Consider the following 72089-nt stretch of genomic DNA (forward strand, 5'->3'; position numbering starts at 1 on the left):
CCCACCGGCAGTTGGAAGGAAAGGAACAGCCAGACCACGCATTGCTCCTGGAAGCAGCAGGAGGAACACTCCGGCCTGATGATGACGGATGGGATTTCGTCGAAACGTCGCCACAACTTTCTGAAGATGAAAGGAACGCGGGAAGAAACCCGAGACTCTAGATCTACACATACAGACACCCGCGAGAATCTACGAAAACATATATATATATATATATATATATATATATATATATATATATATATATATATATATATATATATATATATATATATATACAGTATGTATATATATATATATACAGTATGTATATATATATGTGTATATATATATATATATATATATATATATATATATATATATATACAGTATGTATATATATATGTGTATATATATATATATATATATATATATATATATATATATATATATATATATATATATATATATATATATATATATATATTGTTTTCTGAGGTTTTCGCGGTGCTCATCTCCGTTTCAAAGCCGAAGAGCCAGCGCTTGTCCGAGGACGTCTCCGTGGTCATGTGGCCGGCATGACTAGACACCAAAGGCGCACGGAACGCTGTTACCTTCCCACCGGAGTGGTCCCTATTTTTCTACTTGCATTTTTTTTACGTGCTTTCGAACTGCTAGGTTGGCAGAAGCTGGGACGAGTAACAGGCGCTCACTCTGTTACGCGGCACTCGGGATTTGACCCGCCAAACTGCCGACCTTCCGATCGACAAGCTCAGCGTCCTAACCCACTGAGCCACCGCGTCCCTATATATATATATATATATATATATATATATATATATATATATATATATATATATATATATACTCTTAATAATTTTATGTATCATTATGAATACAAAACAGCTGTTCCTGGAGTTCGAGAACTTCATACTGCTATACAGATATGCCCAGGATTCTCATTTTTATAATTATTAAAGATAGATAGATAGATAGATAGATAGATAGATAGATAGATAGATAGATAGATAGATAGATAGATATAGATATAGATATAGATATAGATATAGATATAGATATAGATATAGATATAGATATAGATATAGATAGATATAGATATAGATATAGATATAGATATAGATATAGATATAGATATAGATATAGATGTGTGTGTGTGTAAGTGTGTGTGTGTGTGTGTGTCCGTGTGTGTGTGTGTATAAATTTTAAAATGAGTATTTAGTACATTGTTCACTATCTGGAAAAAATTATCTCAAAATTTAATCAGTGGGGGGGTAGTCTTGTGCATACAATGTGTAAAAAGCTAAATATGAGTCAGATCTTTGTGAATAGAAGCTACAGTTAAATTCTGCCCCTTTCACTTTCTAGTGTGCCATTTTTCACTTTTGGTTTTAATTACATATGAATTACTACCAAATAAGGGATTTTGCTTGTTTATCTGCAATAACAGTGGTTCAAGAGTTGGCTAAAACTGAATGTAGTGGAGTCCAAAATTTTAAAAGCACAGGAAAAGCATAAAAAGCTTTAAAAGAACTGGAAAAATATCTACCCCAAGTTATTATTTACAAAAACATTCATTTCTTGCAGACATCAGATATGAAAATGAAACAGCCTCCCCCCCCTCAAAATCACCAATCAATTATTTCCTGTAAATCTATAATGAATTTATTCTTATGTTAGTTTTATGTAGCTTCACACAGTAAGTGAATGTTTAGTCTGCCTGGACATTGGACCCATCCTCACATGCGGTAACCACAGCATGAACTCCTCATTAATCATCCTCGTGACCTCTCATTTCCAGACCCTTATGGAGGCAGCTTAAATTTATCTTCACTTAGTCTGAACTTAAAGTGGTGTTTTCTCTTTTAGTTTAAGAGGGCTAGGCTCCTTAAGTAACATAGTTTTTTTATATAATATGAGAAATATAAAAACGTTGGAATGATTTATATGAGAGAAATGTTTTAGATACTCAAATGTAATGGATTTTGAGAAAATTTCAATTAATAAGAATGTTTTGAATAGTTCTAAAAGATAAGCTGTGGATCTATTAGACGGAATACTTAAAGATGAAATATTTGTTTGAATCTGGTTAAAAAGAATAGAAATTTTTTGGACATAAATGTATTTTAGCTTAAGAAGGACATGTTTTTAAAGTAGTATATTATTTCCTTCTTTTCTTCTCTTTTTTGTTTTTGTTTTAAGATATGAAAAATGTAAAATTGTTGGAATGGCTTGTATGAGGAAAAAGACTTAAATACTTAAGTAATTAACTCTGAGAAAATCTTAACAGGTAAAAATGTTTTCGAACATTGTGGGGAAAATAAATTTAAATAAGAACTTTAAAATCATGACAAGATGATTAAGATGATTAATTAGAAAAGTAGCTTCACATTGATGTGGTTGTTACTTGTAGAAATACAAGAAAAATGTTTATATTCAATTGTTATCTATTAAAATACTAAAAAATGTACTAATTTAAGGTTGATAAATGAGAATATTATTGGAAGAAGAGAAAATCAAGGAAAGCTACTATGTGGGTTACGGAATTATAGAAATTAATTGTTATTGTTTGTAAATTTAAACCCAGACAACATGCTTTTTAACAACTATTAAGGTGATTATGTTAAAAAAATAATAAAATATATTTTTTAAAAAATTAAGTGGGTGTTTTCCCTTTCCTCTAAACACAAACTGTGCTTTATAAATAATCTCACTGATTATGTGATCAAAATGGAGGTCAGGAGCTGAGTTCTGTTCAGTTTCATTGGGTTTATTTTATGCTCTTGTGGGTCTGCCCCCTTCAGTCTTGGGCAGTTTTTTCCAGGGTCCTTCACTGTTTTGGGCTGTGAGTGAATCTGGTTCTTTCAAATTAGGCTCTTAGCCTGCACCAACCTGGCATTCAATTGCTTTGGGCTGTTCTGTAAGATCAGAGACAACATAAGAAAAGAGCGATCATGCCCCTCTTTTTGTGCAATTCAGCCAGAGCCAGAGCGATGACTCTTTCCCCACCAAATGATACACTGGTTCCCTTTGACACACCTGTGCAGTACAGGTGTATAAAACTAGAGCGAGGTTTGACATTAAACATTAGCCATTAGTCAAAACTTATTTCATTATCAACTCCAGTCCTAGACTATTCTAAGGAGCAATTGGGGAATATTTTCCCCAATCCAGGGGAATCCACCAATTGCCTTCTTACCACATTAAAGCTGGAAGCAGAGCACGTAGTAACTTTTCTTACTGAGGTAAAGTAGAACTGAGCCACCCATTTCTGCTGCCTCAAGAAATGGAAGAAAACCAATGTATGTATCTGTGAAGAAGAACTCATAGTGGAAGTGGGAAAGCAGAAGTATTTCCCACATGTTCTCTATATATTCTCTAAATATTTATACTTTTATAAAAATCCATGTGGGAATAAGTTGTCCCTTAAAGTGGGTGTTGAATGTGGTGAAAGTCTTGGATTGTTTATCTTCTTTACATTTTCACAGGAAATATTATTTGTTAATCAAATGTAGAGATTGCCAATCTTAGAGAAATTGGGTCGGCATGGTGGCTCAATGGTTAAGGCACTGGGCTTGTCAGCTGGAAAGTCAACAGTCCAGGTTCAAGACCCGAGCATCATGCGACAGGGTGAGCCCCCATCCTCACTCTATCTCCTTCCAACCTAGCACTTTTAAAGTGTGCAAATGCGAGTAGAAACATAGGTACCACTTTGGTGGGAAGGTAACAGCGCTCCATGACATCATGCTGGCCATATGACTGCAGAAATGTCTTCGGACAGCACTGGCTCAAATGGCCTTGGAATGGAGATGAGCACTGTGCTCCTATAGTCAGCAAGGACTAGCAGAGTAAAATTTGCAGGGACTTCTTTACCTATTTTTTACCTTTTCACCAATAAGAGAAAATTTGCTAACTTTAAGAAAGGTTTTTTTCTCTTTTTTGCTGTTAATGTTTGTACAGTATTTACTATTTTATCCTTTGGTTGTGAGCCATCCAGAGTTTAGTTTCAAGATGGACAACCATGTTAATGTTTTAAATCAATAAACAAAATAAATAAAAATAACAATTACCCAGAGAACTAGTACATTCCCTTCACATTATATGTTCAGATGAAAGTTGCACAGCTACCTGTGCCCCAAAAGGTTCCCTTCCAACTCAATGGCATAAATATCCTGTTCGAATTAAACATAATACTTAAATAAAAATGGTAAAAAGGTGAAGTTTAAGGGAATTATGGTATAATTTCAGAAAGATAGAAACTGTTAATTCAGCACTTACTTTTCTTTCATACTTCATAAATGTATGTACAGGATGGGCTTGTGATATAAGTTTAACTTTATGCCATATTTGTTTCTAAATCCAGAGAGTGTCTTGCTTTTCCTTCTAGCATTCCACAGCAAAATTCTTTTCCTGTGAAATTTTTGGGAAAATGCTAGGGAAATGAATGAGCCACTCCAGAATGCTGGGGGTGTGGGGGTGGGGTTGTGGGAGGAGACTTTTCCATAGTGATGCTTAATGGTTTGAAGAGAGATGGGTTTCATTATCATGAGCCAGCAATGTACAACAGTAGCCAAAAAAGCCAATGCAGTCCTAGACTGCATTAACAGAGGAACAAAATCAAGATAATGTGAAGTGCTAGTGCCACTTTATAATGCCTTGGTAAGATCACACTTGGAATATTAAATCCAGTTTTGGTCACCATATTATAAAAAACTCTGGAAAGAGTGCAGAAAAGAGCAACAAAGTTGATTAGAGGTCTGGAGGCTAAACAGATGAAGAACAGTTGCAGAAATTAGGTTTGTCTAAAGGTAAAGGTAAAGGTTCCCCCGCACATGCGTGCTAGTTGTTTCCAACTCTAGTGCTCATCTCCATTTCAAAGCCGAAGAGCCAACACTTGTCTGAGGATGTCTCCGTGGTCATGTGGCCGGTATGACTAGATGCCAAAGGCACACAGAACACTGTTACCTTCCCACCGTAGTGGTCCCTATTTTTCTACTTGCATTTTTAACGTGCTTTCGAACTGCTAGGTTGGCAGAAGCTGGGACAAGTAACAGGCGCTCACTCTGTTACGCGGCATTCGGGATTTGACCTGCCAAACTGCTGACCATCCGATCGACAAGCTCAGCGTCCTAACCCACTGAGCCACCGCGTCCCTAGGTTTGTCTAGTCTAGTGAAAAGAAGGATTAGGAGTAACATGATAGCAGTGTTCCAATATTTGAGGGGCTGCCATAAAGAAGAAGGGTTAATTTTCCAAAGCACCAGACAGCAAGACAAGAAATAACGGATGGAAACTAATCAAGGGGAGAAGCAACCTAGAACTAAGGAGAAATTTCCTAACAGTGAGAACAATTAACTAGTGGAAAGACTTGCCTAAAGAAGATGTGGCTGCTCCAATACTGGAGGCTTTTAAGAAGAGACTGGACAGCCACTTGTCTGGAATAGTATAAGGTATCCTGCCCGAGCAGGGGGTTGGACTAGAAGACCTCTGAAGTAATTTCCAACTCTGTTATTTTGTTATTATTCTGTTATTATTACCCATAAAAGGCAAGGAAAATGGTGCCAAATGGACAGGATGGCATCACACATACAGACAGAGCTGGAGTTTTCTGGATTAGCAGATGAGTTGCTTTAAAGCTTTTTCTCAGTTTTCACCAAAATGAGACTGCCTCAAAAGGACATGAACCCACAACACTGAATTTTAGCAGTGTGGGTGTGGCTAAAATGGCAAAAAGAGTCCTGTGTGTGTGTGTGTGTGTGTGTGTGTGTGTGTGACATGTCAATTCCTGACTGTCTTTATCCTAAAGATAGTCTAGCCTTAGGGACAGCAGCAAAGACGTCCTTGAAAAGGTTATATATGACACCATGGATATAGAATAAAAAAAAAGAACTTTCTTGTGAATATTGTGACCTTTTTCATTTTACTTATTTGTTGCTTAATGAGAATGATTTTCAGGCAAGAAAGAAAAGGAGATTATTCAAGTTTGCCTAGGAGGCAGATATTAATTAAGCTTTCAGTAAACAGGATCATTAAATGTTAATAAGGAGCCTTGGTGGAGCAGTGGGCTAATGCCTCCTTAAGTAACACCAGCTGCCTGCAATTAGTGCAGGTTCGCATCCCACCAGGCTCAAGGTTGACTCAGCCTTCCATCCTTCCGAGGTAGGTAAAATGAGGACCCAGATTGTTGGGGGCAATTAAGCTGACTTTGTAATAATGCCGCTTGGGGTGTGTGTGAAAGCCCTAATAAGCAGGCATATACATAGAATGAAGGCTACTGCTAAGCTTGTAAGCCGCCCTGAGTCTTCGGAGAAGGGCGGGATATAAATGGAATTAAAATAAATAAATAAATAAATAAATAAATAAATAAATAAATAAATAAATAAATAAATAAATAAATAAATAAATAAATAAATAAATAAATATTTCACCTTTCCCCCTCTACCTGTCATATATAGCTCCAGCAAGAAACATGCAGATTTTGTACAATTTGAAGCCCTAATAAGAATCTACCAGTAATTGGACAGCAACCAATAAACTTCTTAATGCATTACAGGTAGTCCCCGACTTACAACAGTTCATTTAATGACCATTCAAAGTTGCAACGGCACTGGAAAAAGTGACTTATGACCATTTTTCACACTTATGACCATTGCAGCATCCCCATGGTCATGTGATCAAAATTTGGATGCTTGGGAACTGGTTCATATTTACGACGGTCACAGTGTCCCAGGCTCGTGTGATCAGCTTTTGTGACCTTCTGACAAGCAAAGTCAGTGGGGAAGCCAGATGCACTTAACAACAATGTTAATAACTTAACAGTTGTAATGATTTAACAACCATGGGAAGAAAGGTCATAAAATGGAGCAAAACATAACAAATGTTTCACATAGCAACATAAATTTTGGGCTCAGTTGTGGTCGTAAGTCAATGAACTGCTTGTATATGTTAGACTTATATCCTACTTTCTCTCTAGGAGCTCAACATAATGTACATAATATTCCCTGCTCCAATTTCCTTCAGCTATTTGTCCTGTGAAATAGAGAGGGATTGGCCCAAAGTCACCCACTGAGTTTCATGGCAAAGGATGGAAGTCTTCCTGTGCCAAGGCCAGCATTTGAATTGCTACATCATCCAGTGTACATTTCATTAATTATAATACTTCTGCACAGGTTGCAATCTCTTCCCACCACAATTTATCAAGACTCATGCAGTGAAGAGTTTGCAGGTAAAATTTCAAGGGGTCATTTTTTTAAAAAAAAATATATATGAGTAGCTACAAATCGTACTGTGATAATTTCCTGAAGACTGTCCTTTCTTGAATACCCTTTTCTGAGCTACTTTTTCTAAGCAACAAAGCAAAGCAGAGCATCTTTCTAAAATATTCCTCTTTGCTGGTAATAACAGATCATTTATGTTTTTGAAAGTAGTCAGGCTGATAGTCAGGAATAAAACGATGGTGACTAATAACTTCTGGAGTGAACTCGGCTGATTGTTACTGTGAAACTTGGAAATGAAAGCATGAACATTTCTCTAAACTCTGGGTGCAGTCATGGGATAAATCGTCTTGGTGAACCTTGTTTGATGTATCTGGGCTATGTTCCAATTTAGAAGCAAAAGCAAATGCCAAGGATTTTAAAAGGCCTGGGTTGCTGTCCTTAATTTTTTAACTTTTCAGAATCATTATCCATGGTTCACAAGTCAAATGGATGGCAAATGTTTGCTGAAATCCCATCAGCCCAGAATACAGCAAACATTTTTCACCTAGCAGAAACACGTTAGTAAGTAATTTTTGCTGACTGTTTATTTTGGTTCTTTTCCCCTGGGCTTAAGGGAGAGGAGTGATTTCCTTTAAAAAAAAAGTACTACACCCCAATCCACAGGCATGCCTAGTTTGTAGGGCTGTTGCCAGGAGGCATTGTAGTATTGCCAGTTGAATTCCAGCTCACCTTCTTAATACATTTCCTCTGGATTGAAAATGTCACCAGTGATGAGAAAAGTGTAGAGGGGAACTAGAAAATAGCAGGCCGTGTCATCTGGACCATTTGCGAAATTCCATCAAGTCGGAATACGTTTCAAATGACCTCCCACCTCATGGACCTGTGGCTTCAGTGCCTCAAACCTGGGGGGTTAATGAATATATGCCCCAGCCATGGCCTAGTAGCCCCTCCCTTCAGCCTTGGTGTTATGGTGGTGAGAATACAGGGGGAGATTATCTGCTGAGGGAGGTGGATATGTTGCCTAAACTCTGGGAGTCCTCTTCTTCTCCTTTCCGTCTCCCTGTCATCATGGGAAGAGAAAAGGAAGACAATCCTTTCTTCCAATCCCACTCCCCTCACACTTCTCTTGCCGTGAAAAAGGAGAGGAGGAAAGCACAAGTGCTGCCAGGTCTTTGATTCTCTCTGGATTCAGAGAATTAATAGCAGAAGGCCAGCAGTTCTTATGCTACCGGTAAATCTATCACTTCTCTCCAATCCAAGGCTCTCCATATGGATAGCCCCACCCCTCCTCGGCTTCATTGCTGAGTCAAAACAGGGATCCGTTTCTTTGAGCCACCATTCAGTTGGGCTGGCGTCAGTACTGGCTGCAGCACTTCACCGCTGCCCTACGTGAAACCTTACAAATCAGGGTTTAGCGGGAAGTTCTTTCTTTAAACTGAATGGTTTTCCTTTACAAGTTAGTCTCTTTTATTGCTTTTCTCCTCCATGCTGTTTAATGGGTTATTGTGTTTGAATTGCCCCATATTTAGTCTGTTTTTTGTACAGTGTGGGCTTACAATAATGCCTTCATTTGGCCCCAACCACATCTCTCAATTGCTCTCTTGCGCTGCTGCTGAGCACTGTAGGAAAAAGGAACGAAGTCAGACCTGCGTAAAGAATCTTATTCACCTTGCGGGAAGCCACCATTCTGTTTTTTAAAATACCAAAAACTGATCCAAAATTTTCAAGCGGACACAAGGGGAGAGCCTTGAAAGAAAATGTGATATTAAAAAGGTCAGAGCTGGGAAAAGTAATAAGAACCCAAGATCCCTCTTGTACCATTAGCACAGGCTAGGGTTTTGAATTACTCCTTACTGGCAATTATGTAATATTGCCTTACAGAACCCTGGTAAAATAACTTGCCACGTTTTTCCTATGAAAGCGGAGATATTTCCCTCAGTATTGCTTTATTTGTCTTAAGTTAGCACAAAATACAAATTCAGATGAAACTCAGAAAACAGCACAAGAAGTAACCTTGGTCAGTAGTCCTTACGTACGGAAATACACAAATAATTTTCCTAACCCTCAGCCCATTGATCTTACAGTTGGACATTTGTTGCTATGTACATATGGATCTTTTGAGGTGAAAATCAGAGAGTTAACTATGGCAATTTTACATAGCCTAGAGATGATACTGCCTTCCTATATTTAACCTCCTACTGTATGTTTTATCTCCTTTCCATTCATCTTTTATGGAATGGGTTCAGTCTGTTATGTAGATAAAGGTAAATGTGTCCCTATGGATTTTATTCTGCTAGACTTTAAGGGGCGGTGCTTATCTCTGTTTCAAGGCCACTGAGCAAGCACTGTCCAAAGACATTTTCGTGGTCATGTGGCCAGCATGATGTCACAGAGCGCTGTGACTTTTCCACAGAAGTGCTACCTATTTATCTACTTGCATTTGCATGCTTTCAAACTGCTAGGTTGGCAGAAGCTGGGGCAAGGATGGGAGCTCAACCCTTCATGTGGTGCTCGGTTCTTGAACCCAGGCTGCTGGCTTTTTTTCCTGTTATGTAGAAAGACTTATCAACCATTCAGGTTGATTGATCAGCTGGGCATAGATGCACCAATTAGGTAAAGGAAATGGGAAAGGGCAAGAAAAGAAAGTGGACAAGCATAGCCATTCTGTAATGCTCAATGCAGCCTGCAATTTAACATTATTACTCAATTCCTATGGTCCTCGTATACGAGATGCAATTCTTTTACACACAATAAAATTGGTTCCTACGAAGTTTATATAATTTAAGCAACACAAAAACCTATTCCTGAATCTAGTGTCTTTTGTCTGATTAATACTAAAGATGCAACAGTGACAGCAAAGAAGATGGGATTGTAAAAAAAGAGAAAAGGAAAGAGAGAGAATGAGAGCATGACTAGTTTTATTGGATAGATGAATGCAATCAAATAATGTCACAGAGGACTGGACTTTACATAATGAGAGACATAAACAATTTTTGCTGGAAAATTGCTGAAACTGTTGAAAAAAATATTGCCTGTTTTATGGGAGGCAAAGCATGCAGCTTATTAAGAAGTATGAATGCCCAACAAATACAGGTAGTCCTCAACTTAGAAGAGTTCATTTAGTGACCATTTGAAGTTACAATGGCACTGAAAAAAGTGACTTATGACCATTTTTCACAGTTACAACCATTGCAGTATTTCCACGGTCATGTGATCAAAGTTCAGATGTTTGGCAACTGACTCATACTTATGACGGTTACGTGTCCTGGGGTCATGTGATCACTTTTTGCAACCTTATGACAAGCAAAGTCATTTGGGAAAGTCGGATTCATTTAACAACCGTGCTACTAACTTAACAACTTCAGTGATTCACTTAACAAGTGTGGCAATAAAGAAAAATGGGGCAAAAGTCACTTTTTAAAAAAATCCCATTTATATCCCGCCCTTCTCCGAAGACTCAGGGCGGCTTACAAGCTTAGCAGTAGCCTTCATTCTATGTATATGCCTGCTTATTAGGGCTTTCACACACCACCACCCCCAAGCGGCATTATTACAAAGTCAGCTTAATTGCCCCCAACAATCTGGGTCCTCATTTTACCTACCTCAGAAGGATGGAAGGCTGAGTCAACCTTGAGCCTGGTGGGACTCGAACCTGCACTAATTGCAGGCAGCTGGTGTTACTTCAGGAGGCATTAGCCCACTGCTCCACCAAGGCTAATATTAACAAATATCTCACTTTGCAATAGAAATGTTGAGCTCAGTTGTGGTCATAAATTGAGGACTATCTGTACTCTTGCAATTCAGCTTTGCAGAACTAGTAACAACAACAATGCAAGAGCATTTGGTGTCATAACCTTTATCAGTTGCAGAGTTTCAATTTTATAAACAGAAATAGAAAGTTGAAGCCATTGCACTTGAACTTAAAAAGCTATATAAACACTACAGATTTAATGAAGGATTTGCATTAAGAAAATACTAGTCTGTGGAATCCTGAAGAAAAAACATTCAAAATTCTTAACACATGGAAATTTAATACTTAAGAAAACATTTAAAGTTGCTATCTGCAGTTAGGACCAAAAGCAAAGATAATGGGTCAAAATGAACTGTGCCATCAATGTGGCAGGGATTTGTGCTGTAGATCCACCTGAATGAAAATTTAAAAGAGGGCTGTTTAAATTAAAAGTAATGTAAAGAGACCCAAACAGGCTGTTAATCAGGGAAGGGCACTTCGTTTCCAAAAAGTAAACAACTAAACTTGTTCATTTTACAATGAAGAATCTGGTAATGAAAAATTAAACAGCTAATTTGAAAATCTATAGCCTCAAAAGCAGTGCTTTTTTTCTAAAAAAAAAAAGGTGCCGGAACTCTCATCTTGGCGGGCACAGGAGGTAGGGGGGTGGGGGGGCGGCGCTGCTGTGGTCAGAGGTGCGAAGTGTGTTGGCGGCGGGCTCCCCCCCGGGGCTGGAGCCGGCGCAGCTGGTGCTGTGGGAGCAGCAGAGCCCGCTCTATATGGCAAGGCTGCGTGGGGTGGGCAGCGGAGGCGGTGCAGGCCAGGCGATGTTTTAATCTTATGATTTTAAAAATATATTTTTTCTATTGTAAGTTGCCCCAAACCTCGCCATATGGATTGCATACAAATATTATATAATTGGTAAATAAAGGTAGAACATATGTTAAATATACATCAAATGATAACATGCTTCCCTACAAAGTCAATTCTTGCTCAATGACAGACCAAGGAGTCAACTTGGAAAGGCAAGAGGAAAATCTAGAAGAGATCTGTGCAACTTGTAGAAGGGAAAGGCCCACACTGATAAATTAAAAATCTTTGTGGTCTGCAAAGGAATGCTGGTGGGCTAATCAATGATTTGGTGACTAGAGGAGCATCTACAGTGTTGGAGCTCGTGGTCATGGTAAGCCATGGAGGCACTAGGCAACATGACTTTCAGGGCAGTGGTGGTGATTTTATTACTTTTTTTTTAAGTCTGTGCTCTGTCCAAGGGTGCTTGGTAGGCTGCATGTACAGGCCTGGTCTAGAATTTATTTATTTATTTATTTTTAATCCCATTTATATCCCGCCCTTCTCCGAAGACTCAGGGCGGCTTACAATCTAAAGCACAAATCAATGTGCTTAGCAATAGCCTTCATTCTATGTATATGCCTGCTTATTAGGGCTTTTGCCCCCCCCCCAAGCGGCATTTTTACAAAGTCAGCTTATTGCCCCCAACAATCTGGGTCCTCATTTTACCTACCTCAGAAGGATGGAAGGCTGAGTCAACCTTGAGCCTGGTGGGACTCAAACCTGCACTAATTGCAGGCAGCTGGAGCATTCAACTATCTAGAGCAGGCATGTCAAACGCATTTTGTTTGAGGCAACTTCTTATAAAAGAATTGCCATTAATTTGTTTTAATAAAATAATTTAAATCAATTTTTCATTTGATTTTGAATTAAATGAATTATATTGGTTGACAATGAGATTTTTTTTAGTACAATTGCCAAATGCAAAACTGGTTTTAGGTATATGTTACTGGAAGGAAAAAGCAATCCCTGCTGCGCTACTGATTCCAGAGAAACATTTGCATGTATGCAGGTATCCTTAGGGTGCCATAGTTATGGATGAGAAATATTGGTTGCAAAGTTGGCATTTCTGGATGTAATACAGATATTTTGGACTTATTTTTGTTTCTTTGCATGTCTGATATTTTTAAAAAGGCATATGCTACTGACTACGCTTATGCACATATATAACATCTTTTGCAAGGATACATGATCACTGCTTGTCCAAAATTTTAATATACAGACAATGCCACCAGAAATTATTTTAGCCTTTTTAATAAATGTTGTTATTGATGTTAAGCTCACCAGGGAAAACATCATATATTGTTATGTATATACTAGGTTAATTACGGTTTTTAAAGACTGAAGTGCAACATAACTAGATTCTAAATAATCTATTTTTCAAAACACACAACAGTCCAAACAGTAAAAGTAAAGTCCAAATTAAGAATATTTCATTCTTAAGAATTGTTTAGATTCAAAATAGTTTTCAAGGGTGTACAAAAGATACTATTTTTTCTAGAATCAGCTAAATTAGACATATTACATTGAGAAAAATGTTTCTCATTTCTTTCCTGTTACCTTTGATTTCATTGCAGAGATGCTAACATAAGAAATAGATTATTTTGTTATCTAATTTTACCTTCCAAAAGACAGAAGCAGATGAAAAATGTGAGGTTCTTTCCTGTTGGCTTTTTTGAATTAGCTGTTTTAGATTCTAAAAGTTTAGTTCCTAAAGAAGTAATCCTGTAAATAATTTTAATGTCCTCCTATAGTGCAGGATCTTTTATGACTCAAGGACTTCAACTCCCAGAATTCCTGGGCCAGCATGGCTCAGCTTGGAAACCTCTCCCTTTCCCCTCAACATGGCTGGCTCAGCATTTCTGGGAGTTGAAGTCCATGAGTCATAAAAAAGAGCCAAGATTGCTAGCCCTGCAATAGGCTTAGGAAAGCCAATAAGGGAGCTGGTTTGGGGGTTTTTTTTGCAAAAAAAGGTGCCGGAACGCCGTTCTGAGCGTTCTATGAGAAAAAAAGCCCTGCTCAAAAGTGAAATTAGACCACAGATATGGCTCACATCAAGGGACATGGTGGCTCAGTGGGTTAGGACACTGAGCTTGTTGATCAGAAGGTTGGCAGTTTGGCGGGTCGAATCCCGAGTGCCGCATAATAGAGTGAGCGCCTGTTACTTGTCCCAGCTTCTGCCAACCTAGCAGTTCAAAAGCACGTAAAAATGCAAGTAGAAAAATAGGGACCACTATGGTGGGAAGGTAACAGCGTTCCGTGCGCCTTTGGCGTCCAGTCATGCTGGCCACATGACCACGGAGACAAGCGCTGGCTCTTCAGCTTTGGAACAGAGATGAGCACCAGCCCTTAGAGTCGGAAACGACTAGCACGCATGTGCGGGGGAACCTTTACCTTTACCTTTTATGGCTCACATCAAAAGTGAAGGGAAAAACCGTGTCAGTGCTTTCGTATACCGATTCTGCTACATGCACAAACTGATATGGAAATACTGAGTGTGCTTTGGGGAGTCAAATGCTTCAACTAGTATTTGTAGAGAATGGACTCTGTCCTCATCATTCACCACTTATCACTCATCAGCCACTACTGCGAGTCTTCCTTCTACAAATAGGATTTTTTGCTTACTGCAGCTGCTAAAATACAATACTAGATTTTGTTCCTTAGTGTACAGTATTACAAAGTACAATTCAAAAGACCAAACAATTATGCAAATACTTTACAGATTGTTTTGTTTACTGCTTCAGGGTAAACAGTCTGAACCGCCCACATGAGATAAGATTCTTTTGTCAGGCTTTATCCCTTTATGGATTACTGCCTTGTTGGGGTGAAGGGGCTTGCATAACTCAATGAAGCTAAGAGCTATGCCGTGCAGGGCACCAAGATGGACAGGTCATAGCAGAGAGTTCTGACAAAATGTGATCCACTGGAGAAGGAAATGGCAACCCACTCCAGTATCTTTGCCATGAAAACCCCATGGACAGTACCAAAAGGCAAAAGATATGACACTGGAAGCTGAGCCCCTCAGGTCAGAAGGAGTCCAATATGCTACTGGGCAAGAGCAGAGGGGTAGTACTAGTAGCACCAGAAAGAATAAAGCGACTGGGCCAAAGCCGAAAGGACGCTCAGCTGTGGATGTATCTGGTGGTGAAAGGAAAGTCTTTAGAAGGCTAGATCCTGAAGTTGAAACTCAAATACTTTGGCCACCTAATGAGAAGGAAGGACTCACTGGAGAAGAGCTTAATGCTGGGAAAGGTTTGAGGGCAAGAGAAGAAGGGGACGACAGAGAATGAGGTGGCAGGATGGAGTCACTGAAGCAGTAGGCATGAGCTTAAATGGACTCCAGAAGATGGCAGAGGACAGGAAGGCCTGGAGGAACATTGTCCATGGGGTCGCAATGGGTCGGACATGACTACGCAACTAACAACAACAACATCTCCTAGGGAATGACAGTTTTCTGATCCCAGCTGAAATGGTTTTAAAAACTAGGAAAGACCCTATCTTATCTTGTTAGTTTAGTTTCTCATAGGAAATCTTTCCTCCTGGTAATAGAGGAAAGAGGTATAGCCTGGAGTGGGACCAGAGATATAGGACTTGCATCAGTGGGACTTGCATCAGTGGGACTTGCATCTTTTTTCATCGTAAATGACTAGAAGATTCGGGGAAACAGAACAGAAGAGGGAGGGAAATAGGAATTGGAACTGGAACAGAAATATAAAGGCTGAAAAATTGAGAGGGATTTAAAAAATGCCATGGTCTTAGTTTTAGTAAAGAGCAAGGGTGGCAAGGAAACATAGAAAGGATTGGGCAGAATTGCACTGCTGAAGTTTTGTTTTGTTCTAGGTATGATGGATGTTCTCTGATGAGGACGATAGCAGAATTTGGAGCAATGTTTTCAAGATATAGTGGAGAATAGCTATACGATATTTCTACAATGTGGATCATCCCTCAGAAAGTGATGTTGAAGGGAGATACTGTAAAACTTTCTACCAGCTAAAATAGAGAGAAAAGAGGCCAGTCTGTATATTTTTATTCACTGATTCAGCAAACATCTACCTTATCACAATCAAAGCGTCCACACAGAAACCAGAAAAAATAAAAATAAGGAAAAAAACACAACCCCTTTCCTTAAACTTTTCTTTATCATACAGAGTCAATACTGAGTAGAACAGTTAAAACTAGCCAGCTGTGCATATATGATAAAGAGCATTATAGTTTGCAAACATATATAAAGTTAGGCCATCATATTCAGGAGTGCAAGAAAATAAAACAGTTCACTTGCAATTTTTTTTATTTTATTTTTAATCTCAAGCTTCTGAGCAGGCAGGAAAAAAGAGGGAAGCAGAGATCACCTCACTTTGTCCAGGATGAAATGATCCTTGCTAAAGCAGTGAATAGAAAGCATACTTTGATGTGTTTTCTTAACAAATGGGGAAAAGGTCTTTGCCCACCAAAGGAATTGCTATGATCTCACAGGAAGACTCCATGGCAGGATTTTTTTTTAAAAGATGGGAACATCCTATATGTATACCCTTTTTAGATGCAATATTAAAATATATAATTTTTTCCATTTGCTTAATGGGGAGGTGTGCGTGTGCACACCCAGGTTCATGCATGCAGATCTCTCAGCCAAGACAAGTACCATTGGACTACGTGAAGTACAGGGTAGTCCTCGACTTACTAGTTCATTTAATGACCATTACATCATCACAGAAAAAAGTGACTTATGAACATTTTTCACACTTACAACCGTTGCAGCATCCCCATGGCCATGTGGATTAAAATCCAGATGCTTGGCAACTGACTCATATTTATGACCTTTGCAATGTCCTGAGATCACGTGATCCCCTTTTACGACCTTTTGACAAGCAAAGTCAATGGGGAAGCCAAATCCACTTTACAATCGTGCTACTAAACAATTGCAAGTGATTCCCTTAACAACCATGCCAAGAAAGGTCGTAAAATGAGGTAAAATCCACTTAACAAATGTCTCAATTAGCCACATACATTTTGGGCTCCCTTGTGGTCATAAGCCAAGGACTGCCTGTATCACCATTTCTGCTATTGTTTGTAGCTCTTAGTGCTCTGTTTCCTGACTTTGCTGGGGATTTTCCCTGGCTTTGACTTAGTTTTGACTTCATTTGCTTACATATCACTTCGTTCTCTTGCTCTCTACACATTTGGTTGCACTCTAAGATCCTATTATTATGACCATGTTAAAATGTTGTTGAAAGAAAAATCTTCATTAGGGTCCAGTCCAAGCTGGGAATAAACAACATGGAGACTGCTTTAGAAAGAAGGTTGTAGTTTATTGAAGAGGAGAGCCAGACAGAAACATGGCTCTGAGAGAGTTGACCACATCTAGCAGGGAGTGGTGGGCTTTTATACCTCCTTTGGGCTTTGTATTTGGAGTTCTTCCTGTTTGAGGCTTTGTATTTCCTGTGTCGTGTACTTTGACCTGAGTCTGAGTGTGCCCTTTTGGTATTGGCGGGTTAATCCTATTGTTTTCTGTGCTTAGAATTTGGGTGGGGGTATGTAGATTTTAGGGGTCTTTGTCTTCCTAATTTTATTACCTTCTAGCTTCCTGGCTCCAACCTTCCTGAATGGATGATTACATCTGCATTTCTAAAAGCTGGTTTCTGCTGAGTTTTCTGGCTGGGGGGAGGGAGAAGTTTCTGCCTTTTTAAAAGATCTTCTCCATTATTTCTTTGGAGAAATATATTCTGCCTGTTTAATATTCCCCAAAATATTTATTTCTCTGGATTCTTCCCACAATGTCATCACCTATGATATAAATGCATTGTTTTCCTTATGGAAAACGATGTCTGTGCACCTTCAGTTCCCCACTATACTAACTGGAGAAAATGCATGAGAGTTGTTCATCTCATCAGACACAGTTTTAGCCAGTCCATTAGCACCATCACTTATAATGCTGTCTGCCTGTATCTAAAAACCCATTTATACCCATGTACCTCATAAAGCTTTGTCTCTGTTCTGCCATTTGTGCTTATCTACAAACTTTACCACCTCTCAAGTCTTATAACAACAGTCCAAGGCAACAAGAATAGACAACTCTTAACAGTCTTTATAAAAAGACCTGCTGTGATATATAAAACATTAACCTCATTAGTAAGCCAATTTTTTTTCTCCGCTGACTTCTTGCAAGGATAAAGGAGATCTTGTTTTCCAGGATAGGAGGCAAGGAAAGGCAAATCTAGTTTAATTTAATTTAATTTAATAATTTAATTTGTATTCCGCCCTTCTCCCGAAGGACTCAGGGCGGTGAACAGGGCAATATATAATAAAAAACAAGATACAAAAATTAAAAAGTGATTAAACAACTATGCCCGTAGTAATTGATACATATAAAAATTAAAACTAATTATAAAAAAACCCAACCCCATCCCGTCAGACCAGGCCAGCTTGTTCAAAAAAGAAGGTTTTGAGATTGCGCCGGAAGGAGCGAAGGTCGGGGGCCATCCGGAGCTCGACCAGTAAGCGGTTCCATAGGTCTGGCGCGCCCACAGAGAACGCTCTCCCCCTGGGGGCCACCAATCGGCATTCTTTGATTGGAGGCACCCTGAGGAGGCCCTCTCTGTGGGAGCACACTGGACGGAGGGAAGTTGATCTTGGGCATGATCTTGGGCATGCTTCAGCCAGTTTGCAGCATTAAAAAAGAAGGATGTATTTATATCAACAGATTGCAAGAGGATGGGGATGTAAACAGATGGTGACCAAAGAAACAGCAATCACTGCAAGATCTTATGGTTATTGAGAAGATAAGCCTTGTGGCTTACCAGGATTCCTAGATTTTCTTTTCCACATTAACTTGTATGAGTTTTTCTATTTTCATCAGAAATGTTCCCTCTGCAATATTAGGTTTCTGCAAAACTGAACAGATGCCAGCCAGTTCTAGTCAACAAAGCCAGGGAAACCAAAGCAGTTTTGTGAAATAGAGAGATACCTAAAGCAATTTGAAAACCATTTCTAGTTTAATCACATTTCAATGTTGACATTCTTTCCCCCTGCACTGAGATGGAAACGAGAAGAAGGGAATCAGCTGTCTAGATAGCTAAATGTCTGTAAGGTAACTGGAAAACGAATATAGTGTTTCCTTCTTCAACACAGAACCACTGCATTCCCAGGAGCTGTATAACATGAAGTCATACTAGCATGCTTCACACATGCCTAAGATGTCATAATAGACAACTGAACAGGGCCCAGGAAGAACTGGTAAAAACCTTTTCAGCAACCAGTTTGACAGTATGAACCTATCCACCACAGGAGGATAAAAAATGCATTCCAGAAGACATAAATAACTATCTGTTTTCTTGATAGGGCTGGGTATAAAACCTTAAGGCATTTGTACACTGTTCCTTTTCCAGGTCTAGGCCAAGTTACATGTCATACATAGAAGCATATTTTTCTCCCTCTCTTCTCTACTGTAAACAGAAGCAATCTTCAAGGCCTCATGTTTTCTCAAATGGAGTGTGTGTGTGTGTGTGTGTGTGTGTGTGTGATTGATTTGTAGTTTGCTGTGAAAAGTAAAATGCTAAAAGGGAGGTAGGTTGATTAATAAGAAAATATTACAATACTACAGGTAGTCCTCGACTTACGATCACAACTGAGCCTAAAATTTCTGTTGCTAAGTGAAGCAGTTGTTAAGTGAGTTTTGCCCCTTTTTTGATCTTTCTTGCCAGATGCACTTGTTAAGTGCATCACTGCAGTTGTTACTGACATGGTTATTAAGTGAATCTGGCTTCCCTATTGACTTTGCTTGTCAGAAGGTCGCAAAAGAGGATCACATGACCCCAGGATCCCAAAATGATCACAAGTCACTTTATTCAGTGTCGTGTCAGTGTAACTTTGAACGGTCATTAAACAAATGGTTGTAAGTCAAGGACTACCTGTGTTGCATATGGTACATAATTTGACTTCCAGGAAGTTAACCCCGCATGCATTTTCACATACGCATTATAAGAATTTTATAAGAAAGACTTACAAGTAGCTCCATCTGCAGTCTCCCAGATCCCAATCCACACAGACTGCATCTTGACATTCATGAATGTTGAAGCAAGAAATGAAAAATCTACCGTTACGTAGACATCATTGCTAATAGTGGGATGATGAATCTAGTGTTACATGTGCATGTCATTATTACCCACATTATTAAAGTTGTAGTATACAAATTCTGTATGGTAGTTATTGGGGTCACCTTCAACTAGACCCTACCTCAGAGCATTGCACACCAGAACAACTAGACAGAAGGACAGGTTTTTTCCCCATGCCATACCCCACTAAACAACTAATTCCCACAACACTGTCAAACTACCTAGTAGGGCTGTATTGCTATTAATCTTCTCATCTTCCCTATTACCTATCTCCTTATCTGCTTATGACCATAACTTTGTTGCTTGTATCTTACGATTTATATTAATTTATATTTATATATATAAAAAGGTAAAGGTTCCCCTGCACTTGCGTGCTAGTCGTTTCCGACTCTAGGGGCCGGTGCTCATCTCCGTTTCAAAGCCGAAGACCCAGCGCTTGTCCGAAGACGTCTCCGTGGTCATGTGGCTGGCATGACTAGACGCCAAAGGCACATGGAACGCTGTTACCTTCCCACCGTAGTGGTCCCTATTTTTCTACTTGCATTTTTTACGTGCTTTCGAACTGCTAGGTTGGCAGAAGCTGGAACGAGTAACAGGCGCTCACTCTGTTACGCAGCACTCGGGATTCGACCCGCCAAACTGCCGACCTTCCGATCGACAAGCTCAGCGTCCTAACCCACTGAGCCACCGCGTCCCTGTATTTATATATATAAATATATATTATTTATATATAATTTATTTATATACTTATATCCTAGTATGATTTAGATTAGTATCCTATGACTATCCCTAAGTGTTGTATCTTATGATTTATGATGAATGTATATTTATGATGATTATGATCGTGATTTATCACTTGTTGCTTGTATGTACACTGAGAGCTAATGCATCAGAGACAAATTCCTTGTGTGTCCAATCGCACTTGACCAATAAAGAATTCTATTCTAATAGTGGGATGATGAATCTAGTGTTACATGTGGATGTCATTATTACCAACATTATTAACATTGTATTACAGAAATTCTGTATGGTGGTTATTGCAGTCATCTTCAACTAGACCAGACATGTCAAACTCACAACGTCACATGACGTCGTGCAACGTATCGGAGCTTTTTCTCCACTGCTGGCAATGGAGTGGGAGCGGCTTCCTGATGACACGTCCGGCCCTCAGGCTGGCAGTTTGACACCCCTGAACTCGACCCTACCTGGGATTTTCACCACTCAAAGTATTGAGCATCTCCAAAATGCTGATATTTAGCTACTGCCAGTGGAGACTGGTGTGCCCCACTTCTGTGCTAAAATAGAACACGTAGAAAGAAGAATTGGAAAAGGGAATATTGGCAGCCACCTAAACCGCCTTCTAGAAAGTCAGAGGAGGAAAACAAGAAAAAGAGGTTGCACTTAAAGGAAAGGATGCAAAAGGAAAGGGCTCAGGATGCAACTGATGGAAGATTTGCTAGAAGTATTTTTGCTAACCTTCTTCCTTCAGCAAATCAGGAACCATTTTGCTCAAAGCAACCAATATCTGATACTTGGTAAGCTTCCCATGGAATCTAAGCAAAGTTTTCTCACCCGATATTTTGTTTGTTGGGATCCCCAGGACACGTAATGAATTACTCTTCAGTTGTTTGTGATTACTCCTCTTCTAGCAGAGTGCTATTCTGCAGAAACAGTCCCAGTCACTCTGGTGGGAGGCTTCCCAGAACAGTCAGCAAGAGACTGTTAAGGCAACTTATCCATAGAGCAGTTCTGTCTAAAGCTTGAGAGTGTTCTGTTGTGTCTTCTCTTACCATCCAACATTGAACACAACCGATTTTGAGATTGAATAGCATAATTTCTGTACCATCTGCCCAGCTCCAATTGATGGCAGCATGCCTTAGATATATGTTTACTTCTTGCAAACATTACATTTTTACAGTTGCATTAATACATTGGCCTTTAATTACCATCACCTTAAACAGATAAGCTCATTAATATAAAATGCAATGGCATTTTCTAACTCAGCAAAATGTTTTATCCTGTACTGGCAAACCATAAAGCACACATTGTCTCTAGCATTTTATATCAGAACCATAAACATTTTCCTGACAGTCGGATATGCTGTGTACGTGAAAGAAACATACAAAAACATGAAACTGTTGTTGAAGCACATCCAGTACACCAAGTACAACTGGAATATCTATGGAGATTTAAATATAATAGCTCTGCTGCTTGGAATGCAGCTCAGATATATCAAGTACTGTTGTTTTATAGGTGAATGGGAGAGCCATGCAAGAGAACAACATTACATTAAAAAAACAAATGGCCACTCTGAAAGAATTTGGTTCTAGGACAGAAAAATATGCTTGTTGACCCAATAAAAGATATTTTCAGGCTTCACACAAAACCTGGACTGATAAAAAATTTTGTGACAGTCATGAACAAGAATGGTGAAGGTTTTCATTATTTGAGACAGATGTCTTGTAACTGATGCCAAGTTTAAGGAAGACATTTTTGTTGGTCCACAGAGCAGATACATTATCAATGACAAGCAATTCAAAGTTCTGTTAGTGGGGCCAGAAAAAATTGCTTGGCAAGGATTCAAGGATGTTGTTGAGAATTTTCTTGGCAACCAAGTGATATTCAGTTGGTTGACAAATTTCTTACAGCATACAAGATCATGAAGTGTAACATGTCACTGAAGATTCTTTTTCTGCATTCAGATTTGGATGTTTTTCTCAAATACCTAGTTGCAGTCGGTGGAAAACATGGTGAAAGATTTCACCAGGACATCGACACAATGGTAAATAGTATCTGGGCAACTGGAATCCATCAGTGCTGGCTGTCTATTTATGGAGATGCATCGGATACTGAATACAAATGAAAATCAGCAGCAAAACACTTTTGGCCCTGTTGAACTCCTGCAGCGTGTCAGAAACATTATGCATTTATATACATTGTAGTCATTAAAAGTTAATTTCATATTTCTCAGGTGATACAGTCATTCTGAAATTATATTTGTGTTCAGTTTGAAGGGGTCTATCATAATCGCCAAATGTTTTTCAAGAAACAAAACCTTTAAAAAAAATTATGGTTGCCCGGTGAAATTTCTCCTTTGTTTGAAATTCTCCAACAAATGAAAATCCATCCAGATAATCTGCCCCATTGTTGAACAACCTATATTGTCAGGATGTATAACTTATTATTTTAAATATTACCATTTAATTTGGACACTGTTGGATAATTGGAAAGTAATTCTATAATATTCTTTCCACACATTTCAATTGCACGTGCTTGTCATTTAAGAATGGCTTTTATTACTGGAGTCAGGCTTGTTGAGAGCAATTTCCACCAAAGTCAGTGTAGCTCATTCAGACATAACACTGCTTAGTGTGTTTTGATATTGACAGAGATCTGGAAATAATTAAGATGAATCTGATGGATTGGAATGTCTGCTGGTGTAGAAGTCTCTCAAGTTGTACTTTTCACACAGAAGATTAAAACTGTGTTACTAATGTACAGATTTAAAGCTTACCATTTAGATTTTAGTGGCTACAATCCAGGGTATAAGTAAAGGATTACAGTGCTGAACAGTTTTGCAGTTTCATTTAATAGTAAAGACAATAATCTACCATTACACCTCATTCTTCCTGAACATAATCCTGAAATTACAAACTCCTAATGCTCCCATCAATATTTTTAACAACACAGTGGGATCTAAATAGCACTTCCAAAATCCTGAAAAACCTCCAAACCTCCATATCACCTTTTTACTCTCCCTATATATACAGGTAGTCCTTGACTTACAACAGTTCATTTAATGACCATTCATAGTTACAACAAAGTTACAAAGTTTTTCACACCGTAAAAAGGGGGGAAACTCACTTAACAAAGGTCTCACTTAGCAACAGAAATGGGCTGAATTGTGATAATAAGTTGAGAACTACCAGTAACAGACACAGAGGTTATTGTAGAGCCTTTTACTTCCTAGGATCCTGAATATCACAATGGCCACATTATAGATGCCAGAATATAGAGGGAAGTACAATTTTCCGAGAAGACCTTTGTCTATAGTTGTGCTGTCCTGCTCTCTCTCGCTCTCGCTCTTGCTCTCTTTCTCTCCAACACACACACACACACACACACACACTCACACATAATTGTGGTTTAGTGGGTTTTTTAATATTCCCCTGCAACTCCCTTCACCAAAAACCCAGAACTGTCCCAATTAAGTTCAACCACAAGCAGACCAATGCTAGTCTATAGAGCAATGGCCAATGAGTCCAGAGGGCCCTTGAAAGTTTCTCAATCAACAGAAACAGGCAAAATCAAATCCACAATACAAGAGAGTTCACGAGGCAAGAAAAGTCCAGAGTTCACAAGGCACAATCCAAAGCAAGGCACAGTGTCAACCGGGCCCTTAAACAGCACGCATACCCAGTCCCCGTGGTGAGCCACATCCTGGCATCTTTGCAGGGTGGCTCCACTTTTGTGAAATTAGATTTGGCACAGGCCTATCAGCAACTACCTGTTGATGAGGCCACGGCTGCAGCACAGACAACTGTGACCCACAGGGGGTCTTTCAGAGTAAAGCGCTTGCAATTTGGAGTCAGTGTAGCCCCGGGCATTTTTCAAGGAATCATGGAATGCACAGTCAAGGGCATTCTGGGGGTTTGCCCCTACTTTGACAATGTGCTTATTGCCGGAGAATCCGCAGAAGTGCTAGCAAGGAGGCTCAGAGCCGTCCTGCAGAGGCTGCATGAAGCAGGCCTCAAACTAAAAAAGAGCAAATGCAGTATTGGGGTTCCCTCAACTGAATTTTTGGGGTTTTGCATTGATGCTAATGGCATCCACCCAGCTGAGTCCAAAGTGAAGGCCATTCAGATGGCACCTAGCCCTAAAACAAAAGGAGAGCTGCAAGCATTCTTAGGCCTCCTCAATTTCTACCACGTGTTCCTTCCTAACAAGGCCGCAGTGGCAGAGCTGCTTCACAGGCTCTTAGATAAAAAAGTGGAAGTGGAGCAGCATTCACGAAAAAAGTTTGCAGGACCTGAAGGCACTTCTGTCGGTCAGTTCCACTATCACTCATTTCATGGAATCTAAACCAGTCTGTTTAGCATGTGACACATCCCCATATGGGGTGGGTGCAGTTTTGAGTCACTTAGAGAAAGATGGAACCCAAGTTCCCATTGCATTTTATTTGAGGACACTGTCCTCTGCTGAGCATAACTATGCTCAAATTGACAAAGAGGCATTGGCTATGGTAGCTGGAGTTAAAAAATTCCACGACTACTTATATAGCAGGGACTTCACAGTCTTCGCAGACCACAAACCGCTACTGGGTTTATTCACCACAGACAAACAGACACCCCATATATTATCCCCTAGAATGCTGAGATGGTCTATTTTTTTTATCAGCGTACACGTTTAAGCTGATTCATAAACCTGGCAAAGAAATGGGCCATGCAGATGTCCTGAATAGGCTTCCACTGCCACAAATCAAACCAGCGGCCCGCATATTGTCCATTCAGGACTTGCCAGATTTTCCCCTCCATGCAGGAGACATAGCTGCAGAAACAGCAGCTGATAAGACACTAAGTAGAGTGCTTTCCTGGGTGCACACAGGGTGGCTGGATAAAAGCCCAGGCCCTGAATTTCAGTTATTTTACTAGAAGACATGAGCTATCAGCTCACAAGGGTTGCATCCTATGAGGGAACAGGGTCATAGTCCCCACCTCACTAAGAGACAGAGTCTTACAATCACTGCATGAAGGTCATCCGGGTATTGTCCGTACGAAAGCTTTAGCTAGAAGCTACTTATGGTGGCCAGGTTTAGAGAAGGCCATTGAAGCTCAGGTGCATGGATGTTACACATGCCAACAATCAAGGCCTGAAATGCCACATGCTCCAGTTCACAGGTGGGAGGAGACTCACACACTTCCTGGTCTAGAATTCACATAGACTTCGCTGAGCCCTTTCAGGGACAGCTCTTCCTTATAGTGGTCAACAGCCAGTCTAAATGGCTTGAAGTCATTCCAGTTGCTAACATGACTACTGCTAGGACCATCCAGGTGCTTAGGAAACTCTTTGCCACACATGGACTGCCAGACGTCATAGTATCCGACAATGGAGCCCAATTTACAGCGGCAGAATTTCAGGCATTCCTGAGAGCAAACCTCATCAGGCACGCAACGTCGGCCCCATTTCACCCTTCTTCTAATGGGCAAGCTGAATGGATGGTCTGGACCACAAAAGAGTCACTGAAGCATATAGTGACTGGGGACTGGCATCACAGATTGGCAGATTTTTTTACTTTGCCAGCATTCCACACCCTGCACGGCTACAGGGAAAAGCCCAGCAGAGTTGCGCTGGGGGAGGCAACTGATCATGAAACTGGACAGGTTGCATCCAGATAGGGTGGCAGCAGAAGCTTCGTGCCCAAAACCCCTGAGGGGGCTGCAAGTGGGCCAGTGGGGTGTGGGCCAGGAACTATGGGCATGAGAATTTGTGGGTGCCTGGAAAAATTACTAAAAATTACTAAAAATTACTAAAATGTCAGGCCCCCTCTCTTACAAAGTGGGGCTGGAGGGCAGGTGAGTTGTCCGGTGCCACATCGATCAGCTTAGGAAGCATTTCCCAGAATGGCCACAAAGCGAGGACCATCACAAGTCCTTACCAAGGTCCACAAACTGGCAGCCAAGCTGGCCCATGCATAGACTTTGAAGGCTCACACAGCCCAAGCAACGAGGAGTTGGCCGTAGAGAAGGGGAGCCTGATGGCTTCAGCTGCTGTGCTAACTCTGCTGAACAAACTGACTCTGGGGTGGGCCATCCTGGAAAGGCCAGTCAGAGAGCTCCGAGCCACTCTGAATCACTTGACCTAAGAAACACTGGTCTACCCAGCCCGGTGGGCAAGCTGGTAGGCCAGGACGTGCCTGGGTCCCCCAGGCGATCCACAAGGCCACGCAAGCCTGCTTATCTGAAATATTTTGTTCTAAAATAATAAAGCTATAATGTATGTACCCTTGTATTTAATGCTGACCTACAAGATTGTAATGGACAATGGAGCTATAATGTTGTAAGTACTTTATTGTGCTGCTAAGTGGAACCTATTCACACCAGTGTTAAGTCTTTGTAAAGTGTATTGCTGTAATTATTTTCTATTGTTGCTATAATGTTGTTCGTTCTAAGGGGGGAGGGGTGTAATGTATTGGGCTTGCTTGTTAACACCACATAATAATGGCTGGTAGGCTGCTGGAGCAGGGAGCTAGCTAACGGCTCCCACCATCTCAGACAACCCATCTCCAGCACTGCCATTGGTTGCCCCTAGGTGGCAATAGGTTGCTTCAAACCTATTTGCCACCGCCTAGGGGCCAGGGTATAAATTGCTGCATCTGCAGCCCTGCTCTCTAGTTCAGATCTGGGAAGCAATAAACCATGATCTTTGCTGAACTCACTCGCCTTGTCTTCATTCCTGCGCAACGAACCCAGTACACAACAACTTCCATCTGTCTGCTGTGCTGAACAGCCAGCTTTTGGTGTAGCCCATCAAGAAGAGAGAGGCTTTCTCCTTGCGAGTAATCTGGCTAACCTTCTCTCCTACTGCTTTTTCTCTGCACTACCTGAATCAGGTGCAGAAGGCAGTTCCTCTTCCCCATCACTGACCTGCTGCAGCTTCACGCTTTCCCCATCTGAAGCCTCAGGGCTGTCCTGCTGCAGCTGTGCTTCAGCCACATCCATCTCAAATGGCTGCTTGGAGCCATTGGCCAATTTCCCTCCAGATATGCTGGGAATTGGTTCATCTTCCTCGGAGCTGACACAGAATAGAATAAGAGTTGGAAGGGACATTGCAGGTCACCTAGTCCAACCCGCCGCCCAAGCAGAAGACCCTGCACCCTTTCTGACAAATGGCAGTCCAATTTCTTCTTGAAAGCCTCCAGTGATGAAGCTCCCACAACTTCTGAAGGCAAGCTTCATCTAGAGAGGTATCTGGGGAAGTGTTGGGGGAATCATCACAATAGTATGCATTTCAAGTACAGATAGTCCTCAACCTACGGCCACAATTGAGCCCAATATTTCTGTTATTAAGTGAGACATTTATTAAGTGAGTTTTCCCCTATTTTACAACCTTCCTTGCCTCAGTTGTTAAGTGAATCACTGCAGTTGATAAGTTAGTAATCCAGTTGTTAAGTGAATCTGACTTGCCCATTGACTTTGCTTACCAAAAGGTCGCGAATGGAGATCACCTGACCTTGGGATACAGTGACAGTCATAAATATGAAACAGTTGCCAAACATCTGAATTTTGATCACATGATCATGGGGATGCTGCAAAGGTTGAAACTGTGAAAAACAGTCATACTGTAAATCATTTTTTTCAGCACTGTTGTAACTTTGAATGGTCACTAAATGAACCGTGGTAAGTGGAGGATTACTGTATCTTCCAGCATTTTCTAGGTTTCCTTCCCTCTCATCTGAGTGGGAGTTGTGCCTCTTTAGATATTTTTTGACACTGTACTGGGTCAAAAAGAAGGAGAAGGAGAAATAAATGACACTTCAAACATTATAAAATTGAACAGGTCATATTACAAATGTAACATTATTGCTTGGATGTAAGTTCCTTTAAATTCAGACTGTAAAGAAAATGTAACTTTAAGAAAAAGAAAAAGAAATTGCTTCTTGTGTATATCAGTTCATATGATTTCTAAATCCATTGACCATCTGTTGCATGCTCCAAGTAATCTTACTGCCTTTCTCTAAACAGAATGTGCATTCTGAAGAATGTTTGGCTGTCCTTCGAATAATTGACTTGCATACATAAGTGTGCAATCTGCCAACCGACATACTTTAACGTAAAAATAACCAACAACATACAACGTTTAACACCTTTGTCTTGTCAGTGAAAAGAGGGATTTTTCTGGAGGGGAAAAACAAAACTCTGAGCAAGGAATCGGTTAAGGTCATGCAAATCTTTTCTTTCAAATGGTGGCATAAATTGCTACAATCTCAACGTCTACTCATAGACTAAGCATCATTTGACTTAATGGGTCTTATTTCTGAGAAAATATATATTGGAATTGCACTGAAGCAGAGACTCATTTAGGGAAATGTTAGGGATCATAAGCTTAGATTGCTATTTCAATTATGTCCTCAATAACTATCACAAATAGCTTTCTGATTTGGCTAGAGTTGCCTTTTTCACAACAAACTTTCTAGAGCACAGATGTACAGCATAAAATCTTGCCTGCATTTAATAAGCATCCCTGCTGCTTGACTTTAGATTTATCCACAATTTACATATTGTAAGCCTTCCCCCCCCATGCAGTTTTATATCTGACATTATTCGCTATTGATGACACTGAACCATTAAGTCAAGGAGTTTAACATTTTGATCTATAGTCACTGGGCACAGTAGTTGGGATAGATAAGGCCTGGATTAAATAGCAACTTGACCATGCCATTTCTTCTGGATAGGAAATATTTATTTAGTTTTTACCAAGGTAGCCAGTAAAAAAAATAGAATTTTGGGTGGCTCCGAACAATAATAAAAAGCAAAAGATGATAAAACCAAAACTAGACAGCTTAGCTCATATTCTCTGGTCCATCTAATGGCACAATCCCCCAAATCCTCTTTCAATTAAGACAGATATAGACAGAATTTAAATGGAATGAAAAACCTAGGGAAACACAAGCCAAACAACAAAAAAGAGGAGTAATGAACAGAAATAACAAAAAAGAGGAGTAATGACTGCTTTATCCTTCAATGTACTTGATGATATTCCTAAAGCAAAATTTTGGGGTGAACCATCATAACTTGTTTGCTTTGCCACAGAATGAAAAGGCTATAAAGAAAATATCTCATCATGACAATAGGATTGTCAGGAATCATCTTAATCTTGACTTCCACTTATTTTTTATTCTAAATTACGGTCAAAAGAATGCACTGAAGAATATCCTGAAATTATGGTAAGATAAACAGATGATTGAGAGATAGATAGATAGATAGATAGATAGATAGATAGATAGATAGATAGATAAGCGAGAGAGATGGATGGATGGATGGTTGGATGGATGATATTGTATATAGATAGATAATGATATAGTAAACTCTGCATAGTAGTTATTTAAGAAGGGAAAGCAACTCTAAACAAATGCTGAAGTCCTCCAAAAACATAGCCTAGATATTATCCAATATCACACTGAGACTTTTTGTGTGGAGGGAGTCATGAGCAGTGGAATGTATTATAGACTAACAGAATATCTAATCTGTCTCTTCAGTTTGACTTTAGGGACAAATGCTAAAATCTGAACTTCGATGAAACTTGACTCGAATAGAAGGATTCTTCATGGATGGCAACAACCTTCACACAAGCTGCCAACTTGTTGATTTTGCACTAGTGATTCTACATCCATTTGGGTGTAGGTCAAGAGCAGATAGCAGAATAGGATAATGTACATAGATGTTTTCCTCTGCTGCCCTTACAAGGGAAACTTCCACTCTTTCTCACCCCATAATTTCCTCAGCCAATTAGTATAGTAGCAGGGAAGCTTCATATGTTCTCCCAGGGCTTTTTTTTGTCATAGAACACATGGAACGGCGTTCCGGAACCTTTTTTTGACAGATTTTCAACTTCTGCTGCCCCCAACAGGGAAACAGCACATGGTTAGTCCCAGGGCATGACTCGTGCGCTTGCGCCCATCTGACTTGGCTGCTGTCTCCTGCACTGGCTGTGCCACTCCCTCCATTGGCTTTTGAAAGCCAATAGGAATTGCCCAGACTTGGTCATTGTCATCTGTCTCTGCACTGCTGAGCACGCCAAAAGACCCAGCCGTCAAATGCTGCACATCCAAGTTGTCTGCAGTGGAGGTGAATTGGCAGGAGATTTGCACCCCTCCCTGCTGCCCAACCACACCATCTCCCTGTGAGTAAGAGAAGACCGGGGGTGGGAGTTGGGGAGCAGCACTTAATTCTGCATAGAGGCTCAGATCAGGTCCCTGGAAATATTACAGGGCAGGGTGGCACTTTGTGCATGGTCAGAAACCTCTTCTCTTTTTTTCTGGGGTCTCCGATATAGCCCTAGCATTTCCTGTAGATTCAGGGTCTAGAAAGAGCTGCAAAGGGCACCCTCAGGTGGAATCTGCTGCGTTTGTGAACGAAATGTGGATTAAGTGTTATTGGTTTCAGACAAACCCAGTTCCAAGACAGAGGGCTTAAGAGTTGTGTAGCTTTTTAATTTTTAAACAAGTTTATAATCTCCTCATGAACTTTGTTAATAAAAAAGAAACAACTGAACAAAAATGTTTATATTATCAAGGCAAAGTTGAATATATATAACATAATTTCTTTGCAATTCATTATCTTGTCAGTAACATGACTCCATCAATTAAACACATATATGTTGAAGGCAGCATATGCACTTGTATTACAGACATCTATTATCTTCCACTGCTAGTCCTTCCAAAAGGAACTCAGTATGTCAGACTATATATGCAAAAGTTGCCTCCTCCTCTATTAAAATGCAACATATCATTTTCCAAGTAGGCAAAAAATAATATTCCATCTTTACTATACCAACTGCAGTATATAAACATGGAGGAGCTATACCACAATTTTTCACCCCTATGGCAGCCTACTATGCTATCTTCATGATTAATTTGATAAAACCGAACTTTGTGTTCTAAGTTCATCATGAACTAAGTCTGATGAAAATAACCAACTATTTTGGCAGGGATAAATTAATAGCATGCATTTTGGGTTATAGGAGCATCTCATTCACTTAAACCAATGTGATCATATCTTTAAAATGGTATGTACAAGCCATCAATAATATGGTTGCTAATATAGGTAAGTCCAGCTTATGAGCTGTTTGTATTTAAGGAAATGCTCATGACAAATTCTAGTTTATTTGGTGAATACCTGAAATATGCATTACTTCATCTAAGCCAAAAACAGATGGAAAAAACTAAAGGCAATTATGAATTAAACTTGGCTCAAATGTTTAAGATGCAACATTAGTAAGATTCAAGAAAGGATCCTCCCATTGACCCAAGTACATTTTATGCAAAATTGAAAGTCAATTGAGTTGGCATATTGGTCTCGCATACTTGATCAAAAACATTGGCCTGAAGATGTTAATACTCGACTGACATTTGAAGAAGTGGAAATTAGAAACTTGTCAATCAGACTGCAGCTAAAAGAAAGAGAAATGATTTGTGGATTCCGTGAATACATTCTCGAAAAGACATATCCAGAAAAACTGTTGCATTTGATACGGACTCTAAATACCATTCCCATTTCTTCAAGTAAATGTGAACATGGGTTTTCGTAAATGAATCTAATTGCCACCCCAACAAGAGCTTCGTTGAAGACTAAGACAATTTCAGCACTTTTGTTCCTCAAACTTGTCGGACCACCTCTGAGACTTTTTGATCCTTCAAAGTACATTGATCTGTGGTTACTCAGAGAATGATATACTGTACGGCCATAGATACTAACAGCAAGGAAAGGAGTTGAGATTTGCCAGACGAGAATTGAACAAAACGTTGGAATTTACTATGAACATTTGCCTTAAATCAGGGGTGTAAATTTGCCTTAAATCAGGGGTGTCAAACTGCCGGCCCATGGGCTGGATACATCATAGTGAAACCGTGCCCACCCCATTGCTGGCAATGGAAAAAAAGTCACAATACATCACGACACATCACATGATGTTGTGAATTTGACACCCCTGCCTTAAATACAATAAATTAAATTTATGTTAAGAACTGAACTGAATACACACACACACACACACACACACACTTATATAAATAAAAGTTTAACAAGAAGTGAGTTCCGGCACCTTTTTTTAAAAAAAAAACAAAAAAAGCACTGTGTTCTCCTATTATTCTCAGTCATTGTTCAGACACTTTATAATTAAAATCAACAAAGTAGAAGTAAATAAAAAGCAAACCATAAAGTACAGCAAGGTTTAATAAGTCTATTAAAATGCTAAGTATATTAATATACAGTACCTTTAATATACAATACAAGTAGCACTAAAAATTCATATAAGGGGCAATTAAAATGAAGTGTACTTTATGGGAGAAAAATAAATCAAGACCCTATTGCTTAGCAAATATATCCTAAAATACCACAGTATTACAGTGATGCTCCAATAGGTTTTTAAAATACAGTAAGCTGTATTTTTTTTAAAAAAATATTGTAATGGAATAAGCTTTCTGTAATGTATTGGGCTTTATTGTAACACCACATGGTAAGCTGGAGCTAGCTAACGGCTCCCAGCACCTCAGACACCCCATCTCCAGGGCTGCTATTGGTTGCCCCTAGGCAGCAATAGGCTGCTTTAAACCTATTGGCTGCCGCCTAGGGGCCAGACTATAAATTGCTGCAAGCTGCAGCCCAGTTCCCTAGTTCAGATCCTGCAAGCAAATAAACATGTTCATTGCTGAACTCACTCGCCTTGTCTTCATTCCTGCGCAACACTTTCAACATTCATTCAGGAACAGCACCCATAGGGAAGCTCTGGGAAGCATTGACCCTTTAAATCAAATATCACTAAAAAAAAAGAGTGGAACCTCATCCAAAGGACAAGTTTCCAATCCTCAAAAGGGTGTGAAGAAAGATGAGTCTGTTTTCCTTTATCAGAAGCAGATCCTCATTGGACACAGGCTAGTCTCCTGCAGTGTCACCTTGTATGGCCCTGCTATCTTCATTTCATCTAGAAAGTAGATTATGAGTTGAGAACAATGATATAAAAATGGTGAGTGAGAAAGCCGAATTTAATAGACAGCTTAATGTCTGTGAACTTACAGTAACCTTTAGAAAGATAGCAAGCAAGCAAGAAGCATGATTGACTGTGACAATTATACCTGGGAATCTCTCTTATTGCAGGAAGCTCGCTATTAATTATTTTTTATTAGAGTTCACTTGTGCATCATTTGAATTCTTCCAGTAAGTCTTGGTACATTTGGTCTTTTATATCCTGATAATATTAGATTATAATCTTGGGACAATACATAACTCCTTGTTTATATTTCTATTGCGATGCAGTTAGGCAATGTATCGTCTGAGAAAATTGGTTTTTTTCCTTTGACGAATGACCATCTTTATGCCATTATCATCTAAGCATCCCAGAGACATTCATTAACCCACGTTTTCAAAAGTTTGTTTGCGGATGCAATAAAAAGCTGTGGTAATAAAGATAAATATAGTATGGAAATAAAATAGTTATGTCCTGAAGTATATTGAGTTGGGGTTTTGCTTGTTTTGTTTTATAAGATATGTACCACAGTACACAGTATATCAAACTCTCTCTCTCTCTCTCTCTCTCTCTCTCTCTCTCTCTCTCTCTCTCTCTCTCTCTCTCTCTCTCTCTCTCTCTCTCTCTCTCTCTCTCTCTCTCTCTCTCTCTTTGTGTGTGTGTGTGTTTAAGCACACACACACATCCTGGTTCCAAATAAACATCCTCACAGAAACAGAAAGCCGGAGGAAAATGGAAAGCTGCAGAAAATAATTGATAGAAATGGAAGAATTCCACCTACACGAGCAGGTTTTTGCATTCTTTATTACAAACATACACATATAAATCTACCCTGAATACTTTGCATAATAAGAGCATTCCAACCAAAGTTCTTCAATTAAATCACTTCAGCTCACATTTGCTTCAGCTCAAATTCTTTTGCTTCCTTCCAAAAGCTCCAGCTGGGTGTGACCAGATAAGAGGGAGGAACTGGAAGACCAGGCAGCCTGGAGTAAGTGAAAGTGGGAGCATTTTACTCCTATAGAAGGTGGGGAGAAAGGTCTCTAGCAACTGGGTCAGTCTGAAAGATAGCAAGATCAGGTGCTTTGGACCACCATATAGGTTTCACTAACTTGTGGTGCAGGATGCTGAAATGCAAACATAAGCTTCAGAGTGCCACAAGCAACATGACTCAGGCTCTCTTAGCATTGTCTTATGGAGCTTAGCTGCAAATGAGTAGGATTGCACCCACTGGCTCCTTCTGTAAGTAGGTGCAGTTAATGAAGAACAGATAGCCCTCTTCATAGTTTAATATATCATGTAAATAGAGTTTTTAACTTGCTCTCCTACAAGCAAGTCAGAGGAAAACAACAAGATCCTTTGTTCAAAGGTTTGTTCAGGAAGAATAAAACAAAGTTTCTAGTTTACACAATGTCTCTGGCATTTCCACAATGTGTTAAATAAAGTTCATTGCCATCAGCCACATCCACACATGGAGGAACTAGCAGGTGTGGTCGTGTTTATTTGTGGCTAAGCCACATTACAGAGTGTCCTTATTTATCATTTTGTGAGATTGCTCTTGGACAGCATACAGTAGTGGCCAAAATTGTGGAAACCTTTTGGGAAAAGTGTATTTTTGAGGTTTGATGGCTAATAACACCACTTTTTTGGGGGGAGTAGTACCATAAAATTATATATCAATGGAAAGATAATTTCATCAAGAATGTAATGCAACATAGTTTGTTCGATTATCTGTACTGTATTCTATGAAAAGTTATAGCCAAATAACCAGAAAAAGGAAGCACAACTTGCTGAGATTGATATCGGGTAGCTTTCCTTCATCGGATTGTAGCCAATGAGCACGAATGCTTAGAGAGCCAATCAGGTGGTCATCTTGTCTTGGCCAATCAGATCACAGTAGGATTCAGTTATTGATGTCATGTATTGAAGCTGAGAGGAGGACATTTGTCAGTGTGTTATGTGATCGCTATCAAGTTGGTTGGGGTTTTTTTGTGTTCTTTCATTTAGTTAACTTGTAAAAAGTAATAAAATTAAAGTAACGGTGCAAAGAGTTGACTGGTTGCCCAGAAAGCGATGTAAAATAGTATTATTAAGTGAACAAGGCTACAGTTATAAAGAAATTAGAAGAAAAATTGGTGGAAACTTAACCAAAGGTGGCATTTCAACTGTACACTTTCCCCAAAATGTTTCCACAGTTTTGGCCACTACTGTACTTAGGACACTTCTAAATCACTACTAATTTCATCCTCAAAACCCTAACCTTTTAAGGCCCACTAAGAAGTGATCTTACTGTAGTGCAGCCAATCTTGAAACAGTTTGTCTGGCAACTGGGGGAAATGATACTCTTCTTTTTAACTATGCTTTATTTAATTGATTAATGTGAGTCAGCTACAATCATCATATGAGACAGGCAGATGTATAAGTCCTGTAAACAAACAAACAAACAAACAACAAACAAACAAACAAACAAACATGAAGGAGCTCACAGTGCTGTTTCCATCTGCCCAAGACAAAATCAACCATTACCCAACCTTTGTTTGGGAAGTAGATAGCAGATGTAGATTGACATAGTATCATCTTCCTATTCAGTTTAACACTGGTACTCAGAGATAGTGAAAAGATGGTGAAGGCAAAAGTCCAGAAATAGGAGTTTCTTTCATATAGAAAATGGCCACACAAGCTTTGCACATGTCAAATATAGGCAGTTTCAAGTGGATTGTTTGTGACATCTGCTGTACTACAATCTGAACTGAATGTATATCAGGTTGGCTGTCTGACTATCTGGCGTCACAGGGCACAGTTTACAATCTAGGAGTGACAACAAACCTTTTCATGGAAATGCCATTAATTCATTCAACTAAGACAGCTTGGCTAGAAACAGATTTTCCAGGGAATCCCCTTTTTCCCAAGTATTTCCTAGGGCTTCAGATGGCGATCTCAGGGGAATTCAGAGATTATATATGAGCCTTTCTTGTCTTTTAGTAGCAGCCCGTGGCTCAGAAATTTATCAGGCTTCTTAGCTCAGAGATAGATGGCACAAAAAAATTTTGTATGTTAAATTGTTAAGGCCACATGATAAAGGGATAAAGGAAAACCAAGAAAAGAGATAGCAATTCAAACCATCATGGATATGCTGCTACATCCAAGCCTGTTATAGAGAGAGCTGGGAAAGGGAAAATCCATTAGGTGATCTGCAAAGCTTATAGATTCTGTGAGAAATGTCCTACATTTTGACTGCCAATGTAAAAATGATGCCAGATACTCCCTACAATGTTTTATATACTAGGTTTGTGCTCCCAGTGAAGACAACTGGGGACAGCATCCTGGAATAATTCAGAGATAGCCTGTAATCCTAAAAGATATTGCTAACTCACCCTGTCCCTGATGTAAAGGCCTCCCTGAACTTCCCATCAAAGAAGGTGGAGGAGGAGGTAGTGAAATTAAAAGCATTTTGCATTTGGCCCTGTAGAACATCTTCATCAAGTAAGGAGTGGGAGGAAGTTTGGGGATCCAATTAAGTCTGTATTTCAAAGTGACACTTGCAATCAGGACCCCATCGGTGAACCTAATCACCACCTTTTCTCAAAGTGTCAGGTCCCTGGGGAGGGTATGGCAGTGCAGTCAGAGATTCACTTCCACTTAAAATCAGGGCAGAGAACTGAAGGACTTTAGAGGACAGGAAAGGATTTTTATTTACATTGCCTCCAGAAGAATTAGTGAGAATTTGGGCAACATTGTACAAATGAGCTGAGCTAGCGATTACTGTGTGGTATTTATTTATTTTTTTTTATTAAAAAGTTTTAAAATACATTTTACCTTTAACAATCCCCCCTCCCCCTCCCCTACCTATCCCTCCCTACCCCTCCCCCCCTTTCCCCCCTCCCCCCCCACTTCCCAGAGCTAAGTACAGGGTATAAAAACAAAGAACAATCATAAGCATCCATTTGCTACCAACAATAAATTCTTAAATCTATCACTCTCTAGCTCATATAAGATAACTACAAGCAATACTAATATTTCATATAGAAAAAAAAGAAAATAGAAAGGAAGACTTATTCAAATGCTAAATGAAACTTTTTAGTCCCATATTTGTTCTGGATATATTCAATCCATTTTTTCCACTCCATAATATAACGTTCTTGCGAATGATCTTTCAGATAAGCTGAGATCTTTGCCATTTCTGCCAGGTCAGAAACCTTTAAAGTCCATTCTTCTATAGTTGGCAGTTCCTCCTTCTTCCAATATTGACCTATTAAAAGTCTTGCTGCTGTAATTAAATTCAACATCAACTTAGTGTCCACAACAGTAGCATCTGTAATTATACCCAACAAAAAGAATTGCAGACAAAACTTTATCCTTTGTTTGAAGATCTTCTGCATATTCCACCAAATTTTTATCCAAAAAGCCTTGACCTTTTTACAGGTCCACCATATATGAAAATATGTTGCATCTTCGCCACCACACCTCCAGCATTTTGGCTGATAATTCGGATACATACTTGCAAGCTTTTTAGGATCTAAATGCCATCTATAAAACATTTTATAAAAGTTCTCTCTTAGATTTTGAGCTTGTGTAAATTTTACGTTCCTCACCCAGATCTTTTCCCACATGTCCATTGTAATAACTTCTTGGATATTCTGGGCCCATTTTATCATACAATCTTTAACAAGTTCTGTTTCTGAGTCAATTTCTATCAATGCAAGATATATCCATTTGATATGTGCTGGACCCTGATTTCTAATTTGCTTTATCAAATTTTCATCAGTCATTGCAAAACCAGTTTTCTGATCTTCTTTCCACCTGACCCGTAACTGAGTATATTGAAACCAGGTTTGAACAATCTTCTCATCTCGCAAGAGGTTATACGATTTTAAACACCATACACTTCTTTCCAAGCTTAAAATCTCCTTATACGTAGTCACATCATGTTTGAAGCCAACATTTATGTTTTCTATTGCGTGTTTTGGAATTGCCCACAATGGCATCTTACAATCTAACTTATGTCTATACTTCTTCCAAACTCTCAACAATGCCTGTCTTAAAATATGCACTTTAAACACATTATCTACCTTCTTATCATACAACAAATATGCATGCCAGCCAAATAACAAGTCGTGGCCCTCAAGATTTAATAATCTCTCTTGTGTCAAATTAATCCAATCACTTATTCCTGCTAACGCAGCAGCTTCATAATATAATTTAAGATTGGGCATTTTAAGACCACCTCTTTCACGAATATCCTGCATAATCTTAAGTTTAACTCATGGCCTTTTCCCTGCCCAAAACAAATTTATTGATACCCCGTTGCCATTCTTCCAAATTAGAATCTTTCTTAAGAACCGGTATCATTTGAAATAAGAATAAAAATTTAGGCAGGACGTTCATTTTCACTGCTGCAATTCTTCCCAGCAAAGACAATTGCAGTTTTTCCCAACTCTCCATTTCTTTTTGAATTTTTCCCCATAATTTTTCATAGTTATTTTTATATAACTTTGTATTAGAGGGTAACAAAAACACCCCCAAATATTTGACCCTTTTAGCAATCTCAAATCCAGTTAATCCTTCTAAAAGAGCCTTTTGCGATACTGTCATATTTTTGGCCAAAATTTTAGTTTTTTGTGCATTAACTTTAAATCCAGAAACCCTCCCATATTGCATTATTATCTCCATCAGGTCCACAACAGAGTTCTCCGGCTGGGTCACCGTAACAACCAGATCATCTGCGAACGCTCTCAATCTATAATCCTGATCTCTAATTTGTATACCCTTAATTCTTTCCGAATTCCGTATTTTTACCAGTAATATCTCCAATGTTAACACAAATAGTAAAGGCGATAACGGACACCCTTGCCTTGTGCCCTTCTCAATATTACATGCTTCAGTCAAACTATTGTTAACTATTATTCGGGCAGTTTGTTTTTGGTATAATGCCCTAATTGGTTGCAAAAATTTATCCCCAAAATTCATTTTATCTAAAACTTTCATCAAAAATTGCCAATTCAATTGATCAAAAGCTTTTTCAGCATCTAAAAAAATTAGCGCCGCAGGGATCTGGTTGTTCCTTTCCAAAAACTCTAACACATCAACTATATGCCTCACATTATTTTTCATTTGCCTACCACTAATAAACCCAGTTTGATCCCCATGAATCACCTGTTGCAGAACCCTCATCAATCTGTTAGCCAACACCTTAGCAAATATCTTATAATCTGTATTTAAAAGTGATATCGGTCTATAGTTTTTTACTTGAGTAGCATCTTGATCTTCCTTCGGAATCAAAGAGATAAAAGCAGTTCTCCAAGACGGAGGCACCTTTCCCCCTCTCTGAATTGTCTGGAACAGTTCCTTTAACGGCTTTATCAACTCCATTTGTAAATTTTTGTAGTAAACCGCAGTCAAACCATCCGTACCTGGCGCTTTATCCATCTTCAATTCCTTAACTGCTATAAGAATTTCTTCTTCTGTTATCAATTGATTAATCTCCTCTTTTTGTGCTTGCGTAAGAACCGGGATGCTAGCATTCTCCAAATATACATCAATGTCTTTTTCATTAATCTTCTCCTTAGCATATAATTTAGAATAAAAATCCACAAAGGCTTCCTTAATAAGATCCTGTTGAAACACAACCTTTCCCTTATGTTCAATTTTATCTATATTAGAAGCCCTTTGCTTTTTCCTTAGTCTATAAGCTAGCCATCTACCTGGCTTGTTAGCATTGCAAAAAGTATTATGCCTGGCAAACCGCAAGTTGGTTGCCACTTGATCAGCCATCAATTTATCAAATTGTCCTCTTAATAGCTTAATAACCTCCTTAGTCTTCACATCCAATGGGTTCAAAATTATTTATTTATTTTTTAATGAAATGCAAATGACTGCCAATGACAGATTGAGAAACATGGTTTGCCTTGCAAGACAACAAAGTCACTGTCACTAAGAAGCAGGCAAAATACTGCCTAGATGGAGAATTTGATTCATAAATCTCAAGGAATTCCTCCTCAGTCTTGCAAATCGTCAAGCCATGTTATCTTTTCTTATGGAAATGGTGTGAAAAGGCATCTTCAGTCCCATAGACAAAGGCAATTTAACAACAACAGCAGATCTAGTATAGCTACATCTCTGGAATATCTCTAACAAACCACTAAATAGGACCGGAGGCTGGAAGATTATAAAAAGATATGTCTGTTTCATTACCCAACTTGGTAACTGTAGTGTATGCTCTTAAGCATACACGGGATGTCAGCACAGCAGGGGGCTGGACAGCTCCAGGCTACAACCGCTTTTGGCGGGAAGCCTGAATAGAGCAAGTCATTGACAGCCCCAGGGCATGGTCAGCTCTGGCGGGAAGCCAGGGTTTAAATCCATTGGCCACCTGCACTGGCAGGAAGCCCAGGTTTGAATCTATTGGTTGCGATTCACCTGGGCAGGTATAAATAGACGCCAGGTAACCCCGTTGCCCCAGCTTCATTCCTGATCCAATAAAGAAGTTACTACCCAGCTCCAGTGTCCGTCTCTCTGTGTGACCAAGCAACTTTGCAGTAACATCAGTGCTAGTGAGTATGTGTTTTCATTATGTGTATTTTGTTTAAACACACACACACACACATACACACACACACACACACACAATATAAGAGAAGTTTAAAAATTCAGCTATCATTTATTTCCCAAATTTACAGCAGAAAAATAGAATGGGGAAAGAAGAAAACGTATGCTTCTCTTATATCTTACAGTCATTCCAGATATGAAACAGAAGATGAAATTCAGTGGCTATGAAGCTGGTTTCCTTTCTCACTTTATCTTCCCCCCCCCCTGGCTAACCACAAGGCAGCTTAGAGCTTTGCCCTCCTTAGAGCTTGGGCTGTGCTGCACTCAAGACACAGAGGATGGCCCTACCTCTAGGCTTGGCCTCTGGCAGCCCAGTGATAAGCCCACCATGGACTTACCAAGGATTGTGGGCTTCCATTCCCATAGAAAAATAGATGCAAGAGAAAGCTGTTCTTTAGCAACTCCCTGGTGGGGTAGAGGGAGTGGCTCCTTTTGCTACAAGGAGAAGTGGCCCTAAAAAAGACTCCCTTCCCTCCTTCTGTTCCTGCTTCTCCTGCCACCAATTGCTTAGCAAACAAGGCGAGATAAATGTTTTTTAGTACAGTGGGAGAGCTGACTGTCCCATTGCCAAAGGCAAATAAAAATCAGTGACCAGGCACCCAGGGGGAAGCTTAAGGGCATCCTTAAACTTAGTTTGGACCAATTTGCTGCCAGTGGAAATTTTAAATGTCACTTTTGCAAAGACCAGCAGAAGCTGCTTTTGTGATTGGCTGGTGGCCATCTGAGGATGACTGTGCAGGTTTATGTCTTCCGCAAATGATTAGTTGAAGGGAAGTGGGTCTCCATCTTCTCTCTGATGAAAGCAGCTGGCATTGGATTGGCATTTATGTTCCTTCCTTGTTTGCTGAGCTAAAGGTTGTACAGACTTGCTGCTGTATGGCTCTTGATCTAATTTCTACCAGGAGTCTACTCAGCCAGCAAACTGAACAGTAGCAATGACACGAAATGTGATCACTTATCCCTGTCAAATGTTCACTACAAGCCCAAGTTGTAAAAATATCACCCCAAAAGGAAGAACAATTAAACTATGACATTGCATGCCCACCAAGGAAAAAAGGATGGCATTATCATCCGAAGAGGAAGGTTGTTCAGCTAGGCTCAACAACATTGCCAAGGTCAACAGCAAACCATGATTGATATTCTATAACCTCTTTATGGAAATGGTGGAAACATTGGAAAGAGTCAGTAGAAGCATGGAAGTATTGATCACTGTTTGAATGATACCAGCTTAGTGGAAAGTTTGACAAAGACACATAACTGAGAGAATGCAGGCATAGAATACTTAAGAAAATAGCAGTTCTGGATCTGGAGAATGGCAGGGACATTCCTGTACAAAAAAGTCAAAGTGAAAAAAAAGCATTTGGGACTTCCTGTTTGCCGATGCAGATGCTGCAGACATGGAAGGCGAGCTCCATCTTCCACATCTGATTTCGCATTGCTGGGGGACCCTAGAAAGGGTTGAAAGTTGCTCTGTAGGGGTGACCAGCAAGGAGGGGATCCCCACTTGATCACAGGAGGACAGTAGCCCTTCCACCCAATCCAGTGCAGCCCTCCAAACCGGTGGACGAAAGACCGGCCATAGCAATATGGCTCGTCACTAGGCTGCAGACAGCCAAAGTCAAACTTACTACCAGGCATCTACCAGTATCATTGTGGATGATACTGGGTGAGATCTGAACCTCTCTTCAATCCTATTTTTTCCACCTGTACAAGGTATTTTTCCCCCTGTAGAGAGGGAAGAGAAACTCTATCCCACCCTCTAAAAACAGCGGCGACTGACTATCCAGGGGAGTTTAAAACGTTAAAACAATAACCTGACTTTAATTGGATTTTTATCTTTCTAAAACTTGAGTACTAGAAAAAGGACTACAAAAATCTTGGATTTAAAAAAGAAAATCCTATATGGTATAGGCGACATCTTGTGGCTAAACCTGATATTACAACCTGTTATTGTCTAAAAGAGTCTTGGCTTGAAGCCCAGAGTATAGATAAGACTTGTAACCTTGGCAATAAGATCTGAGAAGCCCAGCTGTGTTCTATACTCTGTGATAAAATTATTTTTATTTTCTGACTATAAAGCTTTTAATTCACACCACTAAGAGAACATGGATGAAGATCAGGAACAGATTTTATTTATGTTGAAAGCAATTCATGAATTTATTCTTAAAGCCACTAATGAAATAAGAGGCTACAGAAAACAACAAGATGTTAGCCTAGATGTACGAACCCAAACTTTGATTACAACTAAAGAATTAACTACACAGAATATAATAGAAGAAGTGCAACAATTAAATACTATAATAGAAGATTCAACTGATCAACAAACACAGTTAACAGAAAACCCATAAAAGGGATTGACAACTTTGAAAATGGAAAAGACTTTCTATATAAACCAGAAGAAACTTGAGGATCAAGAAGAAGAACAGACCAAAGGGAGGATAAACACTTCAGGACAACTACGCCAAGAGAGAAAAATAGAGAGATGATTTGTTAGCCCCTTCAAAAAAAAAATGGTGACTTGATGGCCTTTCTTACTTCAAACAATATATATAATAACAGAGGGAAATCTATACAATGATTTAAAAACAGGGATATGGAAGACAAATTGGCAAAGAAAGAAAGCTAGAATAAGGCTGAAGAAAATTGGGGCTTTGATTTATTAGTAAGGATTAAAATAGAATATACTTGATTTGACAAAATATGTACTTTGAATATTAGATTGTGTTATGAACTGAGATAAAGAAAATTTTGGTTATTTTAAAATTTGTATAAAGTATAAATACTAAAAGTTAAATTTGAATATTGATTTGTTTATAAAGGTTGAATGTAAAGTGATTTAAGATATATATAAGCTAAAAATATTGATTAATATAATAAACATGTTTTTATGTAGCTGACATAATAAAAACTGTACCAGCTTAAATATGCAATAATAGACATTAAGAAGAAAAGAGAGGAAGTATTTGATGTTGAAACGAGAAAATTTGGTTACTAAATTTAAGATGTTTGGAAATTAATAGAATAAGAATGTTATACTGTATTATCAATTACTTGATGTAAGATAGTGAGAAAAAGAATATATCTAAATAGATAATATGTGTATTCTGAACATTAGACTTTGTGATAAATTGTGAAAATGGGAACTTCAGTTACTCAAAACTTGGAAATTATAAATATTAAATGTTAAAGTTAAATATTAATAGGAAATTAAAAATTGGGGAAAACTAATTAGGACATTGATTGTCTATAAAGACTGAATGTTAAAATAATGATATGTATAAGTCAAAAATTATTGATAAATGTAAGAATGTCATTTTTATTTAATTGATTTAATAAAAATTGTATTAGTTTAAACAGGAGACAGTAAATGCTAAGGGGAAAAGAGAGGAAAAAATTAATGTAGTATCTTGACATTTGTACTAAGGATACTTGTATGTTATTGTATTATCGATTAACCCAGCCGCCATGTTGCTTTTTAAATACTGAAATGTAAAACTAGAAAATCAATAAAACTTTTTTAAAAAAGCATTCAAGATACAATAGATTAAAAAGAAAGCAAATACAAGGGTGATATTAGAATATCTGATTTTAATTTTACCCAATGAAAATATAAATACTGGGATACTTACACACATATGTCAGGGCTGCCAGGTCTTCCTTAAGAACATGAATAGGGCCTGGATTTGCAGATCTAGCTAAGCAAACTTTGGGATATAAGCCAGAAGCAATCAACACAGAAACCATTAATTCAATAGACCTGAGTGATAATAATCAGACATTCAAAATGTCTGCAAAATGTGTTAATGTATCCTGGATGGTCATTATATTTACATTTCCCCCTTCTTAATCATGGAGCAAAGAATGGGAATGTGGACTTGGAAAAAGGGATCAGGAGGGGAGAGAAAATCCAAATCAGCAAACTCTTCCAGCAACTGACTTATGCAAGCAAGGTCCTGTCCATGTATTCCAAAAGTTGGCAGTTGCTGAATGACCTAAGCAATGTTTTCTGGCCAGGTAAGTAAAATCAAGACTGCAGCCATCAGACCTGATGAAGCTCTTTCCCTAGAGAGAATGAGAATGAGGACAACATATTGGGATAAAATTGGGAATATTGAAGATATGCACACAAATAAAAGGGGTAGGATAAAGCCCCCTGTTAGCCATATTACCAGGAAACCATTCCATCATGGGAGTTTTGGGGACTACAATCCGTGAAAATATCCTAGAGAGAAGCTTAATTTTGATCATATATAGAGCCTTGGTGGAGCAGTGGGCTGATGCCTCCTTAAGTAACACCAGCTGCCTGCAATTAGTGCAGGTTCGCATCCCACCAGGCTCAAGGTTGACTCAGCCTTCCATCCTTCCCAGGTAGGTAAAATGAGGACCCAGATTGTTGGGGGCAATTAAGCTGACTTTGTAATAATGCCGCTTGGGGGGTGTGTGAAAGCCCTAATAAGCAGGCATATACATAGAATGAAGGCTACTGCTAAGCTTGTAAGCCGCCCTGAGTCTTCGGAGAAGGGCGGGATATAAATGTAATAAAAATAAATAAAAATAAATAAATAAAATCATGATTATGACAACTACTCAAGGACCCACAAAAGAACTTCACGTCCAGGGAGATAGGCAAAGTAAAATTCCTTTTGCTCAGGGACTCCTCAGCTGAAAAGGAAAGGAAGGGAAGGGAAGGGAAGGGAAAGGAAAGGAAGGGAAGGGAAAGGAAAGGAAAGGAAAGGAAAGGAAAGGAAAGGAAAGGAAAGGAAAGGAAAGGAAAGGAAAGGAAAGGAAAGGAAAGGAAAGGAAAGGAAAGGAAAGGAAAGGAAAGGAAAGGAAAGGGGGAAAAAAGAACATAGCCAACCTAAACATACAGGCAGGTTAAACAGATGAAAATGAGAAATAGTTCTGTTGGCCCCAGCACTTATGCTGTGGGTCTTGCATGCACTCAACTGCCCCACAATGCTCTTAGATCACGAATTGGAAGGCAGCGTGCTACTTCTGGGGGACTTTATGAGCAGGCTTCCAGATTTGTGTTGATTAAAATCACTTGTACCTGTTGTAGACAACAACAAGATCAACACATTATCTCAGGAGGAATGGCTTCAGTCCTATCTAATGTATGGATGATCTATCCAGACCTGGAGGATCTCTGGGAATGTGGCACACCAGACAATAGGAAAGTGATGACAATTTCCACCCAAGTTGCCTATATTGTTGTTGCAACCTTGTTAGCTTTTCCAGGTCCAAAGAAGTCCTAAGCAATTGATCCATTACAGTACAGAAAGTATGTTCTTGCATTAACTGGCATTTCAAAAAGAGAAAGGGCTAACTCATAAAACCTATTGCCACTCACCTTGCAGCCATATCCTTCATCAGAGCCTATGGAGCCAGGAGACCTTTCAAATTTCTCCAGGGAATCTCTGAAGAAGGCAGAATCAGGGAGTCAGACATGTGCAAGCTTATTAGCTTTAAAATACCCAGAAGATTATTAGAAGATTACTAATTTGATTTGCATGTCCCAATTTGATTATAAACAGCAATTGTGCTTGCCTTCCATAGGGCATACAGGACTAGTATTCTCTGCATATAGCATTTCCAGGCAAACTATTGGCTTTTTATCATATTTAATGTCCCAAAACACCTCTTCACATCTACACCCACAAGTGAGCACCATCTCAGCAAATCCCTTTTCAAACATTTTAAGATCTTATTGATTCCAGCAGAAATGAATGAATTAGGTATTTAGGTTTTTTTCATTGAAATGTTAACCTTCAGGGTTAGGATTCTTAAACTTTAGAAACAGAAATGTATCTAAATATGATTAGGCTGAGCCAGTGGTGATTTGGAGGCATGGGCCTGCTCACGTACAATTATTTTGTGAGAAAGTTAAAAAATATATAATTGAAAGTGGACCTTGGGTTTTTAATCTTCTTGCTCCTCCTGTGTGGATCCCGTTAAGCAAAAATGTGGTGCATTCAATGCCATAGAATAACAGTAAAAGATGAATGAGTGAAAGAGGAAATGGATCACAGCCAATTGACAGTTCATTAAATGCAACAGATCATAGCAAGGCAACAAAAAGTTGGCTGGCTGGCATGACTCTCAGCAGTAGCCTATTTCGTGAAGGCTGAAATCTTCCCTTTTTTGATTCACAGCAGTTCAGCTGCTCATCTTGCCTGTCTTAAGTCTGAAAGCATCATCACTAAACTATGTATGGATAACAGCCATCCTTGCTTTTCACACGTGAGAAAGCAAAATGTTTTCCCCTGACATATAGCTCATGTATATTACAATTTCCAAATTATGATAAACATACTCTTGAGTTGAGCTCAACTCCTGTCCATTACAATATAGACAGATGTCCATGTTCTTTTCTTGGCAGCAAGACTAAATTGCTTTACCATTGCCTTCTTGTTTGATGTTTTTCTGGTTTCTAATCTGGCCTGTAGACTGGGCAATTTCCTAGTGATTTCCCTTTCAACTCTTAACCTGCTAACTGAGCTTGCTAACTTCCATGTCCAAACAATGTTAGTCAGGTGCTGCAATCTGTGGAGACTCAACTTGGTGTATGAAAGAAAAAAAAAACATTAAGCCTTAAGAGCAAATGCACAGAAAGCCCAAATTGAGAAGACAGCAGCAGACAGCAATTGCCGTCTCTGCAAAGTAGATGAAGAAACAGTGGGCAACCTAGTCAGCTGCTGCAAGAAGACCATGCAGATGGACTACAAACAACTGCAAAGCAAAGTAGTAACAATGGTAAGTTGAAATATGTGCAAAAAAATGCCACTTTCCTGCAAGCAAGAAGTGGTGGGACCACAAAATAGACAAAGTAATAGAAAATGAAGAAGCTAAAGTCCTCTGGGATTTTGGAATTCAAACAGACAAGCAACTGTCACATAACACAATTGTCAATAAGAAAGATTTTTTAAAAGTCTGGATAGAGGACATTGTAGTACCTGGAAATAGCAAAATAGAAGAGAAAGTGCACAAAATACAAAGACCTGTAAATAGAAGCAGTATGACTGTAACAAAAGAAAGGAAAGGAACTACCAATAGTGACAGGCACCTTGGATACAATCCCAAAACATCTAGAGCAGGGGTGTCAAACTTGCTGCGTCACGTGACGTGTTGCGACGTATTGTGACTTTTTTCCCCTTGTTGGAGCTGGGGTGGGCAAAGCTGCCGCATGACACATCTAACCCATGGGCCAGCAGTTTGACACCCTTGATCTAGAGCATCACTTAAACACTATCAGCATTGACAAAACTCATCAACAGTCAATTACAAAAGACAACTCTACTTGAAACAGCTTACATCCTGCAACAATATCTTTAACACCATCAAACAACAACATCTCCCTATCCCAGGTCCTTGGGAAGGACTTGATCGGTAGATAAAAATGATAGGTCAAGTTTAAACATCTGGCTGACTGTGCAACTAACCATAATAAAAAATAATGCTACTTCCCCAGAAGGAATATATCCTGTTCTAGTTACAGGACTAGATGAAAACTGGAAATTAACAAGAATGGAAATCTTGCCTGACAACTGCAAGAGGCTTATATCATAAGGCTTATGTGAGGCAACTGCAATTTGCCTTGACAAGGGGCTCGGGACTATGTGCTCTTCCAGCCCACCCAGCAGCCCAAAGAGGCTTTTATGCACTGATTATCCTTGCCAAAACATCTGCTAACATTCAACTTCCAGTTCCTCAATGTGCAGCCTTTCTATTGTAGCCGCTTTTAGTCACCCACAAACATCCCTTACATATATAATTCATCATACTCTAAGGATACCAAGGGCTCTTCTGTTTCCCTACCCCATGGGTAGGCAACCTTGGCTCTTTTGTGACTCGTGGACTTCAACTCCCAGAATTCCACAGCCAGCATGGCTCAGCTTGGAAACCTCTCCCTTTTCCCTCAGCGTGGCTGGCTCAGGAATTCTGGGAGTTGAAGTCCACAAGTCATAAAGTGGCCTCGGCCATGGGTAGGCAACCTTGACTCTTTTGTGATTTGTGGACTTCAACTCCCAGAATTCCCGAGCCAGCATGGCTCAGCTTGGAAACCTCTCCCTTTCCCATCAGCGTGGCTGGCTCAGGAATTCTGGGAGTTGAAGTCCACAAGTCATAAAAGAGCCGAGGTTGCCTACCCCTGCCCTACTCTATACTAACAGAAAAGCCATGCTCCTATTCCTTAGCCCCTTTTCTGGTCTGATTTCCTAGACCCCACTGGACACTGTTGTGTTTACAGGAGATGGATTGAGGGAAGTTGTGAAAAGGAAGAACAAGATTAACTTTTATTTGCTTTCTGATCCAAAGATGGAGGACCTAAAAGAAGGAACTAACCGACAGATTCAGACAACTGAAGAACTAGAAGACTGAGCAATAATATCGGAAATGGAAAAGACATCTTACCAATCAAGAATTCAGAACGCATTTGAGGAAAAGGAAGAAGAACTGATTGAATGGACGATAGAGCTTTCAGGGGAACTGTGGGGAATTGGAGAAGGAGGTAGGCTCTTTAATGAATATCAATGGGTTCATTCTTCGAAAAATACTTTCACCAAATGGTCTTTCTTATTCCAAACAATACACACAAAACCAGAGGAAAAAATACTTGATGATCCAAATCCATTGACTTGGAAAGTTAGTTGGCAAAGGAAGAAAGCTAGAGTAAGACTGAAGAAAATCCATTAGATGGGATATTATATTATTAACTAGATGTTTGAATATGGTGGAGAATAGATAATTGCTAGAAATAGAAGTATTGTCATAACTAGAAAGATAAGATTTGTAATTAGAATATTAGATTTTGGTATGAGAATAGAAACAGGAAAATGCTAAGAAGTTTGAATAAGGGAAGCTTTTGGTTACCCAAATATAACTTACTTTGAAATTATAAACAATAGAGACATTTTGAACACTGAGGGGAAATTAAAAAAAATTTAAAAAGCGAAAACAGGATAGTGATTGGACATATGGATATTAGGTGGAAATGCAATTAAGGTATGTTTTGGTTAGAAAAGTAATCTAAAACTGACATTATTGATATTATGAGAAAAATGTAACAAAGATGTTGATATTCAATTGTATATTTATTAATAACAATAAGAATTGTATTTGCTTAGTGTGGGAAAACAGGTACTACTGGAAGAAGAGAGGAAACATTTGATGGTGTAATATTGGATCTAGATTGAAGAAGTTAATATATACCACTGAATTTACTAATGGACCCAGACAACACGTTGTCTGTTAAATATTTGACTGTAAAACTAGAAAATTAATAAAATATTTATATAAAAAAGATTAACTTTTATTTACTTTTTGTTGAGAGAGAGTGAGTGGTCATATAGCCAAACCCTATTTTCTGATACACTTCTCCAAAAATAATCTATACAAACCAGTAGACAGTAATGACATTGGTCAATTTTGGATCAATTGTCTTTAATTTTAATTGGGTTTTGCTAACTCAGTGGTCTCAAACTGCCAGTCCGCTGGCCAGTTGCACCATATGGAGACCATGCCCACTCCAGCTCTGGCAATGCAAAAAAAGTTGTGATACATCACATGACGTGGCGAGCTTGACACCTATGTGCTAACTGGTCCAGATAAAAGAAAGTGAGACACAGCTCTGAATGTTGAAGATCATACAGCTTTATAATCCGTTAAATGTGAGACTCAGCTCTGAATGTTGAAGATCATACAGCTTTATAATCCTTTAAATGTTCTTTTTTGGAAGCGTGTATAAGAAAAAAGGGATATAACTATAACTTCTAACTTGCATTTTCCTCAGGAGTCAATCCAAGAAAGTATAATATCTCTTTAGCTTCCAGAACAAGGGAGCTTACTGTTCTGTACCAGCCTACTACCGGCCCTGCAGAAAAGGCAGGGATAACCCCTTTACAAAAAGGCAAGAGGCTGGAACTAAGCCTGTCAAATTTATTGACACAAAACAGAGCAAACAGAGCAAAACCAAAACACGAACCATGAAACAGGAGCTATTCAAACGGTTGCATTCAGCAAACCAGCCCTCCCACACATTCCCCTTTTAAACAGTTCAAGGCATGGCTTCTCTCTGCCTCCTTCCGAGGTGCCCCATTGCCTTACTCTGTTTACTCCTGATTGACTGCCTCCTGCGTCGGGCGTCCTTGAACAGGGCCAGCTGTGGGTCATCTTCATCCACGCTGTCAGGCTCACACAGCTGGGTCTGCGTAGTGACCAGATGAGAGGGGCCTGGCTGAGGGCTCTGCGAAGCCTCAGGGCTGTCCTCTGCAGGCTCTCCAACACCCCCTCCTCCTCCTCTTAATTGTCCGACCCAACTGCCAAACCCACAGGCTGACCCTGAATCACAACACTCACAGCACAAGATTTCTTATAGAGACAGGATTTTTTAGAATATTTGATTCATTCCAGAACAATATGAATCTTCTAATACACTTTATTTGAAAGACGCATGTACATAATTTGTTGAGCTGTCATACCACATTTTCCTAAAACATTGTAATTGAATTGATAGTGTCAGGACATTTGATGCAGGAAGCGACAGGGACACGAATTAATATAATTAATCTTGCCTAAAAATCTTGGATGCTGCTGCCAAGCCTATCCATATCTCACAATGACAGCAGTGAATATTTTCTATCACCACAGAATTGAAGGCAACCTTTATGTTTTGGTTCATAAAACCAAAATGCCCAATTTTTTTGATAGCACCACAGTTTTATTAACCTCACTCAGTTCTGGAGTCATATTTTGCTGGCAGATTTTGGTCATGAGCCCATACCTCTTAAAACCTTGTCTGTTAATCAAACTTATTTACAACTGTAGGAAGTCAAAAGCCAGCCCAAACCAATCAAGGCATCATCTAAAATATTCACACCTTTTTTTAACGGAATAAATGATGTTTCTGCCAAGAAGAAAAAGAATAGGTTAATACCCCTTCATTTTAAACATAATGTACTAATGGTTGACTGTCATAGCAAATCCACAGATTCTTTAGTGTTTGGGATGAAATTGTTGGCTACATCCAAAGGGGGAAAAATACTGTAAGGAAAGGGCTGTGATTGCAACAGTGGTGTTGCATCACAGCTGAAAGTGAATTGAATTTATCTCAATATTTTGCAGTAGGAGCACAGAAGATAAATAAATCAACAATGAGCCGTAAAACAAGTACAGGTAGTCTTTAACTTATAACAGTTCATTTAATGACTGCTCAAAGTTACAACAGCACTGACAAAGTGACTTATGACTGTTTCTCACACTTATGATTGTTGCAGCATTCCCATGGTCACATGATCAAAATTCAGATGCTTGGCATCTGACTCATATTTATGATGATTGCAGTGTCCAGGATCACGTGATTAGCTTTTGCGACCTTCTGACAAGCAAAGTCAATGGGGAATCCAGGTTCACTTAACAACCATGTTACTAACTTTAAGAAATGCAATGATTCACTTCACAATTGTGGCAAGAAAAGTCATAAAATGGGGGCAAACTCCCTTAAAAAAATGTTTTACTCAGCAACATAAATTTTGGGCTCAATTGTTGTTGTAACTCAAGGGCTACTGAAACAATAAAAACCCTCACCCAAACAGATCCCCTAATAAAAATAGAAAAATGAAGGTGGCATGATAAAAAAGGAGGAAGCTCTCCAGAACAACTTCATCTTTAAAAGCCTCCAAAATATCACTGAAGAGGGGACCAGCTTGGTGATAAGCAAGAGGCTGGTTGCACAGCATCACTGTTGCCACTTGAACCTCCTCTTTTCAGCTGCCCAGATCTCCTGCAAATGTGTGGTCAGTTTTATTCTTTCACTAGTTCTTATCGGCCTAGGTTGTCAAGATACTAGGTCTCAGTCTAACCTATCTTGATTTTTTTTTAACTGTAAAAATAAAAATGGGGGGAAGGATAAAAAATTCTGAAAATTTCCAATAGTCTTTATTAGAGTTGTATCCTTTCCCTTAAGGTGGGGGTTAACAAAGAGTTGGACAGCAGAAGAATTGCAGGGAGAAATAATCACTGCTGCTGGCAATCACCCTGTGACACAGGTCACTCCAGAAATTTGGAGTGAATTCAGTATTTGTGAATTCTGTAGAACAAAGACACATTTTTCATAGAAATAAGATGGATGCACATTCTATTTATTGAAGGAGAGTAGAGTATACTGCAAAATGGAGAAGAAAAAACTGCAAAATGGAGAAGGAAAAAACTGTAAATTACTTTTTGGAATAGTTATGATTCAACTACAAAGAAAGCATTAGTCCTAGCTCTTTTTTTTCTGTCCCATCAACTTGTTCTGTTTTAGATGGTTATTTGGTTGTGTGTAGGGGGGCAGGTTTCTGCAAATCAACTTCAAGGTTGACTCAGCCTTCCATCCTTCTGAGGTAGGTAAAATGAGGACCCAGATTGTTGGGGGCAATTAAGCTGACTTTGTAATAATGCCGCTTGGGGGTGTGTGTGAAAGCCCTAATAAGCAGGCATATACATAGAATGAAGGCTACTGCTAAGCTTGTAAGCCGCCCTGAGTCTTCGGAGAAGGGCGGGATATAAATGGAATTTAAATAAATAAATAAATAATAAAACCTTCCTTTAACAATATTATCTGAATATTCATCTACTATCAATTTCCAAAAACAACAAAAATATAGGCACCTCTCCCCCCCCCCCAATAAACCCCCAGCAATGTTAATTTTCTGGACCCAATGGGTACTTCTGAAGCATCACTTAGGTTCTTGGCATTCAAAGCATGAAGAAGATTAGCTTGTTGAAGTAGACTACTAGCAAAAACAAGAGGCGGGGGGGGGGGAGAAAGAAGGCTTAAAAATTCTAAAAGACACAAATAATAGTATTTCTAATATTTTAATATATTCAGCAAGTATATCCACATATATAAAATTTTTAGAGTTCAAGCGGTAATATTGCCAAGGGACGTTACCTTCACAAGCATTTTTATCAAGCTTGAATCCAATTTTCTGCTTCCATCCAAGGAAAGATTTTTGCTCTTTGCAGAACGCTTTTTAATCAAGGGATTGTTTATAAAAATATTAATGCTCAAGGGCCACCTTATCCAGTTGAAGAAGAAACCACTAAGGAATACTTTGTGAGTAGGAATCTCAAATCATCTTAATTGTCATGTATTTAAGAAGTCTACATCTAACACGTTTCTGAATCAGAGTACCATGGGATAGTATGTCAAACGCTTTGCAGAAATCAAGATAAGCTGACCGCCCTTCTACAATCTACTAGTAATATTACATTTTTCCAAAAAAAAAAAAATGATAATAATGAGATAGGGCTGGATCTTCTATTTCCTCTTTTTAAAAGACCACATTAACTTTCCTCCAGCTAGCCCAGACATCAGCAGTTCCTCGGCAGCCTTCAAGGAGAACACTTAAAAGCAAATGTTCTAAAAGGAAAAGTCAGTCACAGAGGAAGGGGGAAAGGAAGACAGAGATAAAGACAGGAGCAGAAAAAAAGCGGAAGGAGGATGTCATGCAAAATCTTGGAAATAAGGGAAATGTGCATTACTTCATTTGCAGCCAAGTTCCAGGCAACACTGAAATGGAGCAAACAGGATGAGAGAAGCTGATACCATAAAGGAGAAAGGAATTATATGTCATGTTCCAACATTTGAGGGGTAAGAAGAGGGGGGGTCAACTTATTTCCTGAAGTACCTGAAGGCAAGAGAAGAAACAACGGATGGGAGCTAATCAAGGAGAGAAGCAGCCTAGAACTAAGGCGAAATTTCCTGACAGTGAGAACAATTAACCAGTGGAACAACCTGCCTCCAGAAGTTGTGGTGCTCCATTACTGGAAGCTTTAAGAAGAGCCTGGACAGCCACTTGTCTGGAATGCTATAAGATCTCCTGCTTGTGCAGGGGTTTGGATTGGAAGACCTCCAAGGCCCCTTCCAACTCTGTTATTCTGTTAATTAAGACAAAGGCAAGCCGATAGAGAAGCCAATATTTTAGCCAAAGGGCTGGGAAATAAATGGGAAGATGCTTATGGTGCATGCAACATGGCTTAAGAATAGAAATACAGGAAATGTATGCCAGTGCATTCAGAGAAAATGTTTTTTTTTAAACACTCAGGTGGCTGCTGTTATGAACTGCAAGAGCTCATGCAATCCCAATATTGTGTAGTGGGTCCGACGCAAGAGAGACGCCAGCCGGTGTGTGAGTTCAGCTCTTTATTGGAAGGGGAAGTGAACTGAGGAATGAGGGCTACCTGGCCTCCTTATATACCTGGCCAGGTAAGCTAACAGCCAATGGGGTTGGCCCTAGGTTTCCCGCCGAAACTGTCCAGGCCACGCCCCCTGATGGCTGTTGCTATGCAGATGCCTGCATACATAACACCCCTCCCCCCTTAGAGAAGACCCACATAACAACAACAACATGCAACTACTATAACTATGAGTATATATATAAAAAAAACAGTGGTGTCCTTGTGTGAGGGTCACTTGCACACATAGTCCGACAGGTAGGCTGGTGTCCTGCGTGGACGGGTGGATCGTCTGGGTGTGCTTGGCCCCTGGGCTTGGACCGTGGGTTCCTGAGGCCTTTGTGCAGGGCTGCAAGGAGCCGGCATCAGGAAGTCCTCCTCCTCTGGTCCCTGCCCTGTGACGTCCTCAGCTGGGTTGACCCCTCCTGGAGTGTGGTCCTCCTGTTGATCGTGTGTGTTGAGTTCAGGGACGTGTGTGACGCTCTCAGGGGTGTGTGTGACGTGCTCAGGGACTCTTCCTCTGAGCTGATCGATGTGTCGCCTTATGCGTCTGTCCCCCTCCACCCCTACAATGTACGAAAGGGGTCCTGTTTTTCCGACCACTGTCCCTGGAACCCAAGGATGTCCAGCCCCATAGTTCCTTGCCCAGACCAGGTCCCCCAGGTTGAGGACCCTGTGTGTGGGTGATGATGGCAATGGTGATGGTAGTGATGCTGGTGGTGATGGTGATGATGGTGATGATGGTGATGTTGCCCTACCGGTTTCGGCTGCTACCCGGTCTGGGTGTAGGCGGTCCAGCTTGGTGATGAGGCGCCGTCCCCACCGCAGTTCTGCTGGGCTCTTGCCGGTAGCCACGCATGGTGTTGTGTGTTGGGCTAGTAAAAATTTGGCCAGTCTGTGGTGCCAGTCCCCGCTGATGATGCGCCGGAGTGCGTCTTTGGTCGTCCTTACCATCCGTTTGGCCTGCCCGTTGGTAGATGGATGGAAAGGCGTAGAGGTGGCGTGCCTAATCCAGTTCGCCTTCAAGAACGCCTGGAAATCAGTAGCAGTAAACTGAGGCCCATTATCAGACACAATTACGTCGGGGAGGCCGTGTGTGGCAAAGAGAGCTCTGAGCACCTGGATTGTCCTCCCCAAGGTCATGTTGGGGACAGGGACTACCTCTAACCACTTGGAGTGACTGTCCACCACTACTAAAAATAGTTGACCCTGGAATGGCCCCGCATAGTCAATGTGAATGCGGGACCATGGCGTGTGTGTGGCCTCCCACCGGTGTACTGGTGCATGTGGCACTTCTGGCCTGGATCTCTGGCACGTATAACAGGCCTTGACCCGATCCTCAACCTCCTTGTCCAACCCGGGCCACCAGAGGTAGCTCCTAGCCAGTGCCTTCATCCTGACCACCCCCGGGTGCCCTTTGTGTAAGGAGTCCAATACCCTGGCGCGTAGTGCGGGTGGAATGATGACCCTGCTACCCCAAAGGAGGCACCCTTTGTGTGTGGAGATTTCATCGCGTCTAATGAAATAGGCCTGAAACTCTGGTCCCGGGGATTTGTCCTGCCACCCTGTGCAAACCCATGAGTGCACCCTGCCCATGATGTTGTCTGTGGCTGTGTGGCTGGCAATGTCCTTGGCAAGAACTGGGCACTCGGGTAGTTCCTGCAGGGCTAGGATCTGTGTGGCTGGTGCTGGGTCTGGGTCGTGTGGGTCTAGGGGGAGCCTACTTAGACCGTCTGCGTGGCCCATCTCCTTCCCTGGCCTGTGTACCAGCTTGCAATTGTATGCTGCAAGGAAGATGGACCACCGGAGCATCCTGGGGGACAGAATCTGGGGGGTTTGCCTGTCTGTGGTGAACAGGCCCAGGAGTGGTTTGTGGTCCGTGAAGACAGTGAACTCCCTGCCATATAAGTAATCGTGGAATTTCTTGATTCCTGCCACGATTGCCAGGGCTTCTTTGTCTATTTGGGCGTAGTTTCTTTCTGCTCCAGACAGTGTCCTAGAATAGTATGCTATGGGGACTTGTGCCCCGTTGGGCTCAAGGTGGCTTAGGACAGCACCCACACCATAAGGGGATGCATCGCAGGCGATACAAATGGGCTTGGACTCGATGAAATGGGTTACTGTGGACTTGTCCGACAGCAATGCCTTCAGGGCCTTGAAGCTCTGATCATGGGTGGCCGTCCAGGCCCATGTTGCCTGTTTGTCTAGCAGCCTGTGGAGCGGTTCAGCGATGGCTGCCTTGTGTGGGAGGAATGTATGGTAGAAATTCAGCAGACCCAGGAATGCCTGAAGCTCTGCTTTGTTCTTGGGTGTGGGTGCTAGTTTGATGGCCCTCACCTTGGATTCTGTGGGGTGGATTCCCCTGGCGTCTACTCTGAACCCCAAAAATTCTGTGGAAGGAATGCCTATGCTGCATTTTTCCTTTTTGAGTTTGAGGCCAGCTGTGTGCAGCCTTGCCAGCACTTCCCTAAGCCTCCCTGCCAGTTCCTCTGCTGATGCTCCTGCAATCAGGATGTCATCAAAATAGGGGCAGACTCCTGGAATGCCCTTGAGTGTCTTTTCCATAACCTCCTGGAAAATGCCGGGAGCAACGCTGACTCCAAACTGCAGCCTGTTCACCCGGAACACCCCCCTATGGGTTACTATGGTTTGGATGTCAGCTGTTTCCCTAGTGACCGTGAGTTGCTGGTACGCCTGTGCAAGATCGAGCCTTGCAAAAATGGCGCCGCCTTGGAGGGAAGCGAGAACGTGGCTGACCGCGGGAACCGGGTAAGCGTGCGGGTTTAGGGCGCGGTTCACCGAGCACTTATAGTCGGCGCAGATCCTTATTTCCCCGTTGGATTTGAGGGGGGTCACGATGGGGGTTTCCCACTCCCCTCCATCTACAGGCTCTAAGATTCCCTGGGCCACCAACTTGTCTAGTTCGTGCTCGATTTTGTGTTTGAGCGCAAACGGGACTCGCCGCGGCCAGACCCTAACGGGGGAGACATTCGAGTTAAGCTTGAACGATATGGGGCCCCCGGTGTACTTGCCTAATGACCCGTCGAAGACGTCGGCGAACTCCCGGCAAACGGCCTCAACGGAGTCCCCCTGGATCCGATGGATCCCGGATACTGAGATTCCCTCAAACCAGTCCAGCCCGACTAGGCTGGCTCTGCGGCCCTCTACCACTACAACATCCAGGTGCCCTTCGCGACCCTTAAACCCCACTGAAATGGTGGCCTCCCCCTTCACCTTGACCGGCGAATTCTGAAAATCTGTCAGGGTTAATTTAGTAGGCCGTAATTTAATCCGTTGCTTGCTCCGGCTAATTATGTGGTTAAGGGTCTCGTCCGAAATAATTGAGACCGCTGATTCGGAGTCAAGCTCCATGCTGCAAGGGACACCTTGCAAACGGATTGTTAATCTAATTTTGGGTTTGAGCAGCCGGCGGCTACCCGTGTGGTTAATGGCCAGCCGGCTCTCGACATAGCCATTTTTTGTTTTGGTGGGGGCCCCAGTACCTTCGAACGGCGGTTCCTCCGGCTGCAGCTCGTGGATCTCCTCTCGGGGGCGGCAGCTACGGCAGACGGCGGCTATGTGGCCTGTTTTCTTGCAGGCCCGGCACGTGGCGGACCGGAACTTGCAGAGGCTGCGCATGTGGTTCCCACCACACCCTGCGCACCTCTGGGGAACGGCAGTGTTGCTGGGAGGCCTGGGCCTGTCTGGGCGTCTGGCTCGCTGGTCGGGGGTCGACTTCCGCTGGAGGAGGTCGATGCTCAGGTCGTCCTCCTCTGTGGCCCCTTGCCGGTGGACGCTGGTTGCCTGGTTGCCGGGCCGGGTTCCCTGGCAGGCTTGGACGGCCCCGCAGGCCGCTTTGTGGGCTAGGATGGCGTCCTCAGCTTCCTGGAGAGAGACCTCCTCTCTTTCGAACAGGCGCTCCTGCAACCGCCTGTCGCGTAGGCCGCAAATCAGCCGGTCCCGTAGTCGCTCCTCCAAATTTGTGAACCTGCAAGCGACAGCAGCTTCCCGTAGGGCGGCGAGGAAGTCGGCGCCGGTCTCGTCGGGGCGCTGGTCCCTTTTCTCGAATTGTGACCGTGCGGCCACCTTGGAGCGCCGGGGCCTGAAATGTGCGTTGAGCCTGGCCACGAGGTCTCGGTACGCGACGGTATTGATGGCCTCCTGGGGGAACAGGTTCGTGGCGACTTCCAGCAGCGCTGGTCCCCCAAGGCAGAGCAGGGCGGCCGCCTTTGCACCGTCCTCTGATATCTGATTGAACCGCATGTACAGTTCAACGTGAGCCAGGTAACGGGTCCAGGTTTCGGGGCGGCGGATCTCGAATTCGCGGGGTTGTCCAGCTCTAGCCATGGCGGCAGTTGGTCGTGGATGTGGCGCTTGGCGTTGCCGGTTCGGCTGGCGGTCGTGGGGGGAAGAAGGAAAAATGCCTTTCCCTTCAGCTCGCGGAGCGTTTCCCCAGTGACTTCAGCTCTTGGTCGGCAGCAATCCCACCTTCGTCGCCACTATTGTGTAGTGGGTCCGACGCAAGAGAGACGCCAGCCGGTGTGTGAGTTCAGCTCTTTATTGGAAGGGGAAGTGAACTGAGGAATGAGGGCTACCTGGCCTCCTTATATACCTGGCCAGGTAAGCTAACAGCCAATGGGGTTGGCCCTAGGTTTCCCGCCGAAACTGTCCAGGCCACGCCCCCTGATGGCTGTTGCTATGCAGATGCCTGCATACATAACACCCAAAATACTTATTCCAGCACCAAATGGTGATTAAACTTGGGATCTTTTGTATCCATAATGTGTGTCCTTCCTCTAAACAATGCATGAAATAAATCTATCCTAGTTTACAAGCTCCGCTTCTTGCCCAAGTTTTGAAGACACTCTTCCAGAATATTATTTTTCTGTACCCAATAAATTATTTTCCAATTTGTTTGGTTTGTCCTTGTAGTGTCATGCTTTTCTCTAAAAACCAACACACTCTGTTCTTCTCTATTAACCTCGTGATGTATTTGAAGAATGTTTTAGTGAGAAAAGTTAAGGATTTGCCCCCGAGCTTCCAGCTGAGATTAATATGATAAAACCAGAGAAAGAGCATAATAGTGTTTTCAAAGAGAACACATACATATTCTAAGGAAGAAACCAAGCTCTATGTCCGTCAATCCCAGAAAAATACGGAACATGCCCTATTTGTAAAAAAGCTATGTTTTGTGATGATCTGAATCTCAGTTGAAATCTTTCCTCCAGATCATGAAGACCAAATTCTAGATATGAAGTTCCAAATTCCAATAGCCTGAGCCTATTGTAAAGCAGGAAACCCAGGAAAATTGTAACATAAACTCCAAAGAAGCTGTAACACTAAACTTATTTGGGGATGCTTCCCAAAGAACTGTTAAATGGCCATGAAAACTTTACCCATTTCTGAGATGACTTTTTCTTTATCAATAATAAATTGAACTTGCTCCTGGACAAACACTTCATCTAAAAATTTCTCAGAGTCAAAGCATCACCTTTCAAATGGCTGGTTCACTGCCATCCAAAATTTGGGAGGACTTTTTGCATCCTTATGGCACTTCTTTAACAACTTTCACTTCCCTTTCTTTAAGCTACTTTGCATGATCTCAGTCAGCCAATGGAGGATGTCCCCTCCATTTTCTTTGCTTTTCCTCTCAGTGCATTTTTTTCCCTTTAAAGTACGGGTGTCAAATTCACCACATCACATGACGTGTTGTGATGTAGCATGACTTTTTTTGTATTGCTGGGTTGGGCCCGGCCCCCATATGATGCAACTGGCTCACAGGCCGGCAGTTTGACACTGCTGCTTTAAAGGGAAGAAAAATCACTGTGGAGAAGGAACAATAGAACAGCAAAGTCATCCCTTAGAGCAATGACTGTGGAATTCTTGGAGTTGAAGTCCACACATCTTAAAGTTGCCAAGTTTGGGGGGAAAAACTGCCTTAGAGTAAAGCAAAAACAATGGGGGAAGAGCAGCAAGGCACCAAAATGCCCTCATTCAGAAGGACAGGGAAAACTTCATGAGGTGGAAGGACTCATAAATTAGGAATAATAGAATAGCAAGAGTTGGAAGAGACCTTGAATGTCCAACCCCCTGCTCAAGCAGGAGACTTCCAGATAAATGGCTATCCAATTTCTTTTTAAAAACCTCCAGTGATGGAGAACCCACAACTTCTGGAGGCAAGCCATTCCACTAATTAATTGTTCTCACTCTCAGGAAAGTCCTTCTTAGTTCTACATGGGATTTCTCCTTGATAAGTTTCCATCCATTATTTCCTGTCCCACCCTCAGGTACTTTGAAGGATAGGTTGACCCCTTTTTCTCTGTGACAGTCCCTCAAATATTGAAAGACCACCATTATGTTATCCCTAATCCTTCTCTTCCTTGGACTAAACATACCCAGTTCCTGCAACCATTTTCATATGTTTTAGCCTCCAGCCTCCTAACCATCTTTGCTGTTCTTCTCTGTACTCTTTCTAGAGTCTCAACATCTTTTTTTTGCATCATGGTGATCAAAACTGGACACTGTATTCCAAGTGTGGTCTTATCAAAGTAGTATAAAGCAGTACTAACTCTTCATGTGATCTTGATACTATCCCTCTTTTGAAACAGCCTAGGACTGCATTAAAAAGGGACGCGGTGGCTCAGTGGGTTAGGACGCTGAGCTTGTCGATCGGAAGGTCGGCAGTTTGGCGGGTCGAATCCCGAGTGCCGCGTAACAGAGTGAGCGCCTGTTACTCGTCCCAGCTTCTGCCAACCTAGCAGTTCGAAAGCACGTAAAAATGCAAGTAGAAAAATAGGGACCACTACGGTGGGAAGGTAACAGCGTTCCGTGCGCCTTTGGCGTCTAGTCATGCCGGCCACATGACCACGGAGATGTCCTCAGACAAGCGCTGGCTCTTCGGCTTTGAAACGGAGATGAGCACCGGCCCCTAGAGTCGGAAACGACTAGCACGCATGTGCGGGGGAACCTTTACCTTTACCTTAGGACTGCATTGGCTTTTTTGACAGCTGCAGCACACTGTTGGCTCATGTTTGTTGTCCACTAAGACTCTTAGATGCCTGCCACAGTTATTGCTATTGAGCCAGGTACCACCTATTCTATATCTGTGCAATTGTTTTTTTCTTGCCTAAATGTAGAACCTTACTTTTCTCACCACTGAATTGCATTTTGTTGGATAGAGCCTAGTGTTCAAGTCTGTCAAGATCCTTCTGGATCTTGAGCCTATCTTCTAAAGTGTTGGCTGTTCCCCTCAGCCTGGTGTCATCTCCACGTTTGATGAGTTTCCCTTCTATCTCCTCATCTAAATTGTTTCTGAAGATGTTGAAGAGTACTGGGTCTAAGACAGAACCTTGAGGAATTCCACTGTATGCTATGTAGCTGTAGTTCCCCTGAGGACTACTTATTGAGTGTGGTTGGTCCATCTGCTGAGGACCTTTGCACCAGCCAGCTGCAGAGAAAAAGACCAAAATTCTTCCAAGCCTTTCCTCTTGAGCAGCAGTAACAGTTTCTGAAGTGTGCTAGAAGCGTGCCAGTATTGTGGGAAGCATAGGCATGGCACTGACCTCCAGCTGGCCTCTCCCTTGAACACAGAATTTTCTTAAGAAGAATTTCCGGGAGTTGTCAGGTATATTGGTAACAAAGCTTAGAACCAGTGCATATATTACAAAGCTGCAGGATTGGGTTTACTGTCAAAAATACTAAAGGGAGGGGAGCAGACTACATCCCAGTATGCAGTTAACATATTTGCCCAATAGGCGTCTATTAATGGAAAATGGAATTATAAATGGAACGGAATGCATTTCCATTTATATTTTGAGCTGTCCATTAAAACACTTCTTAGCTACATATTGACGCAAATGTCTATAATCTGCAAAGAAGCCATGAAATCCCAAATGATAGTTATTTGCAGTAGCAGGATATCTCTACTGCTGTTATTTCTCGCTTGCCGCAGTGTAGCATTCTCTCTGCTCTAACTTTTACCTGTGGTGTGATGGTGTTTTTATCTTTTTTACTCTGGAATTCCTAAAGCTCTCACTGTAAAAACAACCTACGTAAACCCATAAGAGAAAAAGGGGAGGGGGGCAGATTAGTTGTTTTGTATTCAGTGTCTCATTCCATTGCTTTTATTGGCTTCAAGGCTACATTTGCTTTCAGACAGAGAAGGCATAGGGCTTTATGTTGAGATTTCAAGGAAGGCTGCGCTGATAAATTAGTAAAATGGGTGAGTCATATCAGTGTTCTGTCTGATGTTGTTACCAGCCAAGCATAGCAGTCAAACATCTGTGCAGGGTACAATGTCCCCTTGTAGTCAGAATACCCAGAAACTAAAAGGTGGCAGAGAAATATTGTAGTTATAACCCAGTGAATCAGACTGCAGAACTGACAGGTTGCAGAGAGGTAGGAAAAATGTGTGTGTTTGTGTGTGTATATGTGTGTGTGCGCGCGTGTGCGTGTGTGTGTGTGTCTGTGTGTGTGTGTGTCTCTGTGTGTGTGTGTGTGTGTGTGTGTGTGTGTGTGAGAGAGAGAGAGAGAGGGGGGGGGAGGGAGGGAGGGAGGGAGGGAGAGAGAGAGAAGGAAAAAGCATATATTTCAAAAATGTCATAAAATCCAATTCGTGTATTTAATTATGATTGTGTATATTAATTTATTTATGAAGGAAGGCACAGATGCTTTTATAGATACCAGCATAGACTATGGCTTTCATTATATTATATTGCTTAAATTACATTTTCTCACAAAATAGACTCTGGCACCTCTGCTTCAAAGTTGGAGATTTTGCAGCAAAGCACCATTTCAATAAGAGCATTTCTAGTCTGGACCTATCACATTCATCTCACATATACTGGACACCCCCCTCCCCCAATCTGTCTGTACCTCCGGAATTAATACAAACTCAGTAGTTACTCTGCCCCAAGGACTTATTTTTAAAGGGATATTTGTAAAAGTTTCCAGAATCCTTTAGGAACCATCTGCTAATATATAAAGCAAGAATCTTTAAACCACAGAACTCAGAAAAAAGGTTTTCTTATACAGTGAGGTTATATATATGAGAGTTTCCATTTTTGCTTTTGCATCAAATAATCTGCATCAGAAACATGCCTCCAGCTATATTCTGTAACTCAAATTAGCAGCATGTTGTTGTTGTTAGTTGCGAAGTCGTGTCCGACCCATCGCGACCCTATGGACAATGTTCCTCCAGGCCTTCCTGTCCTCTACCATCTTCTGGAGTCCATCTAAGCTCACGCCTACTGCTTCAATGACTCCATCCAGCCACCTCATTCTCTGTCGTCCCCTTCTTCTCTTGCCCTCAATCTTTCCCAGCATTAGGCTCTTCTCCAGTGAGTCCTTCCTTCTCATTAGGTGGCCAAAGTATTTGAGTTTTAGCTTCAGGATCTGGCCTTCTAAAGAGCAGTCAGGGTTGATCTCCTCTAGGACTGACTGATTTGATCGCCTTGCAGTCCAAGGAACTCGCAGGAGTCTTCTCCAGCCCCATAGTTCAAAGGCTTCAATTCTTTGGCGCTCAGCCTTTCTTATGGTCCAGCTTTCACTGCCATACATTGCAACTGGGAAGACCATAGCCTTGACTATACGCACTTTTGTTGACAGGGTGATGTCTCTGCTTTTTAGTGTGCTGTCTAGATTTTCCATGGCTTTCCTCTGAAGGAGCAAGCGTCTTTTAATTTCTTGGCTACAGTCCCCATCTGCAGTGATCTTGGAGCCCAGGAAAATAAAATCTGTCACTACCTCCATTTCTTCCCCATCTATTTGCCAGGAATTGAGAGGGCCAGATGCCATGATCTTGGTTTTCTTAATGTTTAGTTTCAACCCAAGTTTTGCACTCTCCTTCTTCACCCGCAACACGAGGCTCTTTAGTTCTTCTTCACTTTCTGCCATTAAATTAGCAGCATATTGTATCTCAAATGATGTCCTCCAAGCATACTGGTGAAATGAATGGAGATTATGGAAATTGATTACTCAACATGTTTGTACTGGCCCATGCTGGGAAAGACTGCTCTGGATGGACTATTTATTCTTAGACTGACAAAAGAAACTTAGATGCTAACATAGGTCTGGGCCAAAGCCTTTTCTAGTCTTCCCATTGTAAGGAATGAAGCTGGTAAGGCAGCAACCTCATTATTATGTGGACATCAAGAACCATTATGTTTCAATAGATCACATGCCCCTCAATGTCAGGGCCTTTAAGCAAACAGCCAAATATCCATTAAAAAGGCAGAAAGGAAAAGCCTAAAATGTAAACCGCGGAGAACAGATCTATGGTTAGTCTTTAACCGCCATGTTCCATAATAGGCAAATCTTCTAAGAGGTTTCATTCTTCAACACAATAAAGAAATTGGTGTGTGTGTGTGTGTGTGTGTGTGTGTGAGAGAGAGAGAGAGAGAGAGAGAGAGAGAGAGAGAGAGAGAGAGAGAGAGAGAGAGAGAGAGAGAGAGAGAGAGAGAGAGAGAGAGAGAGAGAGAGAGAGAGAGAGAGAGAGAGAGAGAGAAAGTGAATATAAACAAGTTTGGAAAAGATGAACTCTTCTTTCAGATGTGTGTAGAGAGAGGTAAAGCTGTAATAGCACAGGGCACTTCCCCTCCTCCCCCCCTTCAGTGATCTGGGGGAAAATGCCATGCTTCTGGAAGATTCATGTTCTTTCTTGCACAGTACATTCAGAATCGTTCTAGGAGAAACAGGAATCTCTGTAGTTTCTTCACCTCCTTGCCATCTGCTAACTGATAAACAAAACTCAGAAAGAGATGGATGCCTGTAAGGTCAGACTGCTGAGTGGTTGGACGGTGCTGGAATCTGAAGTGCACCAGAGAAGGAGCTGGCATACCTGAGCCAAGAGCATATGAGTTCTCTTTAAAAGAAGAGAAAAGAAGAAAACAATGTGGAACAGCTAAGAGAGGAACTGAATTCTTGTTAGACTGACAAAAAGAGAGTTAGTAAGAGCTATGACAAACAAAGGAGAAACAGTCTAAACTTTTGGATGAAAGATACACTTTATTTCTGGATTACTTAACAGAAAAACATATCTATAGTATAAACCAGCAGGCTGAGAAAACACTGTGTAAAGAGACTGTGGAAGTAAAAAAAAGCATTGGAGAGGGGAGGAACTAGGTGGAATTTTAAGAGCCTGAGCAGGGGGGGGGGTTGGACTTGAAGACCTCCAAGGTCCCTTCCATCATCATCATCATCATCATCATCATCATCATCATCATCATCATTTATATAAAAAAGAGTCAGAAATAAAAATGGAAACTGAACTCGAGCCACTGTGCTAAGAGAAAACACAGAAAACTCTGTAAATAAGTTAATAGGCTTAAAGGAATAATGTAATAATTAATAGCAATCCAGAAAGGTTAAGTGAGATGTAAGAGATAACATTAAGATAATGTTGAAAGAAAAATCTTCATCAGGGTCCAGTCCAAGCTGGGAATAAACAAAATGGAGACTGCTTTAGAAAGAAGGTTGTAGTTTATTGAAGAGCAGAGCCAGACAGAAAGATGGCTCTGGGAAAGATGACCACATGTAGTAGGGAGGGATGGGTTTTTATACTTTCTTAAGCTTTTGTTTGGAGTTGTTCCTGTGGCATGAACTTAGAGCTGAGACTAAGTGTGCCTTTCTGGTATTCTGATGGTGGTAGGTTAATCCTACTATGTCCCAAAGTTCATATCCTGCTTCCCTGTGGCTGTGGCTGATGATTATGTCCTGTGGTTGGACTTTTTTGGTGTGAGGGATTGTTGATTCTAGGGATGTTTGACTTTCTAATCCCAGCTTCCTGGCTCCAATCTTTCTGACAAGATTATCACATCTGCATTTCTACAGAGCTGGTTTCTGCTTGGGGGAGGGAGACTTGGGGCTATTAGGAAAAACTGGGCATGCTTTTCTGCCTTTTTAAGATCCTTTGAGGAAATATAATATTCTGCCTTTTTAATATTTCCTTCTGTTGGGGGGGGCTGACTTCCCACAATAACATTACTAAAAGATAAGTGCAACCTGTCTATCTCAGAATGAATATATAGAGGGTGTTGAGGAACAAACCCAACACGGTAGTTTCGGTGGAACAAATTATTGCTTTGGCTTTCCGGCGAAAGCCAAATCTAAATCAACAATTGACAATTGGTTGTCTGCTTGATTAGGACTATACTTATCAGCAATCAGCAAAAAATGCAAAGCAGCATCAATAAAAGACACTTAGCACCCTTTAGCCAATCAATAAAGAATATTATACTTTTAAAACATACCAAACCCTCAATTTGCCTCTCTTATATAAGGGGTTATTTTTTGGTCCTTGAAAGATCTCCCACTTCCTCAACACCCTCAGGAGGTAGCAAGTTGTGGTGCCTAATTCAGCCACTTCTTTATTTAACCTAAAGAACCAACCATCTTGCTTGGCAATCATGGCCCACTCAGAGACACAGACGGCCTGATGGCCTGAAATACTTTACAAGGGTAAAGTTTATGCCTTCCATTTTATCTATGCCTGAACCATCCCAAATGAAACCACGACAACTGCCAGATCACCAGTTCCTTAATATGCATTTAGCACTGAGAACACTAACATCTGCAGCCTTCTGCAGAAGTCAAATCAACACAGGCAATTCAAGAGTTTGGGTTCTTTGCCCAACTTGACATAAGCTGCACAGATACTCAGTATGGGGGATATTGAAATGAAATCTGCACAGTATTTCCTAGTAGAATGAGGCCACTTTAAGTGATGGGTTGTTCTCTGTCAACATGAGGGTGTAGCCCAAACCTTGCATTTTTTTTCTCCCATGTTGTTCATGGCTTAATATATATAGGTAGAGCTCATTTAGTGACCACAATTAGGACCAGCAACTTAGTCACTGAGTGTCATTGTTGCTAAACAGAAAATCATGTGACCATGATAGGCACACAACCTCCCTTCCCCTCCAGTAATTAAGTGAAATATTGCGGTAGCTAAGCAAAATATTACATGACCACAACTTACAAATTCACTCCTGCTATTAGTTGCCTCTATTAACTCTGCTTGTTGCAAGTTGCTTGCAAAGCACCAAAATGGCAATCACATGACCCTGGGACACTACAATAGACATAAATGTGCACTGGTTGCAAAGTGTCCAAACGACTGAGAGTCACTGCAACAGTAAAAAATGCAAGGATTGGTCATATAGCTATTTTTTTCTTTATACCGCTGTAATTTCACTAGATGAAATAGTTGGTAAGTGAAGACCACTTATATCTTGTTTTGCATTCCTCAGAATTAATGCTAGGACACAGATGGTTGTTCACATAATCAGAAATCCTGGCCAGAAAACTCTGATTCCTATTTTTTTCCCCCCGAAATCAGTGAAAATCATATACTGGGTTTCATTACATTTTTGATCCACATTTAAGGTTTTGGCATTAAGTAATAGAGCTTTAAACAACTTAGGAACAAGATTACCTAAAATAACTTCTCAGTTATAATTTGTGTTTATTTGAAAAGAAAACAACTGTAAATTTAAAATAATTTCCCACAAAGAAAGATTAGACAAAAAATATTTTGAAATATTGCCCAGTTTCCCTGCCTTTCCAGCCTAAAACTCCAGCTTCCAGAGATTTTTCCTGCCAAGTGCATGTATGACCCAATTATATATATATATGAATGCACACATGTATGTATGTGTTTAAACCTGCCAGAAGCCACACTGCAAAAAGAGTCAAACATAGGACATGTAATAAATACATATTAATTAGCTTACTTACAGTTACATGCCTGTAAAATGAAGCAGCCCAATGTACAATGCATTGATCCACATCTATATACACCAACCATGATGACTCTCACATGTTGTTGTTGTTGTTAGTTGCGAAGTCATGTCCGACCCATTGTGACCCCGTGGACAATGTTCCTCCAGGCCTTCCTGTCCTCTACCATCTTCTGGAGTCCATTTAAGCTCACGCCTACTGCTTCAGTGACTCCATCCAGCCACCTCATTCTCTTGCCCTCAATCTTTCCCAGCATTAGGCTCTTCTCTAGTGAGTCCTTCCTTCTCATCAGGTGGCCAAAGTATTTGAGTTTCAACTTCAGGATCTGGCCTTCTAAAGAGCAGTCAGGGTTGATCTCCTCTAGGACTGACCGGTTTGAACACCTTGCAGTCCAAGGGACTCGCAGGAATCTTCTCCAGCACCATAGTTCAAAGGCTTCAATTCTTTGGTGCTCAGCCTTTCTTATGGTCCAACTTTCACAGCCATACATTGCAACTGGGAAGACCATAGGCTTGACTATACGCACTTTTGTTGGCAGGGTGATGTCTCTGCTTTTTAGTATGCTGTCTAGGTTTGCCATGGCTTTCCTCCGAAGGAGCAAGCATCTTTTAATTTCTTGGCTGCAGTCCCTGTCTGCAGTGATCTTGGAGCCCAGGAAAATAAAATCTGTCACTACCTCCATTTCTTCCTCATCTATTTGCCAGGAATTGAGAGGGCAGGATGCCATGATCTTGGTTTTCTTAATGTTTAGTTTCAACCCAACTTTTGCATTCTCCTTCTTCACTCGTAACAAGAGGCTCTTTAGTGCCTCTTCATTTTCTGCCATTAGAGTGGTATCATCTGCATATCTTAGGTTGTTGATATTTCTCCCAGCAATCTTAATTCCAACTTTTGATTCATCTAGCCCTGCCTTTCTCATGATGTGCTCTGCATATAAGTTAAACAGGCAGGGTGACAGTATACAGCCTTGCCAGACTCCTTTCCCAATTTTGAACCAGTCAGTGGTTCTGTGTCCAGTTCTCACTGTTGCTTCTTGACCCGCATATAGGTTTCTCAAGAGACAAATAAGATGGTCTGGTACGCCCATCTCTTTAAGAACATGCCACAGTTTTTTGTGATCCACACAATCAAAGGCTTTAGCATAGTCAATGAAGCAGAAATAGATGTTTTTCTGGAACTCCCTAGCTTTCTCCATGATCCAGCATATGTTGGCAATTTGATCTCTAGTTCCTCTGCCTCTTCGAAATCCTGCCTGTACTTCTGGTAGTTCTCGATCCACATACTGCTGGAGTCTAGCTTGTAGGATTTTAAGCATAACTTTACTAGCATGTGAAATGAGTGCAATGGTGTGATAGTTTGAACATTCTTTGGCACTGCCTTTCTTTGGAATTGGAATGTAAACTGATCTTTTCCAATCCTGTGGCCACTGTTGAGTTTTCCAAATTTGCTGGCAAATTGAGTGTAGCACTTTTACCGCATCGTCTTTTAAGATTTTGAATAGCTCAGCTGGAATACTGTCACCTCCACTAGCTTTGTTGTTGCTCAGCTTTCCTAAGGCCCATTTCACTTCACTTTCTAGGATGTCTGGCTTGAGGTCAGTGATCACCTCATCATGGTTATCTGGGACGTTAAGCTCATTCTTGTATAGTTCTTCTGTGTAATTTTGCCACCTCTTCTTAATCTCTTCTGCCTCTATTAGGTCCCTGCCATTTTGGTCCTTTATCATGCCCATTTTTGCATGAAATGTTCCCTTCATCTCTCCAATTTTCTTGAAGAGATCTCTGGTCCTCCCTATTCTATTTTTTTTCTTCTATTTGTTTGTACTGTTCATTTAAGAAGGCATTCTTATCTCTTCTAGCTATTCTCTGGAATTCTGCATTCAACTGGGTGTATCTTTCTTTTTCTCCCTTGCCTTTCGTTTTCCTCTTGTCCTCAGCTATTTGCAAAGCTTCCTCAGACAGCCATTTTGCTTTCTTGCATTTCTTTTTCTTTGGGATGGTTTTAGTTGCTACTTCTTGTACAATGTTGCGAACCTCTGTCCATAGTTCTTCAGGCACTCTGTCTATCAGATTTAATTCATTAAATCTATTTGTCACCTCTACTGTATATTTCTCAGGGATATGATTTAGTTCATACCTGAGTGGCCTAGTGCTTTTCCCTACTTTTTTCAATTTAAACCTAAATTTTGCAACAAGAAGCTCATGGTCTGAGCCACAGTCAGCTCCTGGTCTTGTTTTTATTGACTGTATAGAGCTTCTCCATCTTTGGCTGCAGAGCACATAGTCAATCTGATTTCTGTGTTGACCGTCTGGTGATGTCCATGTGTAGAGCTGTCTCTTGGGTTATTGGAAAAGAGTGTTTGCTATGACCATCGTATTCTCTTGACAAAATTCTATCAGCCTGTGCCTTGCTTCATTTTGTACTCCAAGGCCAAACTTGCCTGTTATTCCAGTTATCTTTTGGCTTCCTACTTTAGCATTCCAATCCACCATGAGGATAAGAACATCATTTTTTGGTGTTAGTTCTATAAGGTGCTGTAGGGCTTCATAGAACCGGTCAATTTCATCCTCTTCAGCACCGGTGGTTGCGGCATAGACTTGGACTACTGAGATATTGAATGGTTTGCCTTGGATTTGAACTGACATCATTCTGTCATGTGGGGGATTGTATCCCAGTATTGCTTTTCCTACTCTTTTATTGACTATGAAGGCTACTCCATTTTTCCTGAGGGATTCTTGCCCGCAGTAGTATACCTAATGGTCATCAGAATTAAATTCACCCATTCCTGTCCATTTTAGTTTGCTGATTCCTAAGATGTCAATGTTCAATCTTGCCATCTCTTGTTTGACCACATCCAGCTTGTCTTGATTCATGGATCTTACATTCCAGGTTC

The sequence above is a fragment of the Vipera berus genome (assembly GCF_964194415.1).
Source record: "Vipera berus genome assembly, chromosome: 1".
Lineage (NCBI taxonomy): Eukaryota > Metazoa > Chordata > Lepidosauria > Squamata > Viperidae > Vipera > Vipera berus.